At 33.9% G+C, this 60948-nt stretch overlaps 1 protein-coding gene across 1 annotated transcript; it reads right to left on the bottom strand.

Moving 5' to 3' along the window:
- Nucleotides 1-21950: 21950 nt before the first annotated feature.
- Nucleotides 21951-55736, bottom strand: LOC145694059 (uncharacterized). Its single transcript, XM_081770202.1, has 3 exons — nt 55530-55736; nt 38496-38732; nt 21951-22327 (listed from the first exon to the last, which is right to left on the bottom strand). The coding sequence occupies exons 1-3, from the start codon at nt 55651-55653 to the stop codon at nt 22074-22076; spliced, it is 615 nt and encodes a 204-aa protein (XP_081626328.1). The 5' UTR covers nt 55654-55736; the 3' UTR covers nt 21951-22073.
- Between the last annotated feature and the right edge of the window lie 5212 nt (nt 55737-60948).

Raw genomic sequence — 60948 nt, 5'->3', positions numbered from 1 at the left:
AAAAGAAGAATTCTATACGAAATTAGAAGAAGAAATAAGCAAAGTTCAAAGACATGATATTAAAATAATACTAGGAGACCTAAATGCGCAAGTAGGTAAAGAAGAGATTTACAGAAGCACGGTAGGAAAGGAAAGTCTACATGAAAACAGCAATGATAATGGACAGAGATTAATAGATTTTGCCATTGAGAAGAACATGATCGTAAAAAGCACATGGCAACCTAGGAAAGATATACATAAAGAAACATGGACTTCTCCGGATGGAAACACAAAGAGCCAAATAGACCACATCATAATAGATAAACTACATGCATCAGACATAATGAAAGTAAGCAGCTGTAGAGGAGCAGATGGGGATACGGATCACTTCCTAGTTAGGGCTACATATAGACAAAAAGTAGATACAATGAAAAACATAAAAGGAGAAAGGCAGGAAAGACACAACATACAAGAAATGAAAGATAAAGGATTGCTGGATAAATATAAAAGAAAGTTAGAGGAACAGGGAAAAGTGGAAAGAAAGTAGCTTAAATATGAAATGGAACATGCTGAAATGCAGCATCAACAACGTAGCTGAAGAAACCTTAGGGAAGAAGAAACGGGAGAAGAGAACGGAATGGTTTCATGAAGAATGTGAAGCAGCGATTAAGGAAAGAAACGAAGCCAGAAATAGAATGATACAGAGGCGGACAAGACAAACAGTTAATGAATACACGAAGAAAAGAACAATAGCAAACAAACTATGTAGAAGGAAGAAGAGAGAATATGAGAAGAAAAGGATAGAAGAATTAGAGAAAATGAACGAGAGAAAGGAAATCAGAAACTTTTATGCAAGAACAAGGGAAATAAAGAAAGGATTCCAGCCAAGAGCAGTGTTCTACAAAGATAAGCGAGGTAACCTAATAGGAGACAAAAAAGAAGGCATTAGATAGGTGGAAAGAATACTTCGGCGAACTGTTAAATGGAGAAAGGGAAGAACTGGAAGAAAAGGGAGAAATAAGTAAAGAAATATCGCCTGGGGAAAACTTAGAAGAAGCCATACCCCCATCACTGGAAGAGGTACAAAAAGAAATACTAAGGTTAAAAAATAACAAAACGCCGGGAGAAGATGGAATAGAAGCAGAACTACTGAAGGGAGGTGGGGAAGTCGTCGCAAGAACATTGCATGAATTAATAACGGAGGTGTGGGAAAAAGAGAAAATGCCTGAGGGGTGGTATATGGGTATAATACACCCCATACATAAGAAAGGAGATAAGGCAGATTGTGGAAATTATAGAGGAATAACGTTATTAAATGTAGCATATAAAGTATTTAGCAAGATACTAGCGACAAGACTAGAACACTGGGGTGAAAACATAATAGGAGATTATCAGGCAGGATTCAGAAACCAACGTTCAACAACTGAACAAATATTCACATTACGTCAAATACTAGAGAAATTCTACGAGTATGACAAGCCATTGTACCAGATGTATGTAGATTTTAAGCAAGCATATGACAGTCTGTACAGAAATAAGATATTCGAAATAATGGAAGAATTTGGAATCCCAAAGAAACTAGTCAGTCTAACCAAAATGACCTTAAAATCTACAAAATGTAAAGTAAGAATAGAACAAGACTTGACTGAAGAATTTGAAGTTAAGAGGGGATTAAGACAAGGCGATGTAATTTCAACAATACTTTTTAACATAGCGCTGGAAAAAGTAATACGACAGCTCCCTATTAACCCAGGAGGAACCATTTTAAATAGAACGGCTCAAATTCTAGCATATGCAGACGATATAGCAATCCTAGCCCGGAACGCACACACACTAGAAGAGAATTACAAAGTAATGAAAAATAAAGCAAGGGAAATAGGTCTAGAAATAAATGCAAACCAAACAAAATATATGAAACTCGAGGATTCCAAAAGGACCAATCAGGAAGGAGATTTAAATATGGATGACCATACAATAGAACGAACAAGAAAGTTTAGGTACCTGGGCACAACAATCACCGAAGACAATAAAACAGCAGAGGAAATACAGGAAAGAATAAGAAACGGAAATAAATGCTATTATGCATTACAGAACGTATTCAAATCTAGAAACGTCAGCAGAAAAACAAAGTTAAACCTGTACAATACCATACTAAAACCAATAGTTATGTATGGTTTGGAAAGTTGGGTAATAAACACGAGAGAGGAGGAATGGCTAGCGAGATGGGAAAGAAAAATCCTGAGAAAAATATATGGACCAATAAGGAAGAATAACGCATGGCGCATTAGAACGAATTTAGAATTGCAAGAACTATACGACCAACCTAATATAATTGCGCGAATCAAACAAGGAAGACTAAGATGGGCAGGACATGTACAGCGCATGCAGGAAAGTAGAACTGCTAAGAAAGTGTTTGTAGGGAAACCAGAAGGTCGAAAGAGAAGAGGCAGGCCCAGAAAAAGATTTATAGACGACATAGAAGAGGATGTAAAGAAATTAGGAATTAGAGGCTGGAGAAGAAAGGCAGAGAATCGAGAAGAATGGAGGAGAGTGGTTAGGGAGGCCAAGGCCCTTCAAGGGCTGTAGCGCCGACCAGTAAGTAAGTAAGTAAGTTACAATAATGAAAAATCCCCTATAATGAGAGTCTAAAATACACTTATTCCACACTACATTTATTCACAACCATATAGTGCACTATACTTGGTCAATAATTTATTTCTATTTATTAATGTAAGTCCTTCTTTAATAGGATCCTAGCAAGACTTATCCAACCATACAGATACTATAACGAAAGCCATCTTGGAAATACTTTGGAGATTCAATATTGTTGCACAAAATTCACTAAGTTAGACATAAATATTTGGCAACAGCAATCTCCAAGGTATTTCCAAGATGGCTTCCTTCAATTTTCGACATAGTGTTTGTATGATTGGATAAATACTGCTAGAAATGTCGTAAAGAAGGGTTTATGAATTTTTTTAATTTTAATATCTTTAAATTGTGGCTTGATTATTGGCCCATTTTTACACATTTTACTGGAAATTTCCTTTCTGTTTTATGTTTTCTTTCTTGTTTAATTAAACATTGGGCTATTCGTATTCGCCGACATGACTGTTTTCTTTAAGAATTCTACATAAGTGACAGTTTTGATATTTTGTTTTGCAGAATTCTACATAAGTGACAGTTTTGATATTTTGTTTTGCAACGATCTATTGTGTCCAAAAGTAATGCTGTGTTGCTATAATGTACAATCACATAACTGATTTCTCATTAAGTTCTAGTTCTATTTGTTTCGAGATCTTCTATACTTTGTAGTTAACGTAAATTTACAGTATGTTAATCGAATTTAAGTATCTCATTTTAATGCAGTACTGACTATTGCCTTTTGCATAGTGCCAAGCTTCCAGAAGGTCATAGTCAGACTTGACTACGTCAGGGAATACGTGTTATTACATACTTTTCTTTAAGTCACAATGGTCCAACCGAGGAAACAACCTTGCAACTTTAATTTAACTCATTTTCTGACGTCATACGTACAATGATGAAAGTTAACACAGCAACAGAAGTCGGCTGACAATAGAATATTCCATTGCTACTTTCATGTATTTATACATTTTCAACTAAAAGTAATTGTTAGTTGGAACGTATGGAGTTGAACCATAATCTATTGTTGTACAAAAATAAAAGTGATCTTGTTTCTGATTGAATCATGGGAAAACGAGAGAATCTATTGAAATTATTCCTTGCATATACTCTAGAGGGGTGTGGATCATAATTCATGCGAAAATTTAGTTTATACTCATTAAAAATAAAACTCGGTAAACATTAAAAACTCGGTAAACTTCTCATTAAAAATAAACGAACACGTGTCCCAGTGTTTTTGAAAGTTTTAGTTTTAGGAGGTGAGTAGGTTGAGGGCATTTTACATATACATACATATATACAGGGTGTTTCAAAACAACACCGACAACGTTTGGGAGCTGATTCCTGACACCAAGGTAAAACAAAAAGTATAGACCAACCTGGGTGTACAAATGCTTCCTTTCGGAGTTATAGGCTGCCGAAAACATGAAAAAATGAACTTTAAAGGTTCATAGCTCCAGAACTATGGGACCTACCGTAGTCGGATCAAGACTTCACTTAGGAACTAATATGTGGGCTGTCCAAAAATCCATGTTTCAGAATCCTAAGGTAGTCATGCAATAATTTTTATAGAGAGAGTTTGACTACCGGCATATAATTTGAAGTACTCACCTACTACCCCTATAAAAATTGTTACGAAAGTACCGCATAATTCTGAAACATGGATATTTGGATAGGGCACATACTAGTTCCTAAGTGAAGTGTTAACCCGACTACAGTAGATCCCTTAGTTTTGGAGCTTTGGACCTTTAAAGTTCATTTTTTCATGTTTTCGGCAGCCTATAACTCCGAAAGGAAGTATTTGTCTAGACCCAGGTTGGTCTATACTTTTTGTCTTATCTTGGTGTCAGGAATCACCTCCAAAATGTTGTCGGTGTTGTTTTGAAACACCGTGTAAATGTATGTATGCATGTGTCTGTGTTCCAGCATAATTCTGGAACGCGTTAAGTGATTTCCCAAACTTGATACACATATGAGTTACAATCTCGAAACAAATACTATGAGGGAAAACATCTCTAGCATCTAGAGATGGGGTAGGAAGGGGATGTCATGTAAAGATAATCTTAAATGTCTGATATTAATGTCGAATCCATAGTTTTGTCGCTGCCATGAATAGTGACACTTTTCAGATACCTTTTAAGTCCAAATTTATCTCCTATTGACATAGTTTTGAGGATTGTGGGTGGGAAGGGATAACGTAAAAATAATTGAAAACGACCAATGTTAGTGTTGAATCCATAGTTTAGTCCTCACTCGTATTGAGGTTAGGGATGGGGATAGGAAGGGAGGACATTGCTATTTTTATATGCCTTTCTTTAACTTACAGTGGTTGAGGGAGGTCCTCAAATCTTAAAACTTTAATTTTGCTCATTTTCTGCCCTCATAAAATTTTGTACAACTACAGAAGTCAAGTATTCCATCTTATTTCATTTATCTCAATAAATATTTATACGGTATATATTTATCTAAGAATAATTTTAGTTGGACCATAGGGGGATGGACAGCGTCTCAACTTTAAAATAATAAAATTAATGCTTTTATAAAATCCACAGAACGGAGATTCCTTTGTGTGTAAAGTGAAGAAATAGGTCTATGACTATAAACACATTGGGTGTAAATAATTATAATGGATTATAGGAAATCACTCAGAACATTTTAAGTAATGTTTATTTAGTGCTATTTTTTAATTTTACCTTAACAAAAAAGGTTTTTTGTGTAATTTTTACATCTCTTCTTTAGGTAGACTATAGTGTAATTAGCTTATATATTTAATTATGAATAAAAGATAGAAAATAGAATAAAAAAGATATTTTTAAAAACATACTTTGCTTAAAAAATAAAACAAATTATACTAAAAAATAGAAAATAATACTAATCGTAAAACAATTAAAAATAAATAATTCTGTTGTAAAGCAAATTAATTTTCAAAAATCTATTTATGTATGACCGAAAAGAAAATAATAGGAAGGTCCCTCATAGAAATCAATCCATAAAATTTTCAATACTCATATAATATTATTTTTAAGTATACCTAAATTTATATCAATAAAAAAAGAATATTGTACTATGATAGTATTATTCAGTATATTCAGATAAGTATCTATAAACTATTTTATATACAAAAAATAAAATAAAGTCAATATTATGTAATGCTGCGTTTATTAACAACATACGAAAATTTAGTATTTCGTATATTGTGAATTATTCAAATGAAAACTATACAATAGAGTACAGAATATTCTTTCGTACTATGAAATGTTTTATAGAGTTACAGTATATTATAATGTTGTGAAGATATTATGTATTAATAAAGTAAATAACATTATATTATAGCATTACGTAAGTATTGGAAACTTTATAAATTGACTGTCTGTGAGAGCGATTCTCATGCTTTTCCTATTGGTCATGCATAAATAGATGTGCAAAAAGTATTTTGTTTACAACAGAATTATTTTTTCGCTTTTTATTACAATTTGTACTAATTTTTTTTACTTTTTCGAATGATTTGTTTTATATTTTAAGAAATGCATTTTTTAAATGTATTTTTTATTTTACTTATTGTCATTGTAATTTCCGAAATTCTAACACCAATATTTTCGTTACAAAACAAACATTAAAAATAAATTATTGACCACATAATAGTGAAATATTTCGTCCTAAATAAATAAATAAATAGAATAATTGTGGTATGGAACAAGTGTATTTTATACTCTCATTATAGGAATTTTTCCTTTATTGTAACTATGAAGTGACATTCAATAATTCTTAAAATTACACTTCATTTCCACTGAAGTATAGCACCACGGCAAGTGATCAACTTGCTATGTAACATGATATAAGCTTGTTAAACAATCTTGAAGATGGGCACTTGATAAATATGATCGAAATATTGATGATCATTTGAGAAAGTATGGTTGCCACAGGAATATTTGAAGATTAGTAACTTTGATATAAAATTAAGAAAATACATTTACTGTTTACTTGGTTTGAGGAATATTCAAGCATCTTTCGCACCTGATTTAGCCTGCTAAGTTCTCAAATTTAAACTCAATTGAAAATCTGCGGGATTATTTGGAGCAGAAGATGAAATGCACAAATATACATCCTTGTACTTTGCTGGAATTACAGGATCTATTGATGAACGAGTTAATTGACATACTTGCGAAACCTTGTACACTCATGGAATTAATTGCCTTATCACCCTAATGAGGACCTTGATGAGATGGTAACACTGTACTTGCAAAATTTGGCAATGGTGTAGCAAGTCATAATACCCTGACATAACTAATGCGTGTAAAGAAGAATATGCTGGTTTCATTTAGGTTTATTCTCGCATATATTAAAGTGATATAATATTTATTGTATTGATATATACGTATATATATATATATTAGCACATTTACAAAGTGACAAATCTCGATTTAAAAAGATGATGAGAAAATTGGGGCAAAGTTCTATCAAAAGCATAAAATTGAAATTGGCACTAGCTTACTTATGAGGTCGCAATAACCCAATCTAACTGGTTTCGTTTACTTGTTTGTGTACAGTTTGTTGTTGCTACTAATGCAATAAATAAAATAAAAGGTACGGACCACTGAACTACCTTTTCTTTTTTCAATTTCTTAAACTAAAACATGAAAAGTCTTTTCTGCATTTATTTATGAAATACGAACGAAATTGTTGCCTGAAAACTTCGTTCGATGAAAGAAAGAAAAAAAACTACTCCTTGTGATTTTTCTCGGGACAAATGAGTTATGCTATGTTAGATTAATAATGAAATATTTATTTTCAAAATATGAACAAAATTGGTTATGTCCTTTTTGAGGAAAAATATCTGAAAACACGCACCCTCAATAATAAATTACCCCTTCTATACTTTTTCTGGACAAATGAGTTTTGCCTTATTGTCAGGTCATTAATGAAATATTTATTTATGAAATTTGAACAAAATCGCCTGAGTTGTTTTTCAGAAAATCGCACTAAAAAAAAGCTCATCCACAAAAATAAACCAATCCTTGTAGAGTTTTCGGAATAAATGAGTTGCACCATGTTGTCAGGTTATTAATGAAACATGTATTTATGAAATATGAACAAAATCGCCTGAGTCGTTTTTCAGAAAATCGTCCGAAAAAAATGCACCAAAAATATCTTCGAAACAAAAGAGTAGAAAAGAAGTTAAATATGAAATATGGACAAAATCGCTTTAATTGTTTTTAAGAAAATCGTTCCAAAAAAAATCACTCTCAAGTATAAATTACCTATTTCTGGATTTTTCCTAGCAAAACGACATATACCATATTATAGGGTTGCGGGTGGAATATTGATTTATGAAATATGAAAATAAATCGTTAGATCCATTTTCGAGAGAATCACAAATTTTCATTTTTACCCTTAAGTAAGTTATCCCTATTTTGAGGGTTAAGAAGGAAATTCAAAAAGCTTCCCTAGGGAATCTTATAAAAATTTTAAGTCTTAAATTTGCTCTGGATACGTTGAACGATATGGCCTGAAGGTGAGTGAGTATCTTTACATTGGGACGTACGGGTGGATGAACAGACATCCAAAAATCAGTTTTTCGGCATGTAGGTGCCATGAAACGTGTAAATCCCCTGAAATCTGGAAATCGATGTTTTTTCACAATCACATCTGTCTTATCATTGCTAGAAGTAAAAATGGTCATAAGCAGGCACCCTTTGATGTTAATTTTTTCTGACCAGTTCAAGATTATAGTGCAAAAAATGGAAGATTGTTTAAGATCTATTAATAGTGACAATGGTGAATTAAAACTTAATGATCGAATGTTCATTATGTGAATGATTAAACATTTACCATTCTCTGAAACAAAAATAATAAGGAAAAATTAAAATGTAAGGAAGCTGGAACTAAAATAGAAATCTCTGAAACTTTCTAAATTCTAATTTCCAAAGAAACAGAGAAGAAAGAGGGAATTTTATGGTTTATTACAAAAACAACGTAAATCTCTCATAAGTACTGTTAGTTATAATTACACATATAACGCAGTCCTAATATGCATAGCTATTAATTGTTTTATACGAAAACAAACGTCTAAATGGAAATAAGCGACAAAATATGCGAAGTGCTTGGCATTTTGTGTTAGTGATTTCCATATATACGGTTACTTTTACCAAATAGCAAAATTTCAACTCATCTTCATAGAATAGTTGGTTAGCAAATAACGTTGAGTTTATTTTCTTTTTCGAAGATGATCGGTTCAAGTCTCATAGTCTGCTGTATGGGTTGTAAGCGCTCGGGGCGAGAATTTCCAGGCGCTCCCCCTCCCCCCAGTATATTGCGAAAAACAACCAGAGTTTATTCTGTAACCCTAGATTTAAATATGAAATGTAAGATCACAATGTAAGACAAAATAAGTTAGTATTATGTCATTTTTTAAATGAATAGCTTTTGCTGTTAAAGCATAAAAGTTAACAAAAATGTCGTTTTGAATTATTGAAATGGAGTTTCTATTCTTGTTTATTTTGAACTTTATGCATCAATATAGTAATAGCATAGAATGTATAAATAAAGATACAAATATTTAAAGATTAAAAAAAAAAAAACTGTTTTCACAAAGAGCTGGAGAGACTTCCAGTTGAATAACCCTAGACGATGTTTTACATTACTGGTAATTTTCAAGTTCAATACTCTAACAGTATCTCTCAAAGATCTCATCTAGATCCCCTGTTGTTTCTTCTTGTTATTAATGATATTTCTCTGTGTATTAAAACTTCTCAAGTTGTTCTTCTTGACCAATGATCTCAAATTATACTCCAAAGTAAGTTCAATTGAGGACTGCGTGAAACTTCAACAGGATCTACAGAGAGTTCAAATACGGTGTGATAAGAATAAATTAGTCCTGAATGTGCCCAAATGTAAATCTCTGTCTTTCACGCGGAAAGAAAATCCAATTAACTTTGCATATAAAATAAGTGGCACTTTCTTCCAAATACTATCAAAGGTCTGAGATTTTTTTAAAGCAAATTAATCTTTGCTCAATACGTTGACGTAATAACGAGTAGTGCATATAGAAACCTAGGTTTAATTTATAGGATAGGGGAGGATTTCTACAAAGAATCAACATTTACAAGGTTATATTTTTCGTACGTAAGGTCAAAATTAGAATACTGTTGTACTGTTTGGACACTAAATGTCAGTTAATACTCTGATGCAATAGAAAATATAGTTTAAATTTTTAATATAGTTTAATATAGTTTAAGTATAGTTTAAAAAAATGCGTGCATATAAGAAAACCGGTTTCTACCCAAAGTATGTCCCCTATGAAGACTTAGTAAAGAATTTTAGTTTCAAACATTAGAGAAAAGGAGATGGGTTTTTGATTTTTTGTTCTTACATAAATTATTAAACGGTAAAATCGACTGTCCAGAATTAGTTTCAGAAGTATTATTACGTATCCCAACAGGCAAGACTAGAACAGCAAACACTGGGACATTCTATTGTAGAAAAGCAAGAACTAACATTTTACATAAGTCTCCTCTGTAGAGAATGTGTGCTTTATACAACGAAATAATTAAATTTCATGTAGTATATGTATTTAGTATTTCTGAAAACAAGTTCAAAACAATTGTCAGGCAATAACTTCTGCACAATTAAACGACGTATATTTGTGTATGTATAATAATGTATGTATAATAGTGTATGTTAGATAATTATGTACACGACACTATAACTGAGCATTAAGCCTGTTGTGTTGTCCTTACAAAATAAATAAATAAATTTTACTTCGCCGTAGCCTGATCATTGTTAAAATATCTCAAATATTATTTAAAAATAATTGTTTACTAACAATCTGAATTCCTTGAATTTTGTTGATTTGTTGTCCCAGCGCCCCCTTTGGTCGCGTCGTCCGGGGCAATTGCCCCGGTCGCTCCGCCCACGCAATGGCCCTGGATATATACATAATTCAGAATTATGTCTTTAAAAATGTTAAAATTATCAAAAATTTTATAAAGACAGGAAACCTCATTTCTAGATATTGTCATAAAATTTAATTAACATATGATCAAACATTAATGAAACATTACTCAACTAAACCTAATGAAACATTTACCCCGAATAGTCTTTACAAGTAATGTGTGAAAAACGGACAAAAATAATTGGACAGAAATGGACAAACTATTACTTGTCGATTAAAAGTAATAGTAGGGATTATTCTCAACTCATGTAGAAAATTCAACCTTTGCTTCATGAAAATAATAAACTTTTACAAAAATAATTACAGAAAAATAATTTGATTACATTTATTTAGCGAAGGTAGGTTAGTGGTTAACGTTGGCGCTTCCTAATCGGGCGCCCCAGCTTCAAATTTCGATACCAAGCATCCTGACTGGTGATTTTCAGTTCCCCTTGGCGAATGGCGGGATACCTTTTAATATATAAGCCTTGGCCAACATTTTTTAAAACTTTGTTTCTTTATTGTTAATGTTTCAGTGTAAAATGGCCTTTTCGCTTCATATGAAATCCTTTCAAGAAATAAAATACACATTTTGTATGATACAATCGCTATGGCTTAATAGCTGATTGAGTATAAAACTGAAGTTAAAAGTAGAGATGCAAGGGCTCGGAAAAAAAAACCGGCTTTTTTGAAAAAAAAACTCGGTTTTTTCTGCTTTGCTTTTTTGCTTGGGAAATTTTGGGCTTTTTTCAAAATTCTGCTTTAAATCGATAAAGCAGACTTTGTTTCGCTTCTCTATAACACAGAAAGTCATTTAATTAGTGGTTGATGCCGATAAGAATATAAAACCTCGAAAGTAAACCATGAATTTCGAAAAGATATTTTAAACAATTTTACTTCAACATTTTTACATTATGAATTCCAAAGGATTAACCAATGTATATAATAAACACATTTTAACCTCCTATATACAAAAGTAAGCAGAGTTGGCAAGAACCATCGTTGTTTCTGAAAATGCCAAAAACCCGTTTTGGGGGGGCAGTTTAAACCAGGCTTTTTTGGGGTTTAAACCAGGTTTTTTGATTTAGATATTTTGTTTTATGTATTTGTATTACATATTCACAGAAATAAGTTTGTTTCGCCTTGGTGTTATTATTCAACAACGGGGTTATGCTAGAAGAGGTCCCATAAGCTTAAAGAAGTCCGGTCAGTAAATTTCTTAAATTGAGAAACTCCCGCCCTAGCCATCGGGAAAATCCCGTCATTCTTTTAAATGTAAAACAATAACGGGAAAATCCTGTAAAATTTAATTTGCATGTAAAATTTAAAGGTCAGCGTATTATAATCAGTACGCTAAAACTGAGTGACACACAATCATAGTCAACGTCTTGCGAATAAAATCAGAAAAATAAACACACTGCTGAACAAGACTGCACTTATTTAATATAAAAACACATTTACACGTGACGTTTCGATCTTCTATCCAAGATCCTCATCAGACGTGAGTGTACTTGAGGATCTTGGATAGAAGATCGAAACGTCACGTGTAAATGTGTTTTTATATTAAATAAGTGCAGTCTTGTTCAGCAGTGTGTTTATTTTTCTAAAACTGAGGTATTAAATTACAAATTTAGTATGTAGGTATCATTGAAAGTCCAATCCAAGCTAATGTTGGAGGCTAAGTAGGCAATCGATAAATTTTACCAATTTTAATCAATATATTTAAGCAACCTTCGCTTCTTTATAAAACAACAGGCATGCAGAAATATATAATTTGGTTTCGTTTTGTATGTTTAGGCTTAACATCCTTACGTAATACCGAGGTTATCAAGGAGAAGACTTTCGCTTAAAGTGACATCCGAAAGAGTACTTGGTTTACGCATGAAAGAAGGGTTGTGGTTCGACCGACAATTGAACATGGGACACCTTGATTAAAAGGTGAAAAGGAAATAAGACTAATGCAGATGGTTTGACATGTGAAACGTCACTATGAAGTTCACATGATTCGCATTTTTGTTCTTTTAATTTTTTTAGTTTAAACCAGTTATTTAAAAAAAAACAGTTGGTGTAAACGAGCCAACCCTAAGAGTAAAAACTTCTTTCAAAAGATACACAAATAACTAGCAAAATTGTATGTAGTATTTTTACTTCGAAATATTCCATACCCTCTTTTTGAAACAAAATAAAATTAAAATAAAACATAAGAGAAATACTTAGATTTGTATGATACAATTAAAGGCTGCACATGGTTCTGTATATTCTTGAAATTCTACAGTCAAGTTTTTTATAACCACCATCAAGGGCGCCCATCAGGGGGGTTAAGGGGGCGCTGCCCCCCCCCCCCCTAGAGGAAAATGTACTTCAGAATATTGAAAATCCAATAGGATTTTTACATTAGTTACAGCAAAATTTGAAACTATTTTTGAAACGTCGCTTATACTTCCCCTCCTTGGAAACCACAACATGGGCGCCCTTGACCACCATCACGGTTTACCCAGTCCTCAAGTTTTCTGAATTTTTAACAAGAGGGATTCAACATATCATTACGGAAAAAAAAAAGACTACGGAATATTTAAGTTAAGCTAAATACAACTGCACAACAAACGTGACTGAGTGGTTGGCTTTTGCGCTTCTATCGGGAAGTCCGGGATTCAACCCAACATTCGACCATTCTGACAAAGCCTTCCTTCATTCCATCTGAGAATGTAGAAATAGTGTGTGTACTGGCCGACTAGGAGTGTAGGAGTTGGCCGACTTCCTTTCTTATTGTTTTTAAATCGTTATTATTACTAATTACCAGCAGTGACGGTTTTGCGAAGGTTAGAGGATCGGTCTTTCGGACTGAAGCCTGTTCTCCAAAGTTGTGGAATGTCTAAAACGAACGAAATATCTATTAGTTATGCCTTTACTCATAAACTTTAAGCGCCCGTCAAATAAAAATTACGAATGTTTAGAAAAACTAAACATTAGTAGTAAGAAAACCCCTCCCAAAACACTTTTTTAAATTCGCCACTGATTCTCAGTATAAAATGATCTTCAAGGTTGTATCCGGAAGATTATTGCTAAACATATAAACGAAACGAAATATTAGTTATGCCTGTACTCATAAACTTCAAGCACCTCCCAAATAAAATTAGGACTTTTTAGAAAACGAAACAATCAGAGAAACCCCTCCCAAAGTACTTTTCTAAATCCGCTATTGATTATTTGTATAAATTGGTATTCAAGGTTGTATCTGGAAAATTATTGCTAAATCATTGCACAACTACAGTATAACAGAAATGTGAAAATACGGTTTGACGGACATATTGAAAAACGTATGCTTTGACGGATATATAGAAAAACGTAAGTTTAACTTTCGTGCTAGAAGCTGGAGTACTAAGCTCTTAGAAATGAAACACGGATGACAAACTAAAATGATCTAGAGAAGGAAAAAAATGTCGATAACTCAAAAGTTAAAATAAAGTTAAATAACCTGTAAAATTGCCCTCAAATACTACATTCTTCATGTTAGCTTTAATTCGTAAAATATGTACTCCATCCATCTTGATGGTGAATTACAGAGCTAAATATGGCATTCAGGTCGTGGAAATCTTATCTAACTATAGAATATACTATAAGAAAGCTATTTGGATAGAAAAATCATGAAAATGAAAAAAGCCAAAATTTCCAAAATTCTCGGTTTTTTATGTGAAAAAACCATCGATTCAAAAAAGCCGGCTTTTTTGCATCTCTAGTTAAAAGTACTATTACAAGTCGTTATGCAGTTAAATAAAGAGAATAGCTAGAAATAATTTATTCTAAGTAAACTATTGCAAATGGATGTGGACACGATGTTGAGTCTTCAGGTAAACTAGTAAGTAGGTAATTATAATTACATGGGCGCATGGGGGGATATTCAAAATTAACAAAAAATTTGCTACTTACCAATGAATCCTCCCTTGAAAAATTTTAAAGATTTCGGAGAAAGGTAACCTAGATAAAGAGTGGAACGCTGTAATTAGCAGTTCCTTAAAGTATAAACTCTTGATATTACGTTCTGGATCATAAAAATATATTTATATATTTTTTGATCCTTATTTAGTTCTGTATACAATTTTCTACAATTCATAAACAATTATTAATTTCTGAAAAAAAAGCAATATTTATGAATTTTATACAATTTTCACCAAGAATCTTCTTTCAGTTTAACGTCTCACGTTTATATCCTTTAGGCTAAGGGAGAAGGATGATTAAAACAAGTGAATGATGATAGAAGAATTGGTGGAATGAGAATGTAGGAGGAAACGGGAGTACCTTAAGAAAACCCAAGGTACGATGTTGTAAACTACAAGCTTACTTGGCCGAGAATTGAATCAAGGATCCCACACACCATTCACCATGAATCAAAGAACCTGGCAAACGTTACACTGAGAATCGATGGTATCTTTGAGTTAAAATTCTTATGTATGCCGATTTTATATGTTTTTGTTACTACATTTTTAAAATAAATCGACCAAACGTATTTTCTCTACTATAATTGAAAAAAAATATTTAAAAAAATTTCTATACCAGTATATTATTCTTCACCTAGGAACTAATGAGTTCTGTTTTTCTTTATTTATTTAACGTTCAGGCCTGGAAATATTTCTTCTGCGTTTCTCAATTTTCAGCTTCCTCTTTTAATTCCCAATATTTTCTTCTATTTTTCAAATCATCGATCACTAGTGTTCTTCTTCTTTCTACTCCTCGCTTTCCTTCCACAAGATGTGTCCAATCCAATTGGCCTTTCTACGAAGCATACTGGCTAAATGCGTCCTCTTCTCTCCTAGTCGTTTTAAAACATCTTTCTTTGTTACTCTCTTCGTCCATTTTATTCTCTCCATCTTCCTCTAACACATCATTTCAAAGTTCTTTAAATATTTCTTCTCTAATTTCCGTAATATCCAAGTCTCCGAACCCATATAGTCCAAAACTCCATGTAGCACTACTTTCTTAGTCCAACACTAAGCGTGCTAGTTAAAAGTGGTCTTTTCTTGTTCAATGCATCTTGGCTATTGCAATTCTTAACCTAATCTCTTTGGTGCAGTGCGTGTCATTCGTCAAAATACTTCCCAGATATTTAAAATGATCGACGTCTTCAAGTTTTCTTCACTCTACTGCTACCCGCAAGAGCGTGTTTCCACGGAATATTCTTATGACTTACGATTTTTCGACGTTGACTACCATTCTATATTGGTTCTAGCTATAACAACTATATCATCCACATATCTGGTCTTGTTAATAATCTGCCCTCCAATGTTGAAATCTTCAACTTTAATGCTTCCTTTATTAAGCATTCGCTGTAAATGTTGAATAATTGAGGTGACATACTTGTCTCACTCCTTTTCCATTCTCCACACTACTGATTTCTCTTGTATTCAAGCGCAACTTCATTCGTTGTCCTATGTACAGGTTGCAAATGAGTCATCGGTCTCACTAGTTGATCCTGATTTCTTTAAGTATTTTCAGATGTTAAGTCTAATTCATCTGGCAGAAATCTTTTTGTCAATCAATGAACCACAAAAACAACTCTTCCTTTACGTCGAGAGCTCATTTTGGCATAATTCCCATCAACAAAATAGCATCTCTTGTGACTACTTTCCGAAATGCAAACTGATCTTCCTCCAACATCTTTTTTATCTTATTTTTCTGCCGCCTGTTCAGTATGGGCGCAATAATCTTTTTAGGGCTGGAAGTAAGACAAATGGTTCTATAATCATTGCATTTCTTTGCCTGCTTTTTCTTAGGTTATGCAGTCCTTTGGCCTCAGTAGATCTTGTTAATAAGTGAAATTAGTACTTTCATTGCATTGTCTACTAATTCCTTGAGCTAATACACTAGGATGTCGTCTATCCATAGCCTTCTTTCTTCGCATGTCTTTGATGGCTTGTACTACTTCATTTTTCAATATATCTTGTATCCTTTTTCTATCATCCACCTCTTCCTCTGCTTCGATTGCAATATTTTTGAGTGGTTCTTCTGATCATATAGATCCTTTATATATTCTTCCCAGATTATAAGGATTGTTTCATGATCAGTGATTACATGACTTTGTTGATCTTCGATTCCAATCTGCTGTATACTTTTGTTATATTATTTTGTTGATCTTCGATTCCAAATATGAAACACTTTCTTTTCTTTTCTTTTTTTTCTTTTCTTTTCTTTTTTCTTTATTTTTTCAGCTTTCCCTCCTAATTTTTATGCCCTCTGAAGTATCAGATTATATCTCCCATGTCGTAGAAGTTCCATTTCCTCATTATCTGTTCCATGTACTTTTCTTCGTCTTTGTCACTCTTTCATCTCAATTCATTATTCTGTATTCTTTAGCATTCGTGGTTTTCGCCCTTCCGCTTTCTCCATTTTCTTAAGCATCGCTTGAGTTATTCATGCTCTTTCATACTGTTCTCTTTCCATCTTGCCCAAGGTTGTTGTGGCGTGTGTCTAGTAGAATTTGTTTCACTTATCTCCAAATATTTTCCACTCTGCCTACCATATCGTCACTTGCACAGGATTTTTCTGCAATCTTTTCTTTCACATTACTATCCGCAACTTTTAGTTGGGTAGTCCCATTTTCGATTTCTCCTCCCATTTTTCTTGATTGACTTTAACCAGATTTGCACTTACTTCACTAGGAGATTGTGATCGGAATCATTGCCCGCTCCTGGTAGTGTTGTCATGTCTCGTACCTCGTACACTATTTCTGAAACGTTGCTTGACAAGAATGTAATTGATTTAGTAGTGTTTCTTATCTCCTGGACTTTTCCATATGTACAGCTTGATTTTTCTTTTTCTAAACCACGTATTTGTCTATACGATATTATGTTGCCTACAAAAGTCGATAAGCATTTGTTCCCGTGCGTTTCTTCTACCTAGTCCAAATGCTCTTACCATCTTATTTGCACTCCTTCTCCTATTATACTGTTGGAGACATTGACTTTATCTCTTCTGTAATGATGCAATATGTTACTAATCTCATCATACGTCATTGTCATTATGGTAAGTTGTTGGCATATACACTTGTATTATCACAATATCCACTGGTTTTGCACTTGGCTTTACAAACTTCAAGCAGTCACTGCAGCATTCCATTTTCATTACGCTTCTTGCTACTTCGTCCCTCGTTGCTATCGGGACACCATTTTCAGCTATATCGCCACCCGAATACATTATTCTGTAATTTCCCAATACTATCTCTTTTTTCTGAACATTGCACTTCACTTAAACTGATTATATTCACATTATATTTATCCATTTCCACTTTTAAATTTTCAAATTTACCCGTATGTCGTAAAGTTTGTACGTTCCAGGTTCCTATGCTATAATAAAATTGTTATTTTTTCCTTTGATCATTCTTCTCGATGTTGTCCCAACCGGGAGAACCATCATTGTATTTATTCCCCTTCTTCATCCCTTCTGAGAAAAAATCATTTGGCAGTATTCTCATTTCGTTTTCACATCTTTACATCGTTGACCACCTTGTAGTTTATCCGCTTTTTAGAACAATTTCTCCTCCTAAGGGCAAAAAGGTACCCTGACTTCTACCCCTTTATCTGCTTTCCGGGGAGGCCTTTGGCATCTGGTAGAGGTTGACTCCTTATCCTGAGTCTCAATCGGTCCCAATCTATGTTGGCCACCTAAAATAATATCTGCTTTCTACCGCGAGGAGGTATAGATTGGGATTTTCCCATCGTTTAGGATGAGACTCGAAGGCATTCCTCAATCCTCTCCAGTAAATTATAATTAATTACATTGTATTGAAGTTAACACAAAATACATTATAATGAATAATACGAACATTCCTGACAAGAATGATGGCGAAGAACTTGAATGTGATATTCATGCTCTGACAAGGGCTGCATCAAATTGAGCCACTTACATAGTGTTCCTAGGAATCTTAACAAAAGGGATTATATACAGGGTGTTTCAGATAAAACGTCCAGTGCTTATAAATCCGAAACGGCTGAGAATAAAAAGATGAAACACAAACTGAAATAGGAAAATGTCATAGGCCGCATCACATGGTGTTGTTGTGGTGATCCACAGGGCCCTCCTTCAAGGGGGCCCAGGGGCCAACTTCAAATTTTCAAATAGGAACATGTATTGAATCATACCTCATTCAATAGTACTTGAAAAACGAAACAACTTTTGTAGGAAACAATTTTCGATTTGGGCCACCGTTTTTAAATGGCCGCAAAAAGTGGGTCCTATATCAGATAAAACGTCCAGTGCTTATAAATCCGAAATGGCTGAGAATAAAAAGATGAAACAAAAACTGAGATAGGAAAATGTCATAGGGCGCATCACATGGTGTTGTCGTGGTGACCCACAGGGCCCTCATTCAAGGGGGCCCAGGGGCCAACTTCAAATTTTTAAATGGGAACATGTATTGAATCATACCTCATTCAATAGTCCTTGAAATACGAAACAACTTTTGTAGGAAACAATTTTCGATTTGGGGCACCGTTTTCAAAATGGCCGCAAATTCTAGTGTTACCTACCAAAAATTCTAGTGTTAAATCACTGGTTCCATAGATAAAAATCAAGTGGCGTAAGATCTAGTGATCTGATTGGCCATTCAATTGGTCCTCATCTGTCAATCTGTTTACTATCAAACTGGACATAAAGGAACTGCCTAATACTTTTCCATAATGAGATGGTGCGTCATCATATTGGAAGAATTTTAGGAACGGCCCGGCATACACAGTATAGGTAATATCTCGTAACATTTGCAGGTAGTCCTCAGCATAAATAAATATTGTTCCCCCAATGAAAAATGGGCCAATGATATGTGCATCCTATATACTACTTCACACCATCACCTTCCCTGCCTCAGCCATTTATATAAAGATCTGGATAAATTATTAGCAAAATCGATTTTTTAGGATGAAAAAACTTATTAGTCCCATCTAGAATAATGACTGTAGTCTCTATGATGTTTCTAGTGCGTTTCGTTTACACTTCATGACATTCTCAGATCTATTTTTAATGACAAAGAAGCAAATGAACTTTCATTTTGAACATTTATTCTATTTTCATTGTTGTCTTCTGGTACAGAATCTTATAAACAACACAGACCACTAGTAAATAATCCCCCAAATTGACGACAAACAAATGCTTGTGAAAATGGACAATACAAAGACTACATTGAAATTAATAAAAGTTGAGGTGTCACTGAAAAAAAAAAACTAGAGTGTAATAATCAGAATTTTGAAGGTAGTGTGTCGTATGTTCATCGTATTGCAAAGCAACTGAAAGAACAAAAAAGCACCTAGGCTTGGTTGAAGATAAAAATGTGGTCGAATGCGAATTACAACAAAGGTTCATGCTCGATTTTTATCTCAGAAAACTCTTCTGAACTGGGATTTAACCTCAACACAATAAAAATGTATCGTGAATGATTATGGCGCATAAATTTAGTCTAGGAGTGCGCGGACGAAGCTATTTGAAGATGGGTTGGACGCACGGAAACACCAGAACGATCAAAAAGGTATCCTAGTTATGACGTAGAAATGACACCCCTGGACTAAATTATACCGAGAGCAGATCATTCACCAATGGAGAAAGGTAAACAATTGCCATACATTAATTTTAAAGTTAATATATGCATTTTAAAAAATCAAGGAAGTAATTCATTGGAAATGCATATTTCAAATAATTCTTGGTTTTTGTTTTATTTCTCAAATATATAAAATAAATATCACTGCTATCAAAGTTTACTTTACTATCAAATATCATTTATCTTTTTCTGGGTAGTATTCAGTAATTAAGCTATCAATTATGTACAGAAAATAAAAAGATAATAGTATGTACGAGAAACTTTAATTGAAGCTTTGAAAAAGAAGTGGATCAAAAAGCATGTTAAATATTCTATTAAAGTAAAGATAGTTCGGGAGTGTTTTTCCGTGTATGGATCAGGCAAAATCCATATTGAAGAAAGAAACATGAACAATAAGAAATATAAGAAAGTAATCAGGGACTGTGTGATCCCAACAACGAATGAGTGTTTTCAGCCTAGTGATGAAATATTTTTGCAACCTTTCACCGACCAAAAACTGAGAGTGAGAAACTTATTTTGAGAGGCAATATTCCGTATTTTATTTTCCGTATTCAACAACAGAGCAGTAACCCAGAATGAACAAGGACTGAACAACAGTCTAGATGTGATCTCTATCGAGTTATTATGGTACATACTAACGACAAAATCAAAGCTAAGCGACCTGCGACAAAAGCCTAATGACATAACAAATTCTTTTCATTTAGGGACAGAACATTGAATTTTCAAATGTGTGCAAAACATAGGTTTAAAGTATGCCAAAAAGATTTGAAGTCTTAATTGTAGACAAGGAATGAGTTATACCATGTACTGATGTATAATACAAATACTAGTAGCCAGTTTTAAATAGTCTCAGATTTAGAGAAACAAAGGTTTGCTTTTTAAAATATGAGATGCTCAGAGAGTGTTTCGCTGTTCCACTGGCATTTAGTTTTGGCACTGAGAATCTTACGTCAGCGGTTCTCAAAATATTATTTTTTTTTAAATGGTCAAAACACTCTGAGAATTTTTAGAGTATGCTTTTTATTACATTTTTTAATGAACAAGAAACAAATGTGAGTGCATCAGATAAGAAGATTTACAAATAAAGATATAAGAATAATTTCATTTCACTTAGAAGACAAACTTATATTGATCCATACTTCATTCACCTTGATGTGTTTTGAACACAATGGCTTTGTTTGTTAATACTACATATCAAATTTCTCAAGAGTAAAACAATTAGTGTCTACAATCGAAATATTTTGAAATTTGTAATGTATGCATAATATCAAAATATATATATAATTCTCAATTAATTACTCATTTGAAGTCACTGTTTTTATCATCATAGATAGTAAAACAACAAACAACCCCTGTAGCATTATAGTCTCTACTTTATGAAGTACTCTTTTTTATTATTATTATTTCTATTTTGATAACAGGCAACAACTGCTGCGAAACAAAAAGATACAAAATAGAAACCGACACGTATTATAATGTACCTCTTGCCTTCTATTCTGTATTATAAATCAGAATAACATTTTTCTTATCAAATAGACCACGTTTGTAGCAGTTTCCTAATATTAACTTTATTTTCATTATTCCGTGGTTTGTACACACCTGTTCACAAAAAGCTGGAAACTCGTTCAGAAACTAAGTCCGAAAAAGTGAGCCTAGATCCGTCACAATTCCCGCAGATCTATACACAGGGAATTGCATGTTCCCGCCGTTCTTTGTATAGACACTAGCTGCAAACCGTACTGTCATTCGAGCGAAATAAAAAGCCTGTAAAAATTATTACTTCTACACTTAAAAATATTGATGAATAAAGACATAAACATGTAAGTTACAAAATGAATTTATTACTAATAAATATGATATATATATATATATTTAAGTCCTACATACAATTCTTAATATGAACATCTGTATTTCTTAGAATTTATTATCTTACATTTTTTACTATCAAGCGTTCCAGTCAGAAATAGCTTTAAGAGGACCAACTGTTTGTCTGTGTTTATACAATGCTTCAACGTACCATGCGAAAGCTTTTGCAAAGTCTCTGCCGAATTGGTGGACTGTTTTATTTATAGCAATTCCATTGTCGTCAATAGCTTCCAGAGGGAAAGGAATTCGCAAAATCCTTGGCACCAACGCCATTCCAAGATGAAGCAAAAACGGCTGAATGACTGTTGTCACTCGTGCTCCACCTGTAGGATCTATAAAAATTTTAATAGTTTAATTCTTTACATAAATTTACAAGTAGTATGTGCATAAAGTAGTGTGTATGTCAACGATAGGAAAACACTAATAACAATAGATACAAGTTGTTATGTTCACAGTGTAATTTATATATATATATATATATATATATATATATATATATATATAGTATATAAATAACGACTTCCTTTAACAAAATAAAATCTATCAGTTACGAATGATTTATCTGTAAGCGCCACATAAGTTTTTTTTTCTATTTTTTCAAAAGCTAGGCATACATATGAGCTTAACTACGAGCTATTAGCATTTTGTTCAGTTTGCAACGATAACGTTTATGTATATTTAGTTATGGGGTAACAAGGACAATAGTCTGGTACCTTATGATAACAAATCTTGTGATTAGACGTGTTTAAACTTGTTTTATTTATGCTGTATGTATATTTAGTTATAAGGCAACAAGGACAATAGTCTGGTACCTTATGATAATAAATCTTGTGATTAGACGTGTTTAAACTTGTTTTATTTATGCTGTATGTATATTTAGTTATGGGGTAACAAGGACAATAGTCTGGTACCTTATGATAACAAATCTTGTGATTAGACTTGTTTAAACTTGTTTTATTTATGCTGTTAAAGATATAATAAGTGAGGAAGCCAGAAGTAATTGAAGTGTATTTTTAATTTCTGCAATATGAATGATAAGTATTAAGGAAATACAAAGTTTAAAAGTAACAAAAATAGTTTAATTAATTGAAATAACTATAAATTGAAATAACTATAAAAAGATAAATTTTGGTGATTATTAAAGTAATTTTAATCAAACTGGGACCACATATTTAATTATGTATGTTATAAGTTCCAATTAACCTATCGACTGATACATGTCTTAATTTTAGACAATACTTTCATTAAATAGAAATTAAAATTTAAGAGTTAATTATATTTTTAGAATAGAACATAAATCGTACTATGTATTGTCGTCGTACTAGTGTCATACTGAAGAGCTTAATGGAAGTATATTTTAGTATCAGTTTCATCTCAGTAACTGGCATGCTTCTCGTTAAGCATCAATTTTTAGATTTACAAAGAAACTGGTTTCCCTCCAATTTCTCAAAAACTACAGAAGAACTTCTATACGCATGCATATCATTTTGTTCAGCTTAAAAGTTCTATCGATTTGCATAGCCTTATCTTTGGACATTTGTGTTTTCGTTAAATGTTAATAATATTGCAGCATTGTGCTTATGAACTGCAGAAGGGAAAAATTGTGATTCATTATGAAAAAAAAAACTTTAAAAAACTAAATATTCCTGAACGACCTTCAGAATACCGTATCAACAACCATTTTGTTTATAAACTAACATTAAATTAGATATCATTAATCTAATATCCAACATTATAAGTGAAATTTCATGACACTTTATACCTAAATAGAATAATTGATTGAAAAGAAGCCATGAGTGTGTCCATAAACTATGCTAGTCTATATGTTAAGCACTTATCTACTATTGATCGGCTGGGTAAATAAGGAATGAGGCTCCAAAGACTTCCTGATTACTTCATAGCTATAACATATGAAAATCATTTTTTTCTCAAAACAAAATAGAATGACTGCTTTAAAAATATAAATCACATAGTTTTATATGAAATCACACTTGCATCACTACATCAATTTAAAATTTCATTTCAGCATGGGAGAATTGCACTCGTCTATTTTCCAGAAAGCACTTTGTTGGAGTAATCTGTGTTGTATAAAAGTTAGGTGCAAACAGAGCAAATATCTTAGATAAACACACTAAGACAAACAAGATGGAAAAAAAAACTTACAAAGTAAACACCCGCGAAACAACCAAAAAACAATTCACAAATAACTCGTAGAATATAAATGATCAGATACTCAATGTTACCACGTTCTTTTAATATTTTTCTTTTCTCTTTTCAGAAGAGACGGAGAACTTAAAGCAAAAATTAAATACTTATTTTGCTGAAGATTTTTTTTATTCTTTATAATATTCAGAAACTTTAAGTCTGTGATAAGTAGAACAAGAATTACGTATCTGAATTATTTTTAATAGAGTTTGTTATCAAGAAATCCCATTATTTTATAATCGCTTTGATATAATCACTTTTAACAATTTAGGATGTCATTCAATAATGTGTTCTCTGTCCACTGAATCTATGTGTGTTCTTGTGCATTCAGACGTTATAATCTACATTTACTTTAACCTTTTTCCTTATATTGTACTTGTCACATCTTATATATATACTGACTCCCGAACTGTTGGAATTCTACAAATTTTTACAAGTAGTATCCTAAACTATATGTAATAAGATACAATTTATGTGAGGACCTTACATTATTCTCTAACTGTGTAATATAACTGTTAAATTATTACTTAACTTCATAAGCGTACCTTGTGAAAATTCTTTGAACGATTAGAGTTATTAACAAAGTATAAAGAATATAGATTTACACCTATACTATTCTGTATGTTTGTATAATATTATGTGGTTTTAATCAATAAATATTTTCTATTATTTGCATTATTCATTTATTATTACTCATATTATTTCAATTCTACATTTGTAACTCATTTTAATTAATTTCTTTCATTGAATAGTAACACATGACGGATACATTGTAAGGTTTTCAATACATTTTTATACATAGATGAGAGTAAGATATATATTAAAAAATAATATATATTGTTAATAAGTCAAGTCACAAAAAGTTAAACAACTTAATAAACACATGGTCATAAAACACTGTAATTTGTTGATTTATATCATGAAATTAGAAAACACAAGCATAAAAATTTAAAAAATGAGCTACATATCTTTGGGTATCTAAATCGAAGCACTGTCAGCTTTGTTCAAAAATCAAAGTTAAATTAACTTAAGCGTCCAAATGAGATGATAATAACAAAATAAGATCAAATATCTTAGTTTATTAATATAATGTGAAATAATGTATTTAAAATCACAGCACGAAATTTAAGATATTTACGTAGATATTTAGGTGAATGATGACAATGGGAATAAGATAAAATCCAAATACTTTTTATAAAAAATTCAGAATTAATAACTAAGATAGAAGCAAGTCAAAGTTAAAAATAATTCATATTTAATAAACTAGGACATGTTTGAAATCAAGAAATAAAATATTACCTCTCTTACGACTAAATCAAGATAAAAATATAACAAACGGAGTTTCATTTCACAGTTGTGAAACTACGGTAGCCTTCCAAACTATGCGAATTCAATATTGAAACAGGTCTCTAACTTCCGTTTGCCACAGAGGATATGTGAGAGAATGAACCTGTTCATCTGACACCGAATTCATATCAAAAATATTTTCTTAGTATGTCTTACGGCTATCACTATATAGGAATCAATATTGAAACAGAAACTTCTACTATCTCTTACTAATTCCGGTTTTGGTAATGTTGGAGGTAAATGGTTATTTCTTCTTTAAGGTTAAAAGTAGTCCAGAATAAGACACATACTCTGTTGCGAGGTGTGCCAATCCATTGAGTAGATGTTCGGATGTATTTGGATGAAACAAATGTAATGGTCTTTGTGATCTATGTGTATCTGGAATAATTGAACTATTTGTGGATCAGAAACTTAACTGAAATTAGAACCACGAAATATTGTATCGAGGCATCTGTATATCTGCTTGATGTAGTTTGGTACGTGCGATAATATATAAGCATTGCGTGGACTTACTTCTTATGTTAATTAGGCTTACGAAATTTAGTCCAGTATATATTGCCAGTAGGGATACAATTTAATGTGGATTTTCTTATACTGCACAGCATTAGTGTACGGTCCCAAATACTCAACTTAATCAAATGTTTAATCGGATACTAAATTCGTATAAAAAAATTGTTTGTCGCCTCCTATTATTATTTTCGCTCTATGGGGATTAATACTAAAACCGGAAATGATATAGATTTCTACCATTTATGAGTGCAATAGAGGAGTAAAGTCGGAGATTTAAACTATTCTTACTGCACTGAATTCATATTAAAAACCTGTTTCCTGCTACCTACTATTTTTTTTCACTATAGGAGCAACGTTGAAACGACAAATCATAGATTTCCTGCACTTCCAGTTTCAATAGAAACATAAAGGTGGAGATAAAATTTATTCTTTGGAAGCTGAATCCATACCAAACAGCTGTAATTCACTGTATCTTAACATTTTTGCTCTATGGTAATCAATATTGGAACTGGAAAGTACTATATGTTTTATTACCTCCGGTTTCAGTGAAGTAATACGGGTGGAAATGGTATATTTTCTTGAGACGCCGAATCGATTGCAAAAACCTGATTGTCGTATCTATTACCGTTTTTGTTCTATGGCGATCAACGTTGAAACCGAAAATGGTAATTTCTACCACTTCCGGTTTGAATAGATTGTTAACCGAGAAAGGGAGACCCATTTTTAAGACGCTCAGTCAATTCAAAAAGAAAGAAAAAACTCTTTTTCATATCTCTCACTGTTTTGGCTTTACGTAAATCAATATTGAAACTGAAAGTAGTAGTAAATCTGCCACTTTTGGCGTTTGTAGTGTTACGGGTGGAGATAGTATATTTTCTTGGCACGCTGAACCGATTTCAGAAAACTGCTTCTCACTATCTATTATCCCTTTATGTTCTATCCCGATCAAGGTTGAAACCGGAAGTATTAGCAAATATTTACCACATTCAGTTTTAGTATAGTAATGCAGTGAAGGTAGTAAATTTTCCTGAACCGCTGAATCATTTTTAAAAAAGCTATTACTATTTTCGTTCTATGATGATCATGTTGCAATTAGAAAAGGTTGATTTCTATCACTTCTGGTTTGAATAGAGGGTTAACAGAGAAGATGGAACCATTTCTATGACGTTGAATCGATTTCACAGAACAGTTTGTCGACATATCTTACCGTTTGTGCTCTATTGAGATCAATTTTGAAACTGGAAGTACTAATAAATTTTTACCACTTCCGCTTTTAGTATAGTAATATGGATGAGGATGGTATCTTTTTTTCGACACGCTGAATCGATCCCAGGAAACTACTTGTCACTATCACTCACTGTTTTTCTTCTATGGCGAAGAAAATTGCAACCGGAAACGGTTTATTTTTACCATTTCCAAATTAAATAGAGTTAATTGAGGACGTGGGATCTGTTGTTGGGATCCTAAATCGATTATAAAAAATTGCTTCTCGATAACTCTTACTATTTTTGATCTCTGAAAATCAATATTAAAACTGGAAATACTAGTAAATTTATACCACTTTCAAATTCTGTAAAGTGTTACCGTTACGGTAAGAATGGTATGTTCCTTAAGACGCTGAATCGATTAAAAAAAAGTGCTTGTAGCTAGCTATTATCGTTTTTGTTCTATGATGGTCAATTTTTAAACCGGAAATGGTTGATCTTTATGTTTCAATAGAAAGTTAACGGGGAAGATGGAATCTATCCTTAGTACACGGAATCGATTGAAAAAAAAAAAGTTTCGACAGCTATTACCGTTTGTGATACTCAATAGTTCTGAAATCAATATCGAAACCAAGGAAGTACTATTAAATTTCTACTATTTTCGGTTTTAGTAGAATGTTGTGTAGGAAGGTCGTGTGCTTCCTTGAGACGCTGAATCAATTCCAAAAAAGAAGTGCTTGTCGTTATCGATTACCATTTTTGTTGTGTGGCGATCAATGTTGAAACCGGAATTTTTTTCTACCATTTTCGGCGTGATTATTATTATTACGTTGTTTACTGTATTTTAGTAGTTATATCAGTCATCACTTGATTTGCATATTATGATTGATTATTACCTTAACTACGTACACATATATCTTAACTGAACGTTACTTGTAAAGCTTCATGATAATAAAATATTCTATTCTATTGGAAGAATGATGAACATGCTTTCAGTTTTCGAGACTAATAGAGTTTTTATTCGAGAAGAAGTCGCGTACCAAGGAGGAAATCAGTATGGAAGTTTTATTTTATTTTCTTAATTAGGCTGAATAGAATTGCATTCAACTGCAAATGTGACTCTATTAGTGCTAAATTAGTTTTTTAAAAAAGTATTTTTTTTAGTTCATTAACTACTACATAGAACCTCACCTGGATTTATTCTTTATATGATCAGTAATAACATCTTAAAACTTGTTTACGCTCTCCTCGCTGGTCTACTGGGTAGTGCATGTGTCTTTGGTGCATATAATCCCGGTTTCGATTCCCAGTGGAAGAGTACAAAAAATGTAATTTTACCAATCATGCATTTTCATTGATCATCCGTCTCTTTAAGCTTAAAGGGAATAATTGTGCGACTTTGAACCAAAATAATAATAATAATAATAATAATAATAATAATAATAATAATAATAATAATAATAATAATAATAATAATAATAATAATAATAATAATAATAATAATAATAATAATAATTTCACTTTATAAAAAAATATTTAAAGATATAATTTCATTTATATAATGGGTAAAAAATGAGCAGAGAAAGATAATTGTAAGTGTCACTTCCGGTGAAACTGAACTATTAGGTGGAATGAACTGCGATCGGACTACAGAACAGTATCTAGATTGTTTAATTTCGGCAATGTACCCACAGATGGCAGGGCAAGTTTATTTCATATGGCATTACATTGCTTGAATGTGAATTGTAACTTTCTTTTCCGACTTCTTCGAAAGTTAGAAAATATGAATTGTTTTCTCTGAGCCGCCCAAATAATTTATTACTGCGTCCAAATTGCACTGAAGATATACTGTACTATTTCACTAAACACTGTCTCCTTCATCGATAGCTCAGGGTAACTCGCATGTAACTCTAGTCTTTTCTCAGAATGAAATTTTGCATTGATTACGTGTACCCAGTTCAACAATGACGCAAATGTCTTGTGCTAGCTTTTTTTTTTTTTTTTTCAACGATTATATTTACTCCTCTTTCTTTCTACTATAAATTTTTGCACTAAATTTTTGAAACGAAAAGTGTAGTGTGGAACTTGGCTAACCAGTGAAAAATACTTGTAAGATAGCTGTTATACTCGTTACCTATAAGTTTACATACCTTTTAACTTATCATTCAATTACTTTAAATTTTAGTTAACCAACTGTAATATACGTAATATAATTTACAAGTTTTGTAACACCTTCATTGTTCTATTGGCATACGCAATCATTGTAAGACATTATTCTGAGAAGAGCCAAGGTGTACATATGAGCTGCCCTGAGTTACCGATGAAGATGACGGTATTTCCCGAAATAATACAATTTAGAGGCAATAAGTAATTATTTGTTGAACATTAAATATCTTGGTACTTTTTAAATTACTTTCTTTTTACCAAACACCTCTGTCTAAGTAAAAACAGTAAAAAACAGAAAAATCTGACTGCTGAATTGATGAGGAAACAATCACCCCTTTGGCTTGCCAGTAGCGAAATGTTCAATGTATTCTTCAAATCTTCTGATTTTCTAACTAGGGATGATTCCATACCGGGACCAAGTACCTGGAGAAAACCTATATATCGTCTGAAAGCTCTTGTCACGAGAAGTACGAAACCGTTTTCAAATCACGGGCAAACCCGCAACTTGACTCTATAAGGGGCCGCTTTGTTGGTGTTTGTGACCCTATGTATGGCACATTCGACAGAATAAAAATGAATGTTTAGATGTATCATGCAAAATCGCATGAGCGCATAATGTTCTTTTTTGGCTCATTGCTAGAACGTGAGTTGGGCAAAGGTTTGACAATATCACTTTGCACCATGACGTACCATTTGGTCAGTGTTGCCAATGTACTGTAAATACAATGTGGAAGATGGTTTCTTTACTACTGGATGTATATCCATGAAACGTGGCATAAACATCATTTGTTATTGGAGAAAATATACTGTGGATGTATTCCTCTCCCAAGTACCCCAGTTTGTCAGTGTTTCCAACCAAGTTTTGTAAAAATGAGAAATTGTAAAACAAGTTCCGTACAATGAAACGTTTATACGCCAAGCTTGGTGGAAACATCACACGACACTATGAGTATTACCGTCTCCCAACCATCCTAGGTTGTCAGTGTTACCAACCAAGTGTAAACATCATAATGTGGCAAATGATGTGCGTGCCACTGAACGAATATAGAACAAATGTGACAGAAGCAGTATTGGACAATGGAAAACATAGTGTGAATGTTTCTGTCTCCCAAAAACCCCAGTTTGACAGTGTTGTCATCCAATGCGAACATTCAAGATTTTCACATGAAGTCGACAGCATTGGTTTACATAATTAGACTGCGACCCGTCCTAGTTTGTAGTATGTTAGTGTAAACCCACAAGCATTCATATTATCAGTATTTCCAACCATTCTAAAATACATTTTCTCGAAAGGTTGCCTGACCATTGCATGCATAGAGACAACTTGAAATAAACATCATTCGGCACAACAACAAACATACTGCGGTTGGTACCATTCCCCAAATATCCGTCTGTCAGTATTGCTAACGTTTTCAAAATGAAAATTCTTCAAATAGCAGTATACTAGCTTGGCGGTATTTTTATATTGTCTAATAATATGAACGTGTGGCTGAACATATATCATGAGACATGACTGTTGACCACACAGCAGCGAAGGGCACTGGTTAGGAGCTCGTATAGAAAGAAAAGGTTGGATGAGTCATGCATACATCTGATCATAGGAGCATTATTATGACATGGTGAGGCAACCTTTCGAGAAAATATATATTAAAATGGTTGAAGACACTGATAACCTAACCTCCGGTGCTTGGGGTCCCTGGTTCGATCCCAGCTCGCGCCATGTGGACTTTGTGGTGGACAAACACCGTGCTCGTAGGTTTTCTCGGGATTCTCGCGTTGCCTCCCACTTTCTTCATTCCACCATTTCATTCATTTCTCATCATCACCGTCTCCTTTAGCCTAATCGGCATAATCTTGGGACGTAAAACTTAAAGATTTCATTTCATTTTACTGATAACCTAGGATGGTTGGGAGACGGTAATGCTCAACGTCTTTTCGCTATAGTGTCGTGTGATGTTTCTGCCAAGCTTGGTGTATAAAAGTCTCATCCTACGGAACCTTTTTTACAACTTTTCATTTTTACAAAATTTGGTTGGAAACACTGACAAACTGGGTACTTGGGAGAGGAATACGTCCACAGTATATTTTCTGCAATGACAAATGATGTTTATGCCACGTTTCATGGATATACATCCAGTAGTATAGAAACCATCTTTCATTGGCAACACTGACCAAATGGGTACGTCAGGGTGCAAAGTGATATTGTCAAACCCTTGCCCAACTCACGTTCTAGCAATGAGCCAAAAAAGAACATTATGGGCTCAGGCGCTTTCGCGTGATACATTTAAATATTCATTTTTATTCTGTCGAATATGACATACATAGGGTCACAAACACCAACAAAGCGGCCCCTTATAGAGTCAAGTTGCGGATTTGCCCTTGATTTGAAAACGATTTCGTACTTTGCATGACAAGAGCTTTCAGACGATATATAGGTTTTCTCCATGTACTTGGTTCTAGTATGGAATCATCCCTAGTAAGTCAATTCAGTAAACCTAACAAACTTAGTTATCTCTCAATTAATCCATCTAACTATTTGTGAAGAAATGCTACAAACATTTCCCTACAGACAATCAGTCCTATCTTTTCTCTGCTCGTATAGTAGTTCTTTCTCTTTCTCATTAAGAGTAGGATATTGTTTCGGATACTAAATTTTGTTTTATTAAATTCTGCTTTTCTTGTAAATTTATTGCTACGAAAAACGTATAAATATGCCGCTTACAAAGATAACTTTGGCACTTATTATTCTAAGCAACCATTTTACTTTATTCTTCTTCTATGTTTAGGCAATATCATTATCGTTAGTGGTAATATACAAGTAAAAATATTTTTTCATAATCAGAAATACATACAATAATGGGCCATATTGCAACATTTGTTTTGTAAATCTAAATTAATATATACATAATTTAAAAATCTTTATTTAAAATTTGTATCAATTTATGCAATAAGTATCTTAGAGATGAAGGCAAGTGTCAAATTTGGAATTTTATCATCGAACAGCATTCATTCAACTTTTTTTTTTTAAATTCTGATTTGCTTTCCTTTACTTTCAACTTCAGTAAATGTTTGATAAATAAATAAAGGAAGAAGAAACACTTCTGTCCCTTCGGTGTATTTTTCACACTTTATTAGGTCCTGTGCATAACACCAATTAATATATTCGTAATGATCATGTCCTCTTGCACACATCTTTTCCCCTTTAGTAAAGTTCATAGTAGCAGTATTTGGGATTCATGGGCACGTTTAACCTTTTATTTTTTTCTTTCTTCATAAAGCTAATATAAAATAAATTAAATAGTGTAAAGTAAACAATTCAAGAGAAACTAAATTCTGCTTGTACTTCCATAAGTACCATCAGTATACAAAGTAGAGAATGGAAACATTACACCTTACATGATACCAATTTTCAAATATTGTTCACCTTGATCTGACTTTGAGAAACTAGTTTCTCCTAAAGAACGTTTTCGGATATGGAAACAGCTACGAATCTCAATAAAGAATGTACCATTAATCCAAAACTTTGAAGGCCATATTATCGGGCTAATCAATTCAAATTGACAATAAAAGAGAAGTCTCCATAATTAAGTATTTGAGAATCTATAAATCAAAGACAACAGTCCCACCACAAACCGGACGAGCAAATAGTTTTTGTCTAAAATAATCATTACAGTGTATAGTAATAAGATTATATTTATATTTTAAAGATGCTTTTTGTCCGTTTTTAGACGACTTTGGTATCACTAAGATAGTATGTATATGTTTTGTTGAGATCTATTTCAATCGATTGATGCGTATATGTTCTGTTGGGATGTATTTCAACTGATTGAATTCAACGTGTTAATTCTTATAATACAGTAAGCTACTGTACATATGGTTCAGTTAATTAATTTGCTATTCTTACAATCAGTTTCAAAGGCGAGTTAAAAAAAAAGAAGAAGAAGAAGAAGAAAGAAAACTTCGATTAATTTAATGAAAATTATGATCCAATTTTGAACAATCCCGTGCTTTTCTCATCATTCCGATAATGCGTGGAAAAACATAAGATATACTGGTACTTTTGTTTTCTGAATTTATGAATTGTACAAGTACGTTTTATTTTAGCTAAACAATTTTAACTTTTGGTGTTCTCAGAGCCGGTGCTACCGTATGTGCAGCACGTGCATTTGTACATGGCGGCAACTCTTCGGGAGTGGCAAAAACTGACGAAGTATTCAAAATTGTAATATATATGAAAAATATATTATTTATAAATATTTCTTATTGGAATCAGACTTCATGATGATGTTAGTTAAATTTACTTATCTTTTCCTCCCTTGCCATATTACATCCACATACCCATGTTTACGTTGCATTAGTTTAAGATTGCATGAACAATGTTAAAGCAAATGGTTGATGGTTATCAAGTACGTGATTCAAGCAGGAACTGAATTTTCTGACACTAATGAAAACCTCTTCCATTCAGTTATTTATCACATTAGATATGAAAAGTAGCCTTGTTTTAATCATAAACAAGATTCTTATCGTTGAAGGTGAAAACATATCTTCTTTTAGTGTTGAAGGGAAAACCAAGAACTAAAAAAGGTTTGTACTTGAACTTGATATTGCATTCTATAACAACGAGTATTACCATTTTTCCTTTGCAGGTGTGTTTGCTTTGTTTTATAACTAACATAATATGTAGATTTAAAAAAAATAGCACAACAGACACAACGAGACTTAATTCAAAGTGTCCAATTCTATATTCTTGTAAAAACTGGATTTGAACGGTCTCCCCCTCCTCCCTTCGTAGTTTAATGGCGAGGTAACAGCTAATTAATATATTTGATTTCTGATAAACTGACAATGAATACCATCGATTAAAATATTTTAACTTCGTAATGTGTTATGGAAAATTATTGAATGTGTGCGTGTCAGTATCGGAAAAGGATGTCCGAAAAAGAACGCAATATTTTGAACAATGTGGTTTCTTGCGCAAATCACATCCGAGTGACTACACATATAAAAACTTTGCTAGAATTAGAAGTCTTGCCAAGAAGGTACAGCGACGTAAATATTTTGAATACATGGACTCAATTGGTGAGTTTACTGTTAGTAACCCTAAAGTCTTTTGGTCTGTAATTAAATCTAGAACAAAATCTCCGGGCATACCGGCAACAATTCAAGATGAAAATACTGAAGCGAGTGATGATCAAAGACCAGACCTCTTCAATAACTACTTCTGCAAAACATTTACTTCCCTTTCCTCTACAACCCATCTCCCCCCTCTCCACCCCATCTGTTCGGACACCTTATCCATTCTCTCTACCACCCCGGGCGAAGTTCTGGCTCTCTTGCTATCGTTATCTCCACATAGATCACTTGGACCTGATAAAATTAGTCCTCTCTTTCTCAACAAAACTGCTTCAGTTATTGCGGTTCCTCTATCTATCTTATTCAATAGATGCTTCAAGGAAGGGTATTATCCCACCAGTTGGAAACTGGCTCACGTGACCCCAATATATAAATCAGGACTTAAAGATCATGTATCCTCCTATAGGCCAATATCTCTTCTTTCTGTAATATCAATTATCTGCGAAAAAATAATTAAAGACAGGCTACTTAAATTCACCTCACCTTACATCCATAGTTCTCAGCACGGCTTTCTACCGAAAAGCTCAAGTCTCTCAAACTTAAGTACTCTTCTTTCCTGTGCAGTCAAATGTATGAATAACAATACTCAATTAGATGTTATCTACTTTGATCTCTCGAAGGCCTTTGATTCTGTCAGTCACATTCATCTTCTTCATAAACTCTCCAATAGATTTAATGTACATGGCAAATTTCTCTCTCTAATCACAAGCTACTTGAAGGACCGTAAACAGAGAGTTGTTCTTTCAGGGGCGACTTCTGACCCCCGACCCGTGATCTCAGGGGTGCCTCAGGGGAGTGTACTTGGGCCTCTACTGTTTGTCCTGTATATGGATGATCTCTACACGCACTTATCAGCTCAACCTAGTGGCCTTCTGCTTTTTGCTGACGATTGTAAGTTATACAGAGAAATATCGTGTCTCCATGACACAATTGCTCTGCAGGAAGACATAAATTACCTTACAGGCTGGTGTGAAATGTGGCACTTGAAACTCAACAGTAAGAAATGTGACAGTATTACTATTACTTTGAAAAAGTCTCCTGTTCCCTCCACATACCATATCAACGATTCCCCTATCACACATTCTGCTAGTCATAACGATCTTGGTGTCATCTTTGATTCAAAACTCACCTTCTCTGACCACATCTCCTCAATACTAAAGAATTCAATGCGCATGTTGGGACTTCTTTATCGATTCACCGAACTACGCACTGTTTCTTCATTAGCAACTTTTTATAAGACTTTAATAGCGCCCAAGATCGAATACTGCTCTTCCATATGGGCCATGGCAGCACCTACACATCTCTCCAGACTTGATTCTGTTCTCAATTTCTTCATTGCTATAGTCCGATTTCGTGTTCCTGCACTTCGAATATTATCTAAGAAGGAGCTCTTGCGACATCTTAATATTCAGACTCCTGAAGTACGCAGAAATATCTCTGACCTGAAATATCTACATAAAATAGTTAATGGAACCTTAAGATCGGAAATATTACTTCAGGAACTATCCTTACGTGTCCCTTCCCGCATCACTCGGAATACCCACCTATTCTATCTTGCCCGTCCTTGGTTGGCTGTTATACAGAGGTCTCTTTTTTATAGAATACCAAACAGTTATAATCAAGTAACAACTGATGTGGACATTTTTTCGAGCTACCCAGTGTTTGAAAGAGCAATTAAACGAGCTTTGACGGAATAGTTTTACTTTTACACTCTTTTTTTTCTATGTTGTTGTTATTGTTGTCTTGTTTTTTTTCTTTCTTTTGTTAGCATGTCCCTGTGTAAAATGGCAAAGTTATGCTGTATCTGGGAAATTGTTCAATAAATAAATAAATAAATAAATATTTAGAAACTGATGAAAGAAACGTAATACATGATGATGCATTATGTAAAACCACTAAAAAAGAAGTGACAATTACTTCTAATAGTGGATCCAGCAATTTCGAAATTACTATCAGTGAAGGCAGATAATAATAAAAAGAAAAAAAAAATCCAACCCCAAAAATTGGTACTAAAGGGCTTCTAGAGAGACCAGGGACTGATTTTGTTTTGACATGTAACTCAAATAGTAGAAAATGTTCACGTCACCTTTATACACGTGAACTAAAATACGATGAATATATTAATAGATCGAGGTTGGTGTATTCTAGGTGGATTTACGGTTTATTGGTTAGAGTGCTGGACTCACGTCTACGTGGTCTCGGGTTCGATTCTCGGCTGGTGCGTTCCAATTTCGGCTTCTACCCAGCGTCCTGAGTCAAACTGGGGAATCAAGCGAATATAATAGATGTGACAACTACTAGATCCAGGAAGCTCCAGGTAAGCCTATTTGTGGTAAAGCGACGCAACATGTTCACCAAGTGTTCGTTGCTAGGCTATTAGAAACGTCGTTTAGCCTGTCTCTAACAGATAGTGTTCGAGCGACTCAGCCCTGAAAGGGTTGTCACACCAATGGTTTAAGACTAGGTTGGTGTATTTTAACGAAAGAAAAAAAAAGTTTTATATTCCTTTTGCAAGTTGTATTCCACGGATATTATTTCGCAAATCATTTCAGATGGGGATTATGTTTGGGGCATTTTCATGCTTATCTTAATAAACATGGCCAATTGAAAAGTCTCGTAAGAAGTGGATTGAGTTGTCGTCTACCAGACTGAAATCAAAACAGACAATCGAATCAACACAACAAATGTTGTACATTTTATTATTGAAAATGATTTTACTCCCAATGCCGCAAGTAGCCTTAAGTACATATATTACTGTCAATAGTTGTAACAGTTGCAAGCGGCAAGAAGAACACATTTAAATTGAAACTTACTTAATCTTTACAATGATTGTAAATCAAAAGAAAGAACTTGTCATAATCTCAATTGAACCGAAATCAGACAAACCTTGAAGTATACTGCCCTTATTTCCTATTTTGCGAGTATGAAATGAATAATAGTTTCTTTAAAAAAAGAATAGAGTAATGATTCACTTTAAGAATGACAGTATAATTAAGCATGTATAATTTTGTGGTTCTTCACCCCTCAAGATGAGAAGTTAACAAGAGGCTGTAAATATCTTCATTTCTTTTTTGTATATAGATAGATAGAATATTAGAATACATAGAATATTATATTTGACATAAATTAATTTCGATGAATTATTAATATTTCGTACATTCCCAAAGTCATCAACAGTTGGGTTCAAGCGATCCATAGCGGCTAAATTTATATATATATATATCACAGAGCTTTAAATGAAAAAATACACTTAGTACTACCTAGATGAGGTGTCAGCAAATCCCAAAGTGGGTAAAAGCGTGAAAACCCAAATAAAAATTAAATTCTACAAAAATATGCTAACACAATAGTGGGTTAAGACTCCAGCGAAGAATAGGAAAAAGCATAGCAAACCAGAACGTCTAGTGCGAGTTCTGTAGGTAAACAAATTACTGGTCGCGTACCATAGAAGCTGTCTCTGTATTACAAGGCAAAAATGTGTTCTTTATGGAGAAGGAAGAGTGGCAAGTGATACTACTGTAGAGGGTGCCAAATGATGTTATTGCAGGAGATAGAAAATGATGCTATTGCAAGGGTTGGCAAATTGCCTAGCGTCGTCTTGGGTGTTCTACCCGTGTTTTTTCTTTATTTTAAGTGGCGTTTCAAAATATGCTTACTTTCTTTATCACTAGAATTACCAAACAGAAGCTCTCATTATAAAGACAGTAAGTTCTCTTTGAAACGTCAGTTAAAATAAACAAAGCACGAATGGAACACCAAAAGGTCAAAAGTTTAAGTTATTTAAATACAGATGTCTCCATGAAAATTATGTGAAATACATAAGTTTTACTTTGTTTTCATAGCACATTTTAATGAATCTTTTATTGACTTTTACATTTCATATAATTCAATCGATTTGGCTTTAGAAAAGAAGTGTAGAAATATGTTTACTAACCAGTAGTGTATGAACAAATCCCACATGGCCGATGACAGAATGACGATGGTGGAAAATGATCCAGCATATTTGACAACGCAGGAGGAACACCACAATTGTACTCTGTTGTTAGCACTACAAATCCATCCGCATTCCGAATCTCACAATCTGCTTGCTTTAACCAATCGGGAGCTTTATCACGAGAACTATATAGATGAATAGGAGTTTCTAGTAATGGAAAACGAATGTTTGCTGGATCTGAAAATATGAAAATTATACAGTATTTAATTAAATTATTATTTATTTTTGAAGTTCAAACTTACCCTAATGAACAAAATTTTGGTACGGAGAAGAAAAGATATAAAAAGATCAATGACGGATTTCCAATCATAGTTTATCTTTTTATTCCACATACAATAAATAATTTATTTTCCATATGTAGATTTTTGAGTACGTGGATTTTTTGTTTTCACAGTGATTTTTTCGCCTTTATTTGAGAAATTTGAAAAAAAAAAAACAGGATTCAAAAATTCAATTTAAACTTTAAAATCCCTTATTTATATAACTTTGTTTGCACCTTACTATTCTTTTAAATTTCACTTTGTTTAAATTTTGGATTTTTTAATGTATTATATATAACACTGGCTTACAGTGGTTTTGGTGCCGGGTGTTTCTTAGCTGATTTGAAGTAGAATTGGGACGCTGAATCCAAATATGGCGTTAGTTTTCCCCTAACAGCTTTAGTTTTTGAGATATAGGAATTGCAAGACTGACCTGCTACAACGTTGAAAATTGCATAGGTGCTGTTTTACTGTAAGTGAAAAGAAAACTATGACATTTAAATCTGTTATTTGGAACACTTTGAAAATAATGAAAACCATATAAACACAAACATCAAGTACATAATAACTCTGTAACTACATTTTATAATAGTTTTTATGAATAAAAAATCAAATAATTTGTTCAAAACGATCTATTCAACACTTCGGAAGCTTCGTTTTCGTGACATCCTTGAATGTTTCTTTGCACAGTCTCTTTTTAGGTTCCAGCAGTAATCTGCCATCATATGGGCATCCCATCTTCCTTGGTAGCGGTCCTCCATTGTTTTAATATCTTGGTGAAATCTTTCACCTTGTTCTTCACTCAGACTGCCTACGTTGTCTGGGAAACGGTCCAAATGGCTGTGCAGGTAATGAATTTTGATACTCATATTACATCCAAATTTTTGGAATGCATTAAGCATCTGGTTCACTAGCTCAACATAGTTATCAGCTTTATTATTGCCAAGGAAATTCTTGATAACTTCTACAAATGAGGTCCAATCTCTACGTTCAGTCTCATTCATGGACTCCACGAAAGCCGGATCTTTCATGAGTTGTCTTATTTGGGGACCATCAAATATTCCAGCTTTTAATTTTTCTGTGCTGATCTGAGGTAGCTTGTTTCCCATGTAAGCAAAGCACGGCCCGTCCTTATTTAGCGCCTTTACAAACTGCTTCATCAAACCGAGCTTGAGATGTAGAGGTGGCAAAATGATTTTGTCACACTCAACAATAGGCATGTTAATAATATTTTTCTTACCAACAACCATGTCGTCTCTCTGCGGCCACTCTTTTTTTGACCAATGGTTTGCTTTGTCTCTGCTATCCCACAGACATAGAAAACAAGGATATTTTGTGTAGCCACTTTGCTGTCCAAGAAGAAAGTTCACCATCTTTAAATCCACACAAATCACCCACTGATGGTCCTGATATTTAATTTTTTCCATAACCAAAGCAATTGCTTCATATTCTTCTTTCAGTCGTGTTGAATGAGCGATTGGAATTGAGCCATATTTATTGCCATTGTGTAGAAGGACGCATTTTAAACTTCGCTTGGAGCTATCAATAAACAGGCGCCAATCATCTGGATTGTATTCTGGAAGACCCATGTGTTCTAGGAGACCTCTAACATCGTGACAGAATACGAGATTTGTGTCTTCAGTGAAAAATGGTAAAAATTCCTTTTCCCTTGTTCGGTAGAATGTGATTTTAGTTCCTTGTTCTAGTACGTTTTTCTCCTTCAATCTGGAAGCAAGTAATTCAGACGATTCTTTTGAAAGATTAAGGTCCCTAACTAGATCATTTAGCTCATCTTGATTAAACTGTTGAGGAATTGTTGACATTCCCTCATAATCACTGTCACTTCCATCATCCATGTCACAAGAATGTTCACTACGTTCGTTTTCAGTCTCACAAAGCTCTGGCAAGTGGTGAAACTTTGGGATTGGTATTTCATCGGAATGAACAACTGGACGTCTTGCTGAAGGCAGATCAGGATATGTCCACTTGTTCCGGTTATTTCTATTCATACCCGTAACATTTACCAGGCAGAAATAACAGTCATCAACATGGTTTGTGGGTTCCCTCCAAACCATTGGAACACCAAACTTAAGACTTTTTCTTTTTCCAGTTGTCCACTGTCGCAAGTGTTCAGTACACATTTTACACACAATATGTGGAGCCCACGTTTTATCTTGGTCCCCTAGGCGTACACCAAAATATGCATGATATGCTTTTTTTACAAAGTCACTGATATGTTTTCTATTGTCTTTAAATGTGTACTCACCACATATGTAGCAAAACACATCAGGATGGTTAACACAACTTCTTCGACTTGAACTCATTTTATGTTCAGGCCACTAACACGGATGTTAAATATAAAGCCTTAGTATACGCGATACAAGTTATGATTTCAGAACAAAACTCACATGTTCCAACATGTCACTCCACCTGCAAGACAACAACTACGATCCACTAGCCAAGTAGAATACCAATGCAATCTAGTGGACGTTCCTGGAACTACTATATGACTAGTTTCCGTTTAGTACCGACAGATAGCAGCACTAATGAGAAAAGAGCGCCGTTCTTCCAAATAGAAATCTCTATAGAGCACAGTAGGATTTATTTGAGTTGCAGAGTTTATAAGATCATATTCAAACTTGTTATTACGAGAATATTTGTATTTCTTTTGCTTATTTTGTATACTATTGCAAGAAGCATGCAGAAATAGTGGTTACATCATTTATAATTTACATATTTATTTTGGATTGTAATATTTCTTCCACACATTGTAACGTAAATAACACTACTGGTACAGTAGCCTGTATCTACCAAAGTAGAGCTGATAGAAAAAAACTGCTTACATTATTGGATTCAGCGCCCCACACATAGTTAAAATCAGCTCTAAAATTTTAGGCACCAAGAAAAAATTTTTTTCTGTAGGCCTGTGTAATTTATTATAATTTATAATTATAGTTTATTATAATTTATGTATTTTATATCCATGTCAAAACTTTGAAAAAATAGACTTATTAAAAACCAGGATGTTTATATAGAAAGGTAGGTATGACGTATGAGTGTTAACAAACGCACAATTCCAAGTTAAAATGACTTTCCAACAAATACTATTGAGATGTTGATATAACATTTACTCACAATTAGGCAAACAATGACTATCTGATACACCCTACATTTAAATTTCATAAATGCTTGAGTTCTGTTTGTCATGCCCTAATAAGAGGTTCTTGTTATGAGGTCTTTGGTTAATATCTTCACAAATTTTTGAATGAGTGCTTCTCTTGTAGCAACATTTCACTATATTCCGTCTTACTTTTACTTTGAAGATTCATTTTAATCAATCATGTTTGAGTTATAGAACTAGTGGGATAATGTCATAGTATATTTTCCTCTCTATAATGTACAGAAATTTGCTTTATGAAATGTTAAACGTACCACATTAGAAAAGGAAAGGTAGTCTCAAGGATGACATACTGTTGCTGTAGGTTCTACTAGATTCCACTAAATTCCATATACCAGTATATATGCTATTAGTTTATATGCTGTTTGCAAATCATTGGATGCATATAATCATGTGTCTTCATATAGTTACAATTCTTTTAAATATGATTGAAGTACTTTAAAAATAGATCGAAGATGAAATACGAGGAGAATTCCATAAGTTTTCAAATAATCTTAATCAATTAAAATTCATTTTGCTCTTTCCTTTTTCTTCTATTTTATTGTCATTATTATCATTAATTGTCTTTGAAAACTTTTATTTTTTACCAGCATTGGAAAAGACTCATAGTACGAATACATAAGCAACACAGAAATGATTAATTTTCTATTTGAACTGTTATCTGTTTTATCATTTGTTATAATAGTTTCTGTCAACTTTTGAACAAGCATGTTTTACAACAAGTAACATAATAATGCTATTTTCATTGAAAATTTAATAAATAAACACAATCAACTTAGTTTCAATGGAATGTTATTCTAAATCTCAACTCTGAAAACAAGACTTCTTTGTCATGTGGCTAGACCTTTGGTACACGAGGTCTTGAGTTCAATTACCGGTTAAAGAATACAAGACTGGCTCATATTCCGGTGTTAACAAAGGACGTATATGCAAATCAATCACTTCTAAAAGATTAAAATAGAAAGAAGCTATCTGAAGTGCTATCTGTTATCTGAAAATTTAAAATGTGCATACAAGGTATGAATGGCTGAAAACCATAACAATATAAGTGCATAAAACTTGTTTGAAACAAAAACGAGTTTAAATTTGACTGATCTTATAAATTCTATATAAAAGTGCGATTATAAACAACTACATATCATCATCTTTATCATCCATAGTTGTTTATAATCGCACTTTTATATGGAACTCATGAGATCAGTCAAGGTATAGCTCTGGCAAATAACATTACTCTCTTTGGATCTCTTTACACAAATAAATCTTCTTGTGTGTAGTTATAAACTTGTCTCAATTTTGAACGAAACGTCACTTATAGCGAAAGGTCGCTTATGGTGTTTTCAGCCATTCATATTTACCAAATAAAACTTTATATCACATTTTCAGTTAATTAATAACTATGTTCATATCTGTCATTGGTAAACTTTAATCTATGTGATTTTCTATTTTATATATGTTATTTTTATACATCACACAAAGCTATAATGGGATTCTTGCTGGTTTTAGTTCTAAAATAATAATACGTTAAATTATAAGTTCACATTGTTTTATTTTATGAAAATGTCGGTGAAGAAAACTTTGCGTACAAAACTACAAACAAAAATTTTAGTAAATGTGGAATATTTTAATCTTTCTCATTGATTAGAAAAAAACAATCACAGCATCTATTGAACGTATGTACCAATGCAGATATGGATATAAATTCGAATTCAAGTATGTTAATTAAAATTTCACACATGCAGTTAAATATCCATATTTTTATTAGTTAGTAATAGTTTATGTTTCAACATACTATACAGCAGTGGTTTACAAATGAGACTAAATAATATTGCTTGTATTATTCTACTCAAGGGCACACATCACAAATATAATATCGTATCTTCTTTTAGATCACGAATCTCTCAATTGATTTAATGCAGCATTTCATTCTTTTAATATCCTAAGATAGATTTTTTTACTTCCTTGTCGCTTTTCTTCCCTTTCACATCGTGTTACTGGGTCCGTATATTTCAATCGCAGCTTTCATCTGGATAATTTTCCTTCTGCTGTTCCCTTAATAGCTAACACTGATTCTTCCGTGTCTCATATTGCAGCCAACCATCTTACTTCTTCGTATCGAAATCATCTTCAATACTTCTTTGTCAGTGTTCTACAAGAGGGTAGTCACATTCAAGGATAATTTCAAAGCGTGGTCCGGGGAAGGGGTAATTCTCCCGGCCTATATTTCCTTTCGTCCTCAACATGGTTTCCTAGTATTTTTGCAGTATACTTTTCACCTCCAGTATATTGAAATTCCTCCTGTAGCATCTTCTGAAATCATCACTGGTCATATCAGTGCTGGCAGCGAAACCGAATTTCCATTCCCCGCAACCACTTTTTTCTCACAGCTTTGAGTTCTTTAGTGATTTTCAAGGCATCCTTTAACTCTGATGTGAGGCAAAAATATTACTTGACTAAGTATGCAGAATTCAGGGTATTCAAGATGAGAAAAACACTTGCTGTTACCAATACTGGTATTTCTTCATTTTGAATTTCTTAATAGATTCTGTAAAATTCATTCGGTTACATACAGTGGTGCTATTCAGCCGGTTCGCTACAACCGGTTGTTAAAATATTTCGAGTTCACAGAACCATTTGTTATACCGAGACTTAACAGTAAATTTTACCCAATTATGCACAGGAACAGTAAATTTTAGTTTAACTATGTTTGTTTTTAGAAATTTTTACAGTTACAGGGTTAAACATGTAATCTCTCAGAACAAGGTATAGGCCTAAGTGTTTATTTCTTCACCTCAAATGCTCAGATATCAATGAGAACTGAGATCACATTAGTGTAGTGGTGAGGGTTATTTATATTTGAAACGCATATATACTATTGTCAACAATTGTCGATTCACTTATGGTTTAATCTTTCCGATACTTTTTGACAACCATCTATCTTGGATAATTCGTTTCCAAGATATTCGCAGTGCTACCTAATTTCGTCACACCACCTTGTATTACGATGCTTGTACGTCCCTATTTGTCACTTGTGGTATCCAGTAAAAAATTGCTTTTGTCTACCTTATGGTTTGTTTCCTAAGAAAGTTACATCTATTTATCTACCTATTCATCTACTCTCTCTCATATACATAGTTGTATAAAACATGTATGCATCTAGAGAACCGGTTGTTAAAAAAATTAGAATAACGTCACTGGTTACATACCCTAGTTACTGACTACCAAAGAAAGAATCCTTCGAGTATGAAAGGAATACATAAACGCTCTATATGACCAGAAGATCCGCCCAAAATATATTGCGATTGAAGCAGAGAAAAATGCAGATAAGGAAGAAAAAGAACCCAGTATATTGAAAAGTGAAGTAGTTTTAGAAAAGTAAGTAGTACAAGTTAACAACACAACCTAATAATATAACTTAATAATCAGAAAGAAATACAACAGGTTCCGTTTTTATCTCCTACCTAGCTTAATAATAATTTGGTTTTAGCATCTTACCCTTCGTCTATCAACATCGTCTCGATTATATCGCAGTTTCGACCGATCGTGATATACTAATGTTAGGAGCAGAAGTTACTCTGAACCAATACGCGTAAAGGTAGAACTCCAAGTGCTTGTGTGAATTTTGATATATCCTGCAGGCATATTTGAACTATAAAAAAGGAATGTGCGACTGTTAAGAGAGGCTATCTTCATTAAAATGCAGTTAAAAGGAAAAAAAATGTGCAACATGTGGCATCTGTTTCAACATCGACGTTATATCAAACAAGGACCTACGGCTTAACGTGGAATCCGAGCCATAAGATTTCCCACTGTGTACTTTACTTTTTTACTTTCGAGCAACGAGAGGAGAGAAGAAAGTATGGTGGTCGTGAAAAAATCGATTTCGATTCCAACGGATTTACACGTTTAATGGCCCATAGATACCGAAAAAGTGATTTCTTGACATTTGCCTGTCTATTAGTCCATTCATTTTGATGTACACTCGCCTAGAGGCCATACCGTTCAACGTATGAAGATCTAATTTTAAACATAAAGTTTTTATATGATTTCCCAGTAGGCTTTTCCGAATTTTCTTTCTATTCTTAAAAATAAGGGTAGTTTACCGAAGATGAAAATAAAAAATAGCAATTTACTCGAAAATGTCTAAAGAAATCATCTGCACGGATGCTGCCCTTCTTCTTTTCGTTTTCTCTGAAGTCAATTACAAGAGATCCCTGGATTTCAGTACAGACAGACATAAATTGACACTTTGCTTTCTCAGCTACAGAATCAGATATTCTGTTATGCTCATTCAAAGTTTGTAAAATGCGTTTCATCATAGTCTGAGTAAGTTCTAGCCTGGAGTTCAAAGCTGAAAGAGCAGGTACTACTTTGTACTTCAGAGGGCTCCTTTCCACAATCTTCTTGATTGTGCCCAGTAAAAAGTTTAGACAGTCAAGCCTGAAAGCTAATTTATCTTTATCTGATGCTATCAGTTCTTTCATTAGCTTTTTTGTCTTGAAACCAATGTCTGCTTTTGTTATTTCTAGTAAATTTTCATTTGCAGTCAAATCCAAAGCAAGAAGCTTCACTGCACTGTCAGCAAGTTTCATAATGCTTTGTTTGACAAAACGACTCATTAAGACTCCTTAAGAGAGATAGAAGTTCTGAGTACAGGAAACAAACAAATGGATCAAGACTCTGGAATCTCCTATAAAATGGTTCAAGCTCTGATGTGACAGTTTTGAAGAAACATAACTTACACTTCATGAATTGTCTTGCACATTTACTTTCCCTGACTTTCCATGACATTTTACGCAAAATGCATGATTTCCCTGACTTTTCTTGACATGTTTTCATTTCCCTGACATTTACTCATTTTCCAGATTGTGGGAACGCTGCATATATCTTTTGTATATTTTTTTCTAAAAATCGTAACATCTTCATTTTATTTATCTGGCAACCCTAATACTTAAAGTGGAATGAGAACCAGCACTCCTTTTATACAAAGGATTCCAACCCATCTGGATTCGAACGCAGAATCTCTTGATTAGAAAGACGACTAGACTACCGACTTATCTAATTTATAGAAACACGTTGCACTCATCTTGCAAACTTGTGAATATTTTTAGAGTCACTTTAAAGGGGGGGGGGGGAAGATACGCAACTGCACAAGTAAAATCACTGCACAAAATTATACCTATACATACAAGACCTCGTATTGATAAAATAAATGAACAATTTCTAAAGACTGCAAAGTACAGGTCTAATTAGGGATGCTATATTTTAAAATTAGAAAAGTGGGAGATTGTAAACCGTAAATATTGATGTGAACTTGTATATTACAAATACTGACCTGGGATCCTTCGAACCATTTTTTCCTTTTTCTTTAAATGATTTCGTTGTTAAGAAACACTTCCAATATACCTTTCTAACGAAACTAAAGTAAAGGAAATTTAGTTTTTGCCTTTAATGTTTTATTAAGTTCAACAAATGTGAGTCTCGAATTGTAAGGTAAGTATTACAGTAACATCTTTAATTGTAAGGATACCTGTAAGGCAAGTTTTCAACAACAACAACAACAACAACAACAACAACAACAAATGATATATATGGCAGATATTGTTCATACGGATTTTCCTCTAAGAAACACACAATAATTTCTAAATTTTTATAAGAAAGGTAAATCATATTTAGGAGTTTTGGTGCATCTCTTATAAAATTTCTAATCATTTTTAAAGATTGTTACTTGAAATCGTACTAACATACCAACTTGCAATATATGAAATGCAGCATAAACATTTTAAAAGAAAAAATATTAATAATGAATCTAATCTAAACAAAATGCTAAGGATACCGCAATTTAATTTGCAATCATTTCTGAAAAGACTCACAGCATGAGACTGCCGCGAGTCCAAATTTAGTTCAATGGCGATTGAGATTAGCACATAGATGTAGCGGTTTACGTTGAATATAACAACACTTTATCAACAAAGGCGTGTTAGATTTTTCTCCAATCCAAAAATGCGGGTGGTGTTTAGTGATTAAGAGATGATTAACGGCGAACGAATATAGGACTTGAAAATCGGGTGGTACCCGCTAAAATCTGGTAATATTGCAACCCTAGGTCCAGGGGGGGGGCGCATATTTGCAAATGAAATAACACACACACACACACACACACATATATATATATATATATATATATATATATATATATAGGGTGTTTCAAAACAACACCGACAACGTGAGGCAATTCCTGACGACAAGATAGGACAAAAATTATAGACCAACCTGGGTGCACAAATGCTTCCTTTCGGAGTTATAGGCTGCCGAATATATATATATATATATATATATATATATATATATATATATATATACTTTAAAGGTCCATAGCTTCGAAACTATGGGATCTACCGTAGTCGGGTCAAGACTTCACTTGGAAATTAATATGTGCCCTATCCAAATACCCAAGTTTCACAATCCTTCGGTATTTCCGCAACAATTTTTATAGAGGTAGTTGGTGAGTACTTCAAATTATATGTAAGTTGCCAAACTTCCTCTATACAAGTTGTTTCGTGAGTACCTTAGGATTCTGAAACATGTACTTTTGGATAGTGAAATACTACCCAATAGTGTATCTCTTCGGAACACTAACGGAAAAAAGAAAACCTTTCATAATACTATTATCTCGCTTTTCTCTGCTCTTTGGTTGATTAAAACATTCTACACCATTTTGTGTGTCAAACTCTAATGCTTCAATGTAGAGACGCAATGAATTTTCTTCTGTTTTAAGTTATTTTATGGCTCCAACAACCGAACAAATAGGTAGCTGGGCGTCTGCTAGGATAATATCTTCTCCTTGTAGAAAATTATTCAGGTCACTAATAATTCCCACAATCTTACTAAAAACAATCAAGCATGAAACAATTGCGAATGATTTCAGTTTGTTCTCAATACAATCAGCTTCAGTAGTCTTCTTAGCATCCTTACCCTCTAATGCAGAGATTATAGCTCCATAATTCTTTTTCACAGCGTTCAGTGAACAAATACCGGTATGTGAAGACCAACGAATGTCTGAAAGGCCAGGTATACTGGATTGCTCCAAACCTAACGCTGTCTGAGCTTGCTTTATCGTCTATAAGCTTTTACACAGAGAAATAATTAGGTACAGTCTGCAATAAATAAAAAAAAGGTATTTGCTTGTTCGAACGAACACACTTCTACAATTATTAAATATTATTAAATTTAACTGGTGCACATAGTAATGGATATACAGTGCGAGGGGATAAGACTTCTGAAATAACTTTTGCACACCACCTATGTGGCCTCTCATAATGCTCGCCTCATTGTAAGCTTGTCCAATGCATTTTGAGTCCTTATTAACACCTATAGAAGCCAAAGTTTCGATAATTGTTTTCGATATGTATTCAGCATTTATCTCAAATTTCAAAAAGTGCTCTACCGTTTTAGATTTTTTTACATATCTCATGCAAACACTAAGTTGTTCAGAAACACTGATATCTTTTGTTTCATCAGCTATAACACTGAACTTCCCAGCGGCATTCAGTTCACTTACAATGACATTGATGATTTCCTCACCGCAGCATAAGATATCTTCATTTTGAATTTCTGGGGACAAATAAGTGGTATTCCCTAGCGCTGCGAATTCTTTAAAAAAGGGTCAAAACATCGTAACAACTCGAATATTTGCTAGAAATTCTCTTTATTTAAACTTTGTCATCTTCATCTTTGCCTCGTAAAGTCAATCCCTGTCAAACTAAATGGATCATAATCGCCACTATACGTTTTAAGCACTCGCAACGGGCAGTTATCACTTCTCTAGATGCGTGGTTTTGTAGAACCAAAATCTCTCCAGTTTCTTTGGACCTCTGAAAATAAGTCATTCACATGAATGTTTTGTTGTGAAGTGCTAGCAACTTCCTTACAAGTAAACCTTACGTTTGGGTGAATCGAGTTGCTGACTGAGAAACATATGAGAAAGTAGTACTAAATGTGTGTGATTTCAGTGAAGTTGTAGGTGCGAAGCTCCATGGGTTTAGGAGATACAGCTACCAGAACATCACATGGAAGTACAGAATAGTCTTCATACAGTTGGAGGTAAAAGCTCTGTAAGACCTCTTGTAACGATAAAAGGTGAATAACAAATATATGGGTACATATTAGGACTAGAGGGAAGTCATATAGTAAGGGTATACCTGACGGCGGCCATCTTGAAATCCGCCATTTTGAATTAAGGTTAAGTTTTTAAAATAGGAATAGGGTCATGTGATACATGATTTAACACGTTAGCTGCCAATGGTGAATTTTGTTGTTCACCGGTAGAGTGCCAAGCGTACTTACTTACATTATTCTTGTTTTGTTCATATTTTTTAAACATAATATTAATATTGAAACATAATCTAAGGCAAGGTATTGAATCCGCGTGCATAAAAGTTGGGGGTCTGATTGGACCTACGTGTGTATATTTTGTTTATGGGTAAGGGGATAAATTACAGCTGAACTGGCAACTCTGTTAGAAAATTATTTGTTTATTACTACATGTGCAGAAGTGAGAAGTGTGGATATATTCATCTTGTTTTTAGTGCTAATAAGTAGTATCTTTATGCAATGAAAAACGAAGAAATATGCGCAAAACTCGATCTCATTAGTAATAGCAGTGTAGTGATCTGGACTTTTTTGAAAATTCAGCAAATGACAGGGACACTGACATCTTGTGAAAATAAATTAGAATAAATAATGAATCCATTGTTAAACTTTTTAGCATGTCATTGATAAAGTAACACATAGGTCCGATCGGGTCTACAAAAGCAGCAAATGCTTGTTACTTGGGATTTAGCGCCCCTAGCGGCGTTAATAATCAATATCAAAGACCAAAACCTACAGTGTAAATTTCTCATATATTATGTGTAACAGAAACACTACAGTTCATTAACAGTAGAGACAGGATTTTACAATACAAGTACTCTAACGTCAATTCGACGAATTAGAAATTGTGGGTCCGATCGGACCTACAAGAACATTTTCTTAGATCACTCCAGTAGGCCCGATCGGACCCACATGGCAGCTAACGTGTTAAGGCGCAAATTTAATCAGAAGAACAATGGTGACGTTAATTTTGATTTACGCGAAATTGGTAAAAAGTTACAAGGAAATTAAATATTGTTGCAGCATATGTATTAGTCCTTTTCCCCACCTTGTAAATTTTGTGTTAATGATAATAATTAAATAAAAAGCAGGTGAATAAATATTAGGTCTATGGTAAGAGTTGCCTTGGTGGCGGCCATGTTCAAATCTGTCATTTTGAATCAGACAAAAGTTTTAAACAAAACGCATAACAGTGACACGTTGGATTTATGGTAAAATTTGCTATTAATAAGGTGTCAATGTTACGCGTTTTGTTTAAAACTTTTGTCTGATTCAAAATGACACAAAATTTACAAGGTGGGGAAAAGGACTAATACATATGCTGCAACAATATTTAATTTCCTTGTAACTTTTTACCAATTTCGCGTAAATCAAAATTAACGTCACCATTGTTCTTCTGATTAAATTTGCGCCTTAAATCATGTATCACATGACCCTATTCCGATTTTAAAAACTTAACCTTAATTCAAAATGGCGGATTTCAAGATGGCCGCCATCAGGTATACCCTTACTATATGACTTCCCTCTAGTCCTAATATGTACCCATATATTTGTTATTCACCTTTTGTCGTTACAAGAGGTCTTACAGAGCTTTTACCTCCAACTGTATGAAGACTATTCTGTACTTCCATGTGATGTTCTGGTAGCTGTATCTCCTAAACCCATGGAGCTTCGCACCTACAACTTCACTGAAATCACACACATTTAGTACTACTTTCTCATATGTTTCTCAGTCAGCAACTCGATTCACCCAAACGTAAGGTTTACTTGTTAGCTTCTTCCTTAACAACAGTGTCCTAATGAATATTTTCCTCAGCAACAACATGCACCTTATCAGTTTCGCTGCAGGTACTCGTCAAGTGTTTATCAGTTTTTCCATGTGAAATAAAATATCCAGATTTTATAAACCTCTCCATATTTAACTTAATTTCAAGAACACATACATAGCAAACTTAACACTGCGCACTCCACATTCAGTAAGACTCTTTCCCGCTCAGCCTGTTGCCAGCGCCAGTACATACTGTATAGGGGTCTAAATAGTTTCTCATCTGTTTAGCCAGAATCGTTGTTAAATATAATAAATATACGAAAGTAAATCTACACTCAATACCTTCTAGTAAAACAATTAAAGTATAAAATACTATGTTGCATAACTCAGCAATGGGGGAGAGGGATCCTCGTAACCTTTGAGTCGAATCGACCTTTCAGTTCTGTCTTAGTTGGTTATAAAAAGTGCATTCATATAGATTTTTAGCCCTTAGTACCTCAAGGCGACTATAAGGCTGGAATCACTCTAAGGGCTGGAAGAACCCCCCAGGGTTAACAAAAATGATGCCCAGGCCTCAAAGTTACTGATCTTATACTCTTATTACCATTCACTTAACGTTTAACAAATAGCCTATAAATAGATTTTAAAAAATAACCTTTTCTTATAAGTATGAATCATTTCAGTTTACTATGGATATTTTTCATTTATTGTCGGATAAAAAAAATGTAACATAATTTTAAATAAATATTTGGGGGCCAAGCCAAGATTTGGGGAGGCCGGTGCCCCCTCGTGCCCCCCTTAGCTACGTCCCTGCCTAGGTCTAATTTACTTTAAGGTAGAACACTGAGTCAAAAATATAGCGACTCAATTAAATGTGTATATCAATAAAAGAAGTGAATAAAGAAACAAATCATCTGAGTTCACTCTAGCTCTGGACCATTCATACACACAGAAAATATTTATGATTTCAATAAATCACTGACATTCATGATTCTTGAATTTGTATTGTATGAGAAAAGATCTTCTGGATATTTTGAGATATGAGGAAATTTGTCCATAATGTTCACACGATTTGTTGCACGTTTCTCTTAAATTAATTTTTTCGTTTAAACCAATTACTTTTCTTTTTAAAGAAAATTCTGGTTTAAACCAGCCAATACTGGCTGCTAGTTTGTGCTAGCAGTGTGGGCATGCTATCAACACCTTGAAGGTTGCCGGCTAATATGAGGGTAGTTCTGTGTGGATCGCGGTTTCTGTTCAATGCCAGGACGACGCCAGTGAATGTTTATTGCAGAGTTAAGCAACGTCGAGCTTGGCATACAGCAGGGGTAAAAGTGGATCTGGAAAGGTAGGGATGACGTCACGCCGTCCCCCGTGCCTATCTTTGCCCATTCTATTTTTTTTTTTTTTTTTTTTTTTTTTTAGAAAGTGGGAGGATGCTGCAGATATTTTCTGGAAATGGGAGGACGCGTCCCCCGCATTCCCTCCTGGCATACAGTAGAACTGTGATAGACCAGGTGATTCTTCAGCAGAATTTCCGCTCGCGTGGGTCGTTTCGTGTCAATAGTATGTCGATGGACAGAAAGCTACCACAATAGATGTGGTTTTTGGGTGCATCCGCGATGCACTGGGAGTTCCTGGACAGAAGGATTGTTCGGGCTACTCTCTAGGACGGTATCCGCCGCTATGATCACAGTTACCCTGGTTTATTTGGCGTACCTCCTCATACCGCCAGCGTAACTCAGTATGTTCTAAATACTATTTAACTGCAATAACTGTTCATAAAAAATCAGGATTCGATGACATCTCTCGTATCTGGTGGGGCCCCTTATCTCTTGATCGTTTTTTGTAATCGTCGTGGGATTGGTTTCACCAAAGTTTTTCTTGTTTGATCTTCACCATTTGTTCAACAAAATCCGCTTGTGGTCAATCTTATTGAAGTCAGGGTATATGAGCAGGGCTGGATTAACCAATCTGGAGGCCTGGGGCTAGAAAAAATACGTGTCCCCTGCTGATTTCACCTAATACATTTTTGTGAAAGTACAGTAGGAAAGTTAAGGGAATGTGTTTCATATTTTTGGTCATATTTTATTTTATGATGATGACTGTATCTTCGTGATTCTTTTTAGATAGCCAGTTGAGATTTTGAGCAGAGTGGAGGCCTCTATCCATCTGGAGGCCCAGGGCTATAGCCCCCCTAAGCTCCCTCTTAATATGGCCCTGTATATGAGAATTCGTTCTTCGAGAGTGTGCCACATGTTCTTCATGCGATTAATGTCCAGAGATTGCTGAGATGTTGGCATCCAGCGTGGCGTGTTGTTTAATAACCATAGTTCAGTTTTCAGGCCTATATGTTTCTGATAATTCTCCTGGATGAAGATATGGTTACCGGTAAGCCCCATTATTTTAAGTCTGCTAGATGCAGGCAAGTTTAAAAAGTCAATGTAACACGTGTGATTCATGGTACAATTCTGGTCAAAAAATGAGACTTATTTCCAGAGACTTGGCCTTAGATACTTACGAATTTCCTTTAGATCTGGCTCTTTTTCTCTGCATTTTTTTTCTACAGTCAGGGGTGGAAATTTCATTGTAGACAAACAAAATAACTAGAACACAGAAAATAGTATTAAGGTGGATCACCACCAGGAAGTCAATACATATTTTAGCTCACTCCCTTAAGTATTGCGCAATGAAACGTTTCATATTAGAAATATTGTATTATAAGATAAAGTTATGTTTCAGCTACAACACAAGACACTAATTCATTTGGTTGAGTCTTCTGATATCCAAAAAGGGAACAAATAAAAGAAAATGTTTGATTCGTTTTACAAAGAGCACACAAGATGACACTTGCTGTTAGATCTTACTAGAAGTAATCAATTTTATGAAATGTTTATTTGTGTGAGTAAAGTATTTTCAAGTAACGATCTTATTACGAAATAGATATATTGTTTGACCGTTTTTTGTGTTATGTTTCACATTTTATTTAAATATTAATTTGCATTTAAGGAAATAGATTTTGAGAAGAAACTTGCGCAGCACGCCATAATGCGTTGTTGCCAAATTTGTGCGTTTAATTCCTAGATTCTAGCGTTGCAGTTCGAGAAGCGGAACTTAGCTTGAATTGCAGTAAGGATCGAAAACTAATTTCTACAGTAAGTATCCAAGCAGAATTTCATGATTACTTCTTTTATTATCTGACACCAGTAAACACTCGACACTACCTGGCAACGTCGCACTATTCAAGTAGCTTTTATCATAGCACCGAGAACACCTAGTGATCCAACTTAAGTTGTAGTTCTTCGATATAGCCTCGGTGCTGAATGGGATGCTGAACATAAACCCAAGGATAAACAGGTAATAAGAGAAAACATTTTAACATTTGAACAATTATATGTAGAGGTATCCTTGAACTTAACTCGCTCGAACATACTCACAAATTATAGAACATACGTACACCATATCAAAGAAGCATTGTAAGCAATTACGGTTTTAAGTCATTCTTAGCCCCATTTCTTTAGTTACAGAAATATGAGAAAATAACACTAATACTACAGTACATGAATATGAAAATGTTAAAAAAATATTTTACACCCAATTGACATAATCAATTAACATACCAAATATTTTGGTACAAAGTCCTTCCGCTTCTAAACATTTTTGCACGAATGTGCTAATCCTATTGGCATTCCGAACTTGTCGCACTGAGCTAAGGAATATAATTATAGTTTTTGCCGAACTCATTAGAGAAAAAATCCTTATTATGTAAATAAATCTAATGTAACGATTTATGTATAAATACGCACATACATTAAAATATAGAGTGATAATAGATTTTTCTTCTTTTCTTTTATATTATAACCTCAACTGAAGTTTTATATCTTCAAGTGCAGACTTAGGTCTCATTACCCATATCACTAAGCATGACGTATGCAGGAGTGGGTTCTGGTGGCCCAGACACTCTTAAAACTCGACTTTTCTGTAAATTTTTAGTGCAGATTTATTGTACGGATGCATACAAAAATTTATGGGTTAATTCTAATTGCGGGGGCCCCAAAGTAGATTTTAAAAAATAGGAAGTTTACAGGAGAAATGAGTTGTTGGTAGAGAAACAAGAGAATACAGTGCACACGTTTCTGAAAGCCATTGCCGATCTATACAAACCATGAAGCTAAGTAGGACGAAATGTAACCTAACCTGTCCAAAATTAGGCTATAGTCATCCCCCCAAAAAGTGGAATTTTTACGGAAAAAAATCTGCCCCCTCCCCCGTAATTAGAATTTATCCAAATTTATTGGATGTATACTTCTTTCCAGTAAATTGACTCTTTGTATCTTAAACAATCATTTTTGGGGTGTGGACTTGCATTTCTCTGTGCATATTTATTTTAGGAGCGCTTCAGTGTACGAACATTATAGGAATTACTGCGCAGAAGGCGCTAACCAAGTTGTGCTAGGTAGCTACTAAAAAGTAGGAATCTTATCTAACCGAGTCAAGGGGCAAGAGCGGAGCAAGGTAGCCCGCGTGGTAGCTCGGGGGTGCGTCCGTTGAGAACAGGCTTGTCAGCGACGGTAGGTATATAGATACATAAACAATGATAACGCAAATCACTGAATATGTCATAAAAATACTTAGCGTATTAAGTATGTATTTGTACGTTACTAAGAACTTTATAGGTAATATTCCGATATCTTTTCATTGCTTGCACATCAAAATAACGTAACACATTACTTACATAAATTTACAAGTATATGGATCCCTTAACTTTTGGAGATTTCTATGGTTTTACGTCATGGTTATGACACTGATTTTAGATACTTCGCTTCACTTCACTTGAAAACTGTGGTATATGGCTACTTTATGGGCAAACCCATGCTTAGCAGGGTAGACTTTCATTAATGTATTTCTACGTAGATATGCATCTCACAGGTAAGAACACAGCACATTTCGGTTATTTACACACTGATCTATTAAAACATTATTTCAAATTTGTTCTGTATATTTTACAAGTAGCTATATGGATTCGTACTGCACCAATTTTTGTCTAGTTTTAGGAGTAATTTGCAAATTTCAATATAACTTATTCACATGTTGAATTTGAACGCCCCAATAGCTTTAGATTCCTCCCGAAATAAATTCCTGCATACGTGCCTGTTACTAAGTAATGCCATTAATAACTGTTTTGTAGTGTAGTAATTTAAATGGAAAACTTAATGGAAATTACAGGGTGATGAAAAAAGACAGATGAATCTCGGTCCTTATACTATTCTTTACTATCTATCTATATAAATATAAATGAAAATGACCATCTTTTTGACTCAATAACTCTTTTTGTTGCTGTTTTTATCACTTCACTTTGACAGTGCAACTTTCGGAGAGGACGGATATATATAAATGATCGAAAATGACCGATATTGGTGTCGAATCCATAGTTTTAGGGGTCGCTAAGATGAACAGTGACACTTCTGATGCCGTTTAAATCAAAATTCAACCCCGCAACTTGGGGGAGGGGAAGATATATAAAAATGATCGAAAATAACCGACATCAGAGAGTGCTTTAGTAATAATAAAACGTGACTGACTAATGGAACATAGTATATTACTAGTTTTTCTTATTTTAAGCCAGCGAAGCGGGTAATTGATCTCGTGCTATATGTACATTGAAGTAGGGCTGTCAGACGCCCTGCATATACAGGGTTGTTCTGTATTTTACAATCCTTTTTCCTATCCAATATGCAGGTTGTATAGGATCAACACTTGTTATGTATTTCCTTACTATAGTACGCGTCACTTGAACTGGCGTGTGACCTTCAGCGCTGCTGTTCACGTTGCCAGCGCAATAAAGTGGAAGATTGCTTCGGCCGGAACTAAAATAGAAAATTGACGTTTTTAATCTGGGACAGTAACCGAGAGTTGTAGAACATATTTTTCTGAGAGTATTGGTGAAACAACCATGTTTCTAGCTTTTTTTCTTTTGTATTTTACAGCAGATTTTATTTTCCTCTGATTTCTTATTGTGATTATTGCTTCACGAAGAAAGTTCATTTTAGTAATGGCAATTAGCTTTAAAAAGATTAATTTTATATATCTCCACTAATTTTAAATTTCCTTTGTGCAAAGCACTAGATCAGTTCGGTGATTTCATAAGATTTTTCCAGCGGGACTTCAAATTAACGAAGAGGTGTGTGTTTGTGAAAGTAGTATTGCTAAAATAGTGATAAGCCACCCATTAACAACGATGGGAGATATACCTCGGGAGAGGGGGATTTCCCTCTGGGCTTCCATCTGAAATCATCACTGGTCATTAGCCAGCTATTTGGTCTTCGTCCTCTACATGCTTCTTCTGCCAGGAGTTTGGTTTTTGTTCTTAATTTTAAAGAGCAGAAAAGGGGGAAAAATCCTTTCTGCCACCCGAATGATGATTTAAAAAATCAAAATGGTAGGGCATTGTCCTTCGTTTGTGGGGTCCTAACTATGATCCTCAGATGGATGTAAATGGGATTATAAACGACGTACCTAGCCAACTAATATCAAGTATATGTGCATTCATTTGCTTATCATGTTAATAAAAAAAAAAAAACGGAATATTCGAGTCAAGCGAAATATGGTATTTATACCACATTTGTATTAATAAGATACATACATTAATGATCCTATTAGTATCAAAGTTTTGCATTGTTATAACATACTGGATGTTGTTAGTGAGACGCGTACATTTGATACATGAAATATGCGCTCTCTGGAAGTTGCCTTTCTCGAAGGAGGTTTGGCAACACCGCGCTACGTACTTGTGCATTGCCGTGTAACATGAAGAAATGATGCATTTCGAACATTTCTAGATGTTTATGAGCAAAGTTGCTGTGCAATTCATGGAGTTCAATACTTTAATGATCCGCAATGATGATTTCGGCTCTACGTAGAAAGACATGATGAATCAACCCCATCACAGATTACAATACCAACAATAAATCTTCTAGGGTGTTTTCAAACCGACCTGACTTTGATCACGATCCAACTACTGTCTTCATTCTATATGATTGTAATTGCAAAGCTATTTTGCATCAAAAGTAAAAGTGCGATCCAGGAAACTTTCTCAGTAATTCCTTACACTCAGACAACTGCACACATTGAGACTGTGATCCTTGTTGCGATGTCAATGTCAACTTATGTGGCACCCACAAGTCACTTTTTTCACCGTAGCGACTACACGGAGCCACGGAATGGCAGTGGTATGATATACACCTAACTTGTCTGCAATGGAACGAACATTTTTCCGAGGGTTCGCTTTCATATGGTTCCTGAAGGAGCTCATCTGAACACGATGGTCGCGGCAGGGCTCATTTCGCAACGGTGTGTTTACGGATTGAAATTTGAGAAACCAACGGGAAACGATGAGTTAATTTGCCATTCATAAGCCAAATGCACTCTTAATTTTTTCTTGTATTACTTTCTGTGCAGAATGTCACGCTTTGAATTCGTAAAGGAAAGTCATCCTCAAGTGTGTGTAGTATTACTCACAAAATCAGGTTTGGTACTTTCTCGTCTCGTAAAGTTGTCATGAAACTGCTATCTTGTCTCGGAAAATATATTTGTTTCTATTTTAAGGAACCTGTCTCGTCTCAGATGTTTTCACGAAAATTCAGTCTTGTCTCGTGGGCAATATTAATTTTATTGTCCATAGTGTAATTTCATACTAGCTTGTTCGACAACAAACTGATCCCTGCTATTTGAACGCTTGATCCTGTTCGCTGACCGTGTACAGAGATTGTGACGTTAGACGCGTGACCTTGTGTCGCCGAGGTGTTTCTCACCAGACATCAATGCAGACACTTCACTGGGACCAACCTAGGCCCGCAGCCAGTCACAAAGTTTGGGAGACATATATATGTTAGGAAGCACAAGTCGTTAATAAACCTAAACCGCTCTACACCAATAATTACTTACAAGGAAACCTTCGCAAAGTATTGCACTCCGATTTTCATGAAATTTTGTAGGTGGAAAATAGATATAAAATGACCGAATATGCGTCTTTTCTTTCCTTCAGCCTCCTCTGAAATTGCTTCTAACCAATGCTGAAATCTACAAAAAGACATTAAAAAATTGAATGAAATTTCATTCATAAATAGTAGACACAAAATGAGCCTACAAGTGCAATTTCTTTCCTGGGAAAGAACGGTTTAAGAGGGCAGAAGTCCCACCCAAACATGTTGTCAGACGAAAGTGATATTTTGCGTCAATCTTCAGAATAACTCCTAAATTCAAAGAAATGTCACACGCATATAGTAGATAGGACCTTATTTTTACAATAGTTTACCTCGTCGCTTTTTTTTTACTCGTCTTTTTTCTTCCCTTCTAGGGTGATTTTCAAATAATTTTTAATTATTTTAAATAAGAAATCTTAATTTTAAATTCCGTGTCTCGAACTTTAATGAATTTTGAGATATGGCCATCTAATTATAATAGTTGTAACCCCTCTCTTTTCTCTTTCCACCCTTTTCCTTCTCTTCTAGGATATATATATATATATTAATGGTGAAACACGTGTCTAATTATTTTAAGTGAGAATTTCATGTCTCTAACCTTAAGAATTTTCGAGATATGGACATCTTATTATAATAATTGTAATTCTCACCCTTTCTCTTCCCTTTTAAGTCAAATATGAAAAAATGCTGAAACATGTGTCTTGTCTAATTGTTTTAAATGGAAAATCAATATACCAAATTTCAAGTCTCTAACCTTCAGAGATTCCGTCATATGAACATTTTAAGATAGTCATTCCACCCCACCTCCTTTCTGTCGAATTACCAAAAATTCTTCTTTGGTTGGAACTTACACCAGAAATCTTATATTCCATCCAAATTTCTAGTTTCTAGCGTCAGTGGTTTGACCTGAACGTTAATCAATCAATCAGTCAGTCAAGACTACTTCTTTTATAAATAAAATTTACCTTAAAAATAATAAGCCATGTTCAATAAAACGTACTTCTACAAGCTCAATCTTCAATCTCTCAAAGATTTCAGCAAATTAGTTGTATATTGT

Source organism: Thermobia domestica, chromosome 9, assembly GCF_964235325.1.
Source record: "Thermobia domestica chromosome 9, izTheDome1.hap1.1, whole genome shotgun sequence".
Lineage (NCBI taxonomy): Eukaryota > Metazoa > Arthropoda > Insecta > Zygentoma > Lepismatidae > Thermobia > Thermobia domestica.
This window is presented reverse-complemented; position numbering and strand designations above follow the sequence as displayed.

Bases quoted from the DNA above. Each gene is read 5' to 3' on its own strand.
- LOC145694059 (XM_081770202.1), bottom strand. From the start codon at position 55,653: ATGAGTTCGGCAAAAACTATAATTATATTCCTTAGCTCAGTGCGACAA. The intron at 38,733-55,529 runs GTATGTTAATTG...TCATATTTTCAG, and splicing joins ACTTTGTACCAAAATATTTG to ATCCAGCAAACATTCGTTTT. The intron at 22,328-38,495 runs GTTAGTAAACAT...AAATTTTTATAG, and splicing joins GATTTGTTCATACACTACTG to ATCCTACAGGTGGAGCACGA.